The sequence below is a fragment of the Impatiens glandulifera genome, chromosome 5 (genome assembly GCF_907164915.1).
Source record: "Impatiens glandulifera chromosome 5, dImpGla2.1, whole genome shotgun sequence".
Taxonomy (NCBI): Eukaryota; Viridiplantae; Streptophyta; class Magnoliopsida; order Ericales; family Balsaminaceae; genus Impatiens; species Impatiens glandulifera.
In genome coordinates, this window is record NC_061866.1 from 45,187,044 (window position 1) to 45,259,132 (window position 72,089).

The 72,089-nt window shown below is 30.3% G+C and overlaps 7 protein-coding genes across 8 annotated transcripts in view; 1 reads left to right on the forward strand and 6 right to left on the reverse strand.

Annotated features, from left to right (window-relative positions):
- LOC124938844 (60S ribosomal protein L38-like) overlaps window positions 1-128 on the reverse strand; it is a 1,457-nt gene extending 1,329 nt beyond the window's left edge. The window contains exon 1 of the mRNA XM_047479366.1: window positions 28-128. Within this exon, the coding sequence (XP_047335322.1) occupies window positions 28-30 (3 nt within the window). The 5' untranslated portion in view covers window positions 31-128. The remainder of the gene's footprint in view (window positions 1-27) is intronic.
- A 5,130-nt stretch (window positions 129-5,258) lies between these two features.
- On the reverse strand, window positions 5,259-6,851 carry LOC124939931 (protein SHORT-ROOT-like). Its single transcript, XM_047480394.1, has one exon. It carries the CDS (start codon window positions 6,798-6,800, stop codon window positions 5,475-5,477), a length of 1,326 nt encoding a protein of 441 aa, XP_047336350.1. The 5' UTR covers window positions 6,801-6,851; the 3' UTR covers window positions 5,259-5,474.
- Window positions 6,852-15,658: 8,807 nt separating this feature from the next.
- Window positions 15,659-19,142, reverse strand: LOC124939482. The gene is made up of 10 exons (XM_047479955.1): window positions 19,004-19,142; window positions 18,141-18,268; window positions 17,871-18,073; window positions 17,500-17,784; window positions 17,364-17,422; window positions 17,243-17,279; window positions 17,085-17,156; window positions 16,855-17,005; window positions 16,624-16,758; window positions 15,659-16,400 (listed from the first exon to the last, which is right to left on the reverse strand). Exons 1-10 carry the CDS (start codon window positions 19,140-19,142, stop codon window positions 15,984-15,986), a joined length of 1,626 nt encoding a protein of 541 aa, XP_047335911.1. The 3' UTR covers window positions 15,659-15,983.
- A 3,417-nt stretch (window positions 19,143-22,559) lies between these two features.
- Window positions 22,560-27,145, reverse strand: LOC124938560. The gene is made up of 7 exons (XM_047479027.1): window positions 26,367-27,145; window positions 25,205-25,304; window positions 24,804-24,881; window positions 24,251-24,338; window positions 23,895-23,977; window positions 23,193-23,254; window positions 22,560-23,017 (listed from the first exon to the last, which is right to left on the reverse strand). The coding sequence occupies exons 1-7, from the start codon at window positions 26,597-26,599 to the stop codon at window positions 22,927-22,929; spliced, it is 735 nt and encodes a 244-aa protein (XP_047334983.1). The 5' UTR covers window positions 26,600-27,145; the 3' UTR covers window positions 22,560-22,926.
- Window positions 27,146-28,945: 1,800 nt separating this feature from the next.
- On the reverse strand, window positions 28,946-37,605 carry LOC124938483 (small G protein signaling modulator 1-like). Its single transcript, XM_047478925.1, has 12 exons — window positions 37,466-37,605; window positions 36,833-37,042; window positions 36,023-36,121; window positions 34,240-34,343; window positions 32,370-33,130; window positions 32,168-32,290; window positions 31,962-32,050; window positions 31,684-31,884; window positions 31,051-31,569; window positions 30,164-30,247; window positions 29,363-29,596; window positions 28,946-29,164 (listed from the first exon to the last, which is right to left on the reverse strand). The coding sequence occupies exons 2-11, from the start codon at window positions 36,965-36,967 to the stop codon at window positions 29,555-29,557; spliced, it is 2,157 nt and encodes a 718-aa protein (XP_047334881.1). The 5' UTR covers window positions 36,968-37,042; window positions 37,466-37,605; the 3' UTR covers window positions 28,946-29,164; window positions 29,363-29,554.
- An 11,713-nt stretch (window positions 37,606-49,318) lies between these two features.
- Window positions 49,319-52,633, forward strand: LOC124938478 (3-hydroxyacyl-[acyl-carrier-protein] dehydratase FabZ-like). Its single transcript, XM_047478920.1, has 4 exons — window positions 49,319-49,655; window positions 49,728-49,788; window positions 49,872-50,016; window positions 52,139-52,633. The coding sequence occupies exons 1-4, from the start codon at window positions 49,427-49,429 to the stop codon at window positions 52,394-52,396; spliced, it is 693 nt and encodes a 230-aa protein (XP_047334876.1). The 5' UTR covers window positions 49,319-49,426; the 3' UTR covers window positions 52,397-52,633.
- A 6,696-nt stretch (window positions 52,634-59,329) lies between these two features.
- Window positions 59,330-63,768, reverse strand: LOC124940420 (protein NLP9-like). Of its 2 annotated transcripts, none has more exons than XM_047480938.1 (5): window positions 63,438-63,768; window positions 62,394-63,291; window positions 60,694-61,332; window positions 60,478-60,604; window positions 59,330-60,403 (listed from the first exon to the last, which is right to left on the reverse strand). In XM_047480938.1, exons 2-5 carry the CDS (start codon window positions 63,249-63,251, stop codon window positions 59,628-59,630), a joined length of 2,400 nt encoding a protein of 799 aa, XP_047336894.1. In that variant the 5' UTR covers window positions 63,252-63,291; window positions 63,438-63,768; the 3' UTR covers window positions 59,330-59,627. The 2 variants fall into 2 exon arrangements, with proteins under 2 accessions (XP_047336894.1, XP_047336893.1); XM_047480937.1 differs by having other exon boundaries at window positions 60,694-61,338.
- Window positions 63,769-72,089: the final 8,321 nt, after the last annotated feature.

The window sequence follows — 72,089 nt, forward strand, 5'->3', positions numbered from 1 at the left end:
AGCGTATAGAAAGAGAGAAAAGATTACCATTTTCTCGTTATCTCAAGGTGCGGCCGGTTTCTGCTCAAAGCTAGCTCGAAGATAGATGGGAGAGAAAGAGAGCTCATATAGTAAACCCTAGTTTTCTTATATTTTTCAAATAGGTTTAGACCGGGCCCAATGTAACTATGGGCCAACTCTACTATATAAGCCCATTACGAATTTTTCAATCTTTCAATCGTTGACTTTCTAGAAGTCTAAAGGCCCATTAACACCATTTTTAACCAGAATAAAATTGAGTTTAAATATAAAAAATTATTATATTTGTTAATATATATATATATATATTTATTTAAGTTATATTTAGAACATTATCTCATATAAATTAATATTTAAATAATCTATATATATATATATATAAATAAATTTATAAAAATAAAAATTATTCAAACAAAATCTAACTAATATTTTCTCCTAATATTTTAAAAAGTAAAATATACTTAGTACTATTTTACTAATTTATATATATATATATATATATATATATATATATATATATATATATATATATATATATATATATATATATATATATATATATATATATATATATATAAAAGAGCTGAAATTAGGTATACATGATTAATTGAGAAATAAGTTTAAAAAATTGTAAAAATAAACCATAACAATATATGAATATAATTGTTTATTATAGTTAATTAGATAGTCCTTTTATTTGTTAGAATTGATCATGAAAGAAGTTGATCGAGTTAATAGTGAAACACTCTAATGTATTGCAAATAAATTTCAGGACTATAAATAACACCACCACACTATTCTCTAATATTCTATTTAAATAACTACTACGATCTAAGACTTCTGGGTCATTGATTTATGTCTAAATTAATTTGTTTTCAAATGATTAATTATAATATAGGTGATCATGGTTAAGACTCTTGTAATATAGAATAATAAGTACAAATCTAACATAATTTTTAATAGTTAGACTAATTTTCATTAAATAGTAACTATGTGAAAATCATAAATATCGTATTAGTGGAAAAATTAACATAATTGATTGAATACAATTTTGATATCTATGAGATGATTTGGGATTTAAAATTAACCTGTATTTCTTTGTTTGGCTGGATACAATTTGAAAAATAAATTGTGAAAATTAACTTGTATTTGATTGTTTTTTTTTTTTTTGCTAGATACATATTGAAATAGAACATGTGAAAATTAACCTGTATTTGATTGTTTGGTTAGATGCATTTTGAAATAGAACATGTGAAAATTGAAATAAATAATATGAAAATTAAGTTGTATTTAATTGTTTGTTTTATTAGAATATAAGTAAATTGTATTGGAGGTTATATTTAGAGTTACATAATTATTTAGATCTAAAAGTATTAAAATTATGAAAAAGTTCATGAAAAGAAAAAAACGAAATCCTAAGTCTAGCAAGAGCCAAGAGGTGCATTAAAAAAAATCGAAGGGGCCATTGAAATTTTAACCGGGCCCAATGTTACTGGCCCTGAAAGAGAATATGGGCCAACTCTACTATATAGGCCCATTACAAATTTTAATATTTTTTGAAAAAATAAAAAAATGTAAAAAAGATAGACGTAACCCATTAACTCACATTTTTCACTTTAACACATTTAAATCTCATTGAAAAACATTTTTCAATATTTTCATCGGAATTGGTTCATCAATGTAAATTTTAAAGCAGTTGAACAACTTGGTGCCACCGATTTCTAAGTTTTCGCATTGCAAATGCAAAATCATTCACTTCGGGGCAAAACCCAAGCTCGAATAGGTTGCTATATGTGATTATCTAATGACCGATGATCCGGGACCAATACCTCCACGTACATTGGGATCCTCATGCATGACTATCCCCTTGATACACCTTGATCCTAACAACTATTGGAACCACAACTTCTACTTCATATTCAATATAATGAAATGTGACAAATTAACTTTTATGGGCCAAAATAACTAGCATGTCACCATGATCCTCAACATTAGTATAAGGGAGAGTTATATCTATTGGTGGAACCGGATGTTCTTAAGGTCCTACGTGTTGGCCTATTAGGCGGTGTTCTTGTATCATTCCTTTTGTTTTTAATTCTTTTTAAAGAATGCAATAACTAAAGAGCGAAGCCAGTTGTGACATCGACCGACATAACAACTTATTGATATCGGTGAATTGGAGATTCAAATCCATTTTCTTAGTGAAAAGAAATTAGAAAACCTATTTATACTAACTTGTGGTAGAACTAATTATCAAATAGCCTTATTGAGCCATAGGAGTAGAGATCGAAGCACCTCCATCTTTAAGAATTTGAGACATCGCTTTACACTAGTTCCATGTTTCTTACTCATTTGGATCGAAGTAACATCTAAATTTTGGATATTTTCTTTTGCATCATACTTAATATTTGTCTCCTAAAGTCAGAACAAAGGTTATGTTACTCCAATGGATTTGTAGTCCCTCACAAGACAATAATGAATATTGAAGTTTGATGAGAAAAAAAGATTTAGAGTATTTTTAAATGTGTTTTTCAACCTACTTTATAAAGAATAAAGCTGTTACAAAACAAGGGGAGGCTAATCATGAGGAACTCATTTGGAAGCTATAAGAGAAACTAGTTTCGTTTGGAGGTATATATATATACTATCATCTAAAGCTCATTTCCATATTCATAAGTAATTGTTTCATTCTCAAATCAATGTAAATCACAAATTAAGAATAAACACTAAATAGTATTGTTTATCTAACAAACTATCATTACTTAATTTGGTTTAATTTTTTAAGTTAGAGGCAATATGAGAAAATGGTTAAAGATAAAATTGCTTCTCAACACATATACCCACACATGGTAGTTCATGCAATATAGTAAGAGTTTATTTTTATTTGAAAAAGATCAATAAAATATTGAAAAATTGAATTTGTTTAAACACAACGAAAAAATGTACACGAATGTCTACAAAAGGTTGTTGAGCCCTTCAATTGACTAAACGGGCTCTCCAAAAACGAATTTCAGAATGTCATACTAATAGTCTTGATCAATGCTATTAAATCTCGAGTTAACTCTTAAAATCTTACGATTTTACGATTTTAGAAAAGGTTAACGAGTCTGATTTTAAGTAACTTTGTAAACTTTTACGATTTTAAATCTACGATAATAAGCTTTTACAATTTTACGAGTTTATAAATAATTTCGATTTTACGATTTTACTTAAAAATATAAATTTATATTTATAAATAAAAAAGTTATTATTTATTCAAATAAATAAATTAATATAATTAATTTTATAAATATAATTTTCTTATAGTGTTATTTACTTATTATTTTTTAATTAATTTTATATTTAAATATATAAAATTTTAAAATTAACTAAGTATAAAATACTCAATTATAATAAATAATAATAATATATAACTAATACTTTTTCAAATTAAACTCTTACGATTCTAAGTAAACTCTAGATTTTACGAGTTTACGATTGACAACGATTTTATGTAAACTCTCGATTTATATATTTGGTCTTAATAATCATACACATTGGTCGAAGTAACTGGAAGTACGACCAATTTTAATTTGAAAATTCAAAAAGCTCACCAATTTTACAAGTCACTACATTGTAGAAGTATTTTAGCCCTGATTATCAATTTTATGAACATGATTGATTAAATCACATCACATGCTCCTCGTACCATCATGTCTACCAAATTTCAACTATTGAGCACGATTTCAATCATCTTAACCCTAGCTAGCCAAGTCGTCCACCCCGAAAACAATCCCTTGATAGTTTATTTAACATCGATCTAACAATAAATTCTACCAATTAATTACAATCCCTTGTCATCTATAATCAAATTCAGTTGCTCAATTCTTTATATAACATGGTCTTGAATTAGATTAAATAATATATATGAAGATATATATACTATATAGTATATAGTAAGAATTTTAAGTACATATGTCATAGCCCATAGGCAGTGAATAACAAGAGAGAAAAGATAAGGAGAAGATGGCAAAGGGAGAGTGTCAAATTTTTTTATTTAAGCACAAGTCAAGTCTCAGCTTTTTTGTTCATTAAAGCTACACACATAAAAAAAAAAAATAGTTGGCATTAGGTCAAGTCTCAGCCTAAAGTGATCAAAGTTGTTTCCCACTACATATTGCTGGCCATTATAAGGCTGCTTCTCTCCAATTTCCATGCAAAAAGCTTTGAATAATTAATTTTAAAAAGTGGGGAAATTTTAAATTAATCTTTCTGTTCCCTGTTCCCTTTATTTTATTTATTCATACACATCTGAATTAAAAAGAATTATTTTTTAAAGCAAAAGAGGAGAGGAGAGGAGAGGAGGCAATCCAAATATGGAGATTAATGAAAATATCAATGATGAGCCAATGACTGGATGTTATAGGGCTACTCACGATCAAACTGCATATGCCAATAATATGAATTAAGTTTATCGAATTATTTCAAACGTAAATTAATAGTTCACTACTCGAAATCTAATCAACTCTAGACCCGATGTATCGATCAAAGAGGCCGATGATGAGACACAAAAGTGACCTCAAAGGTAAAAGGTTTCCATATCAAACTAAATTCATTTTAAGATGGTAGAGAACATTAATGTTCTTAATTAATTATTTTTTGCAATCCATAATGTATGTATATTATGATCACTTGACATGAAAACTTACATTTGCGATCCTCACTACTCTATCTTCATGTTCAAAAGGAAGTTAGGCAAATGGTGAATATATAAGAATGTGGTAGTGCAATTCTTTCAATTTTCTTTAGACTATACACTTTAGAAAGATGTAACAAAATTTTCTTTTATGATTTCTTATCAAGTACCTAGCTAGCTAGTGTAAACTTTCATAAATCATCTTTCTATATTTTGAAAAGCGAGAAGCTTTATATTAATCAATTTTAAGCGTGAAAGTCAAATTTATCGTAATCGAACCATTACAAAACAATTAATTGTGACATGGTATAAGATCTCAAAAAAGAACACTAAAGGTTTTTGTGATTGGACTTTGTTCATTAAACTTATGGATTGTTATTTTTTTCGAGCTTATTATATATACTTTTCTTGTAGCCGTTTTTACTCGTGTTGCGATCTTGAACAACTTCATTCTAGTCAAGTTAAATGTATGAATGATCATTTGTCTTCTACATGAAGCATTCAGCCAATCACTTAAGTGGGAATGTATCTCGAAGAGTGTAGCTAGTGTTTAGACAAGAACATGAGAACTAAGATCCGATAGAATTTGTAGAAAGAAGCACAATATCAAGCACTTTCAAACAAGAGAGTAAGGAATCATGAAAAGCAAAGCATAAGCAGCTGCACAAACTCCCAAACATAAAGCATAATCTTTACCATTTAGGATAATAATAATAATAATATTGTATGCAAGAGATAGAGAAAAGAAGATAAGGTTATAGAAGCTTCAACATGATCCTTTCTAGGGTTTCCAAGCTGATGCCCATATAACCGGTTCCTCTTTCCAAGTCAAGTAGATCCCGGGTGTGGAATCCGCCTCTTGCGGTAGCATTAGGGTCCAACCGATCCGATATCTCTTTAGAAGTGCCTTCACATCATCGAGTGAATCGTCGCTAAATGTCACCGGAGAAAATGTCTCTTTGAGTCTCTTCGACCATTGACTCCCTCTTTCTCTTCTTTCACAATCTCCTCCTTTGTTATCTTCGCATGCCAAAACCTTAAGGATGCTTCTCGAACACTCCCTTTCCAACATCAACCTTTCGTTACTTGCAATGGGAAAACTCTCCTCTAGCATCTCGAAGTATAACGTATAGAACCTAAGGCACTCTTCAAAGCATTTCACGAAATCTTCTCTCGTGCTAGAGAAGTCGGCTTCTTCTTCCATAACCGTTACAACTCTAGGGTTAAGCGAATGTATCATTCGAAACATGGATTCTCGTTCTTCTACCTCGGTTCTTCTTAAGGCTCCTATGAAGTTCACCGCGATTGCTTCGTCCTCACGTATGCCTAGTCCTTCTTTGGTAAGCTCTCCCAAGTGATTTATCCCACTTATTACATTGAACTCAAAGGGAACTCCCATGAGCCTAGCAAACTTCTCCATCCTTTGGGATATATCCTTCATGACCGATCTAACCATGTTAGCCGTTGCCACGACGGTGAGCCTAAGATGGGGCGTGTCATCGTTTCTTGTGGCTAAAGCTTCTAGAAGGGTAGGCCATTGAGTGCAAAAAGTGTTGCTTATATCAATTATATGAAGCTTACTCTCACCATCTAAAGCTTCCAATATTGCTCCATTTAATGCTACATGAGCAAAAGTTGTCCAAGGACTTACCTCTTGGAACTTAAGTATCAACTTCCTAGCCGAATCAAACGAATGACTCTTCTCAGCAACCGACGTTAGGGTTTTGTAACACTTATTGCCCGATTCGGTGACCTTACAAAAGAGGGCTTGCATGAAGTACGCCGCAAGTTTTTGATCGCAATCTCCATAAGGGGAAGTGAGTTCGTTTAACATCCACAAGAGGCGATGGATCTTGCCGGAGTCCTTTTCGGATATGGCCGTGGCACACTCCATCAAGAGCCTAGATGCCCACTTCCCATCTCCACGGGTTGAATGGTCGGAATCGGAAGAGTGACTAGTTGAGGTGTGGCTAGATTGGGCTAGTTGGGTATTGATGTTTTGTTTATCAATGTTAAGATGATGGCCACTACCATTGATGTAGGATATTTGGAAGTGATCATGTTGAGAATTTGATGACCCTTTTGGAGAAAAGAGAGTTCTCTCCATTTTGTCATGTAGATGGAGTTCTCTTTGAAGGCTTAAAACTCATTTTCATTTTAAGGGGAGATTGAGAGATATCTCTATGGCTTTGTATAAATAAATTTATAATTTTTTTTTTTTCATTCTAGAAGAATGTTTAGAATTATGTTAAGGGTCACTTTCATGCTAATATAGAATTAGACTAATTAACTACAATTAGGTGGTGCGAATAAGAATAAACTAAATAATTTATTGGATTTATGCAATCATGATATATATACATTAAGAAATAAAGTAGTAAATTAATCATTTTTATAATGCAAAAAAGGACAATGAGATTTTGTTATAAACAATATATACCGTTAAGGTGTGATTTCGACCAATTGCAATTGTTTTGATATATAAATAGGTTAATTGTAAGTATTATGAACCTTTTAAAAAAAATAGAATCAAATCTTTTTGTATGTTTATTTGAAATATTTAGATAAAGTAAAGTGATAAAATCATTTAAAAAATTGAAATAAAGTATAATACAATCCAATTAGCAAGCTCAAAATATACAATTATTCAAAATTATTTAAAAAAGAGAAAAAGAAAAAAGTCCAAATAAATAAAATATTTAAAAAAAAATTAATACAATATAATATAAATGATAATAATTTAAATACGTAGAATACCAATAAAAATTTAAGTAAAAAATATTTATCACAAACAAACATAAATTAAAACTAACATTAACCAACTCAAAATTTCTAAACAAATATGAATGAGTTTACCCTAAATAAAATAAAACATAATATGACAACCTAAATAAATTAAGGTCAAAACATAAAAGAATCAAAATCTTGTATAGACCTGCAAAAAAACATAATACCACAACCTAAATAAATTATGTTTAAAACACGGAAAAAAATTAATATCCTACGTATACCGAAAACAAACACGCATACTAATAAACGCCACTTTAATTCATGTGTCGAACTACAAAACCTTGATTCATCCCAACTTGCTCACTCATATTTCATTCAAAATAAGAATATTACACATTAAACAAATGCATTTGAGAGCTTATTTCAACAACATTCAATATTAATGTTACATTTTACTTTGATTGTAATATAAAGTCTTGTACGTATTGTGTGTTTTTGTATAAAGATTTCAACCACCGTTATTAATATACAACTTAAATTTAATATTAATATTACATTTTAATTTGATTAATAATTTTGATAAGAAATCTTGATCTAGTTTGTTAATTAAAAATAATAATTCAAATCTAAAGATGGTTGATATATTCAAAATTTTAAGTTAAAATAAATAGTGTTTTCAAGTGAAAACCTTAAGTAACCACTAAGATTGTGTCAAGAGTGAAACCATACAACCAAATTAAATGCACTAAAGACTAAACTCAAGTGATACATTAAAAAATTGGAGATAAAAGAAAGAAAGTTGCTTAAAAATCAAAGAATTTAGTGTTTATTTTATTTTTAACAAAATTCATTTCACAAAATGAATAATTAATTTTAAAAAAGCTTAACCTAATAAAATCATTAGGACATAGCCTCACACCCCCACAAAAAAAATATAGTCTGAAACAAACCAACTAGAGTGAAGACCAAATAACACTACCCCACCAAACCAAATAAATGAGAACCAAGTACCAAAACATAGACAATAATTCCAGAATTTAGTGTTATCATGACAATGATAAAGTCTTTGAATCAACAAACTTTTTTTTTAGAATGGTGAGTTATGTTTCTACTCCGACTAATCCTAACAGGTTAAGCATATAACCCGTAAACACATCTAACCAATTAACCAGACGAGCGTATTCTTTATTAATGTTCCATGTCAAAGATCTTTTAACTAATAAGTTCCTTAAGATACTCTAAATATCACTTACAAAATTTGTTAGGATTAATGCCCCTATATAATCTATTTATATTGGTTCTATTTCAATTTAACAATCTCTCATACTATTATTTGATACAAATTTATATTAATTAATATTTAATTCATGTCACAATTTTTTTTTTAATTTAAAATAAAAATTAATTTAGATTAATAATTAGAATGAAAGTATCGAAGAATGTTTAACCATCAAAAGTATACTGTTAAATATAATTAATAATGTCATTATCATGATAATGTTAAAATAAGATCAAATCCAAAAAATTTGTTGAATTTGTTCGGAGACCTGATTGTTCTTTTAAAAACCTTTAAGTCAATTAATTGTATTTTTAAATTTTATTTTATCTAACTAAGGTAGTTCTAGTGACAAGAGTGATTTCTAATAGACTAAATATCACGAGTTTGATTATCACTTAAAATGTTTTAAATGAAAATGAAAGTCATAATTGCGAGTGATCATACTAATTTTTTACATCCATTTATTTTAATCACTTTTTAATTATCCATTTTTAATGTTATGTTTAAACAAATTTTATTTTAATTGTATAAAACATCTCCAAATAAAATTTCAATTAATATCTGACTTATTATTAAAACTTGAGATCCGAATATGAATATTTAACTAAAACTGAGATTTTAGCCTTAAATTACTATGGGTAATAATGTTAAGATTTCCTTACACAAATTCTCCATTTTTAAAATGTTAAGTTCATTTTGAATATAAAATTTAGGTCCCAATAAATATTTAAATCATTTTTTTTATCATATTTTTTTTGAGGGAGAATAATATTGTTATAAAGCACAATTATTATCTTCCACTAAAATCAAGTTAAGGTAATTTTTTTCATAGAATTAATTTTAAGATACATTTGAACACGAATAAATTTTGGATTCGAATTTGAATTTAAATATAGCATGATATTTCAGTTCTCATATTTGTATTTCAGTGTAATAATTAAAAGTTATTGGTGTAATTTAATTACACACCTCCACAATTACATTATTTTTCTTCTAATCTCCTCGACAATTACTTACATATGACCATCTAATGCAGGCCGACCATAAGGTAATGCCTGATATGCGCCGCCTAAATCTTCCTTCCACATGGACTAATTAAATTAAACTTGAGGTTAAATAATATTTTTTGATAAAAAAATTTTTTGATAGATGTTATTGATAATTTTGATGATAATAATATGTGAAGTCCACTAATTATTTTCAATAAATCACCGGTTAATTATTACTTCCTTTCATACAATCAAACCTTTTTGAATTTTCTCAAGAATTGAATGCAATGCATATATTAATAGGTGGAATTGTCAAATTGAACTCCTTATTAAGGGCCAATTGAAATTTCGGACTTCGTTTTCAAACCTCACAATTTTCTTCCAATATATATATATATATATATATATATATATATATATATATATATATATATACTCATGTTTTGTCACACTTAATATTATATTTAATAATTTACAAAAAAAAAATCACTTAAGGTTTAATTTTTTTCTCTTAATTTGATCTTGATGAGTGGTAGGTGATTGAACTGCAATAGAGGAAAAGGGGATCAGATTTTAGTTTATTCCTCCATAAAAAAATATGGATCGTGACAAAAATAAATGAATAAATGTATCTATCTATCTATTTCAATGATTGGAGAGTTGCTATAAATCATATAACTCAACTATTTTCCATTTTATTTAAGTTATATATCTTCTAAATATTTTGCAATATTAGAGTTCGTCATCGTTTCTCCACTACAATTGTATTGATCTTTTCCGTTGTTCGAATCCCCGTCTAGATGAGCGATTCTTATGGTTAAGATAATTAACCCAAAGAGCTAGATAAAAATATTTGATTTCTATTGATCAATTTACATTCAACATGTTAACTATACAAGGATTTGAATAGAGTTTAAAGATTAGGACAAAAAATAGATATGGATGATTATTGGGTTATCAAATAAGTTAATTATAAACAGGCCTGCAAATTATGATAATTAATTATGAGAACTTGATATATAACCAACAAGGATAAGTTGCGGCCTTTGAATGATCTCAGCTAATTTAGAAACTAATTATCTTCTTAATGGGTTAGAGAAATTGGGATTATCTCCTTAATTATTTATTATTATACTAGTTGGACACATAACTAGGTTAATTAAACATGTACTAGGAATATATTATTGAGCTTCTTTGTCCTTGTTCTATTTTTGTTTTGTTTTTTTGGTGATAATCTATTATAGGGTTTGCTGTTGATTGTGATGTTTATGGTCATAATCAACTTAAGTTATAATATTAATTGTAATGAGTGTTTATGCTTAAGGAAAAGATTGGGCGATAATTAAAGATCTAGATGAATGATTATGAAATTCATTAAAATCTATCGTAGATGTTGGTTATATATTTTGTTGGGGGGCTCGATCGAGGAATTAACCGGGGCGAGACTTAAGTTAAAAAAATTCTTCTTCTTTTAATTATTAAATCGTTTAAAAATAATATTTGATGTAACAATTAATTAATTAATTAGGTGTACTCAACACATAATTAGGACTATTGAGTAATTTAAGTTAGATAAAATAAATGAAATCATTGCACAGTTTAGAATTAGAAGTGAATAATATGGGTTTAATTAACTAGCTTATGCAAACCCTACTTATCTGATTATTGAAATATATATAATTATGTGGATGAGACAATGAGTGGTGCAGTATAACTCAAAGAGACGTGATCATTGAGAATTCTTCTTGGCTAAGATTAATAATTATATGGGTCAATTTAGTTACATGGAAATTCAATAATAATAAAAAGGGAGATAATATATAGTACATGAAAGTTGAGCTTGTTTATATCTTTATCTAATTAGAAGTATTATAAATTTTGGGAGTTTGCTTTTGGAAAGAATTGAGAGCAAAACTAAAAAAAAAATCAATATTAAACACATCGTCGTAATTATTGGTGACATTTGGTCGATATTGTTAAAACCTTGCAAAATAAGAGGAATACATGTCTATATATTTGATATGTTGTTTTATTTATATGAATTTGATTGCAGCTACTGCAATCATGAGCATATAGTCTAAATTAATTTAAAATCTCCATTACATGACTCTTAATCAAGTAATTAGTGTAACTTTAATAAATTAATATAGGAGAGATCAACATGGGTACACATAATAACCAACAAGGGTACAAAGCTTTAATGGTGAGCATCTCTTCCAACCTACTTCATTGTCAATTTAACGGATCGATTAAATTGCATAATTGTATCGTTATACGAGTTCTTATTGATCATACACTTGCAATGCATGAATACTTATATAACTAGCTACCAAGTTTGTGTTATGAGGATCATGTGTCATTGTCATGTCATATGTTCAAGTTCCAAACACAACAACCCTACCTGGCTTGGATAGTTGGAACCAAACATGAGCAAGTAACTATTAGTATTAGAAGAAAGAAATTTATGAAAGATAAAGACCACATTTTCATTTACAATATTTATACTTTTGTGGTTCAATCCTAATAATAATTTTTATAAGAAATATTAGAGAGAATGAATTTAGAAGAGGGGAGGAGAGTGAATAGTGACACAATCTAATTAATTGAATTTTTCTTTTTTTCTCTCTATTCTTACTCTTTATCATTTTTTTCAAACAATGATGTGATGTCACGTCATTCTCTCTCATATTTCACTCTTCAATTACTTGTATAGAAATTCGAGTTAAATTCGAGTTAACAAACTATATATATTAGATAACCTCTGCATCTTTAAAAATAGATCACCAGAGTTACCGTATATATGTAACTCCTTAGTTAATTTGACAACAATATCATTATAACATTTTGGTTACCCACACACTAAATTTTATTTGAGTGGTGCAAATTTAATTTAATAGCTCTGTTTTTCAAATTCACGATTTATTATTATTATAAATTAATAGTCTAAACAAATTGAATATAAAAATTTAGGCTTCAAAACTTAGGTTGGGAGTGATCCTAAATATGCAAAATTGTATTATTTTTAAAAATTTTATAACTAGTTTTTCAAATAAATAAAATTCATTATGATAATTATTATAGAAAAAGTTTATAAAAAAAAAAATCAATCATCTCAAAATATATTTTTATTATGAAGAGCTTAATAAGTTAAAATGAAAATTGTGTTGAAAGTTAGTCTAATAAACTTTGTTTTAAATATATATAATATTGTATTTTGATAAATAAAAAAGATGATATATATATTTTTGTCTAAATTCTTCTTCAATAATTACTCTGCCCTAATTTGAGTTGTAAGCATCAAAATCTGGAAAATTAGAGAAGATGTTGAGAACGAGGATCTTCTGGTTCACGCTTGGTTTCGGATCGTCAGGAGCTGCAATTACGCACCTCATGCTCAAAGATTTCTGGCTCGATCGCGAATCCGTCTCTTTTGAAGTAACTACTATTCTCTTTCTCCTAAATACTTGCTCACACTTCTAATGCTTCTTCGATTTCTGTTATTTATTTATAACCTTCTTTCTTTCTTTCTTTCTACTATGCTAGTTGAAGCAGAAATTCGATGATCTAAACGCCAGAATTTCCATCCTTGAGCAGTCTACTGGCTCCGCTTCTTCCAACTCACATCAGGTATCTTATTTCTATGAAATGCGATGGATATTTCTGTATGTGTTGTTTGTTAGTCACTACAAATACCTCACATCAACAGTTTGTATCCTGAATGCTTATGTTGAAAGGTTAATAAATTTGTGTGTTAAGGCCATTATCATTAGATAATTTATAAATTCTGATAGAGCCTACGTAGCAGTTAGCGGTCCAGGTGATCCAAAATAGGTAAAACAGCTCTCGTGTAAGGCTTGCTTTACTTTAGAGCCGCTGTACAGCAGCTCGTGCAAGGCTTGCTTTACATTAGAGCCGCTGTACAGCAGCTCTCGTGTAAGACTTGCTTTACATTAGAGCCGCTGTACATCAGCTCTCGTGTAAAACTTGCTTTACATTTTAATTAGAGGTGCTATACAACAACTCTCGTGTAAGGCTTGTTTTACATTAGAGCGGTTGTACAACAGCTCTTGTGTAAAACTTGCTTTACATTATCTAACTTAATTCACAATCATTTTATATTTGTTATTATGTAAATACATCTTCATATTTATTAAATATATTCTTCATTATTTTATTTGCTAAGATTATACTTCATTATTGATATGTAGGTTATTATAGTTTATTTCCGAAGAAACTTGTTAATAGTGACAAAACAAGTTAATCAACTTGTAAAGGTTATAAGAAAATCCAGTTTGATCAACTTGGAAGTTTGAACTCAAACCTGAATATGATAGATTCTACTTTGCAACTATCAAGGTATTTGGTTTGCCTCGATTTGTGAGCAACCCAATCCATATTTAGCTTATGTTCAGTTGACAGTGAAGGAACATTTGCTGAGCATGTGTCTCAATTTTGGCTGTCCTTGAAGTGGACTTTTTCATGTCTGGTTTTAGGACTGACAAGGGGCTTATTTTAAGTATGGAGTGAGCATGTGAGATATGGTTCTATTTGATTATCTTCTTCTCCATTTCTATATCCTTATTAGATCACAAAATAAGTGAAACATAAATATATGGATGTTTAGCTTATATCCTACTTTTTATTGCCTTTAGAATTTTTGAAAGGGTAAAACCTTTTCATTAATCCACAATAACGCTGAAGTCGCATTACCGTGGTGAAACATTCAAACCATCCAAAGGAAGTTTAATACAAATTTCCTAATTTCCTTTTGTCTTGTATTACTTTTCTTTCATTTGTTTGTATTTTTGTACTTTGCTTTGTTGTTTTTGCTTGAACAACATTTTTTTAATGCACTAACCTCTTTCAAAAACAAGAGGTTCTGTTCAAGGAGTTTGTCTCTTGTCTCATGCTTGGTTATGACATTTCTATTACTTTCTTTTGCAGGATGATGCCAATATAAGTTGAGAATGTTGGTTCTCCACCAGACAAAGAGATGTCATTTAGTGAAGAGTTTGCAATGTTTTATTAAAAATACTACAAGATGTTATGACTTTATCTTTAATTTCTTCATTTTCGACTTGTCATGACATTAAACCCACTGGTCCATGGAGAGCAATGTTTTTGCTCATCTAAGATGTATTTTGACAATGTTCTGTTTCACATAATAAAGGATATTATTGAGTCGGGAATATTTTCATTATTTTTCTCCTTAATTTTTTTTACTCCAACTAGATGAGGCTTGGGGGTTTGGTTGTATGTGGTTAGAGTTTAAACTCTTTGTGCTAATTTTTAATAGCAGAGGATGCTGGTTAGTTGCAGGAAACAAGCCTAGTCAGTAAACTGATTGAATCTTGATATTTAGTTAGTATGATACTTTGATGTTTTGTCCATTTATTTAACTAGCTTTTGCTGGCCAAAATATCACATCAAATCCCTGTTTGAGTACTACATGCCCTGGCCCTTATAAGAGATGATTGAGGAACGTGAACTCAAAACAAACTTTGGAGTTAAGACCACTATCTGGCAGTAGCAATCCCTTATAATTACAATACCAGGTATTCTTCTTCCTTATTCTCTATCTACCTGAAACATTTGGCAAACATAAGGAAGATTCTCTTGTTGTATTCATTTCTCCTCTTGCCTAACCAAAGTTTTAGATAATTTGTTTTTTCTATACCAATTTTATTTTTCTGGAGTAGGCTAGCACAACATCCCACCGCCATGATTCCACATTTCAATCAAGGTTTTTTCAGTGGAAATCGAAGATGAGACCTTGGCCACTTAGTAAGAACTTTAGATAATATTATGCATACATCAGTAATTGTGGTGTCCTATCTCGGACAATCGCTAAAAATAGTAGTTGATTATGTGAGGCTACTAGGTTATAATCTCACATGTGTCGTTTACAAGAGTCTGGGACGTTACAATAATATTCACTGATATTTGACTTGATTGCTACAAAAGCCATGGGGAATAAAAAAATAATTCTTTGTTCTTGGATGTCCTCCAAGAGGTCCTGGGTTTTCTACATCAGACATGGCTATTTTACAATGCCATTCAGCTGCAAAAAATCGACCTAATAAATAAATTGTAATTTTCCTAGGAATCTATTTCTTTTCTTTAAGAGGTTCATCCCTCATGTTAGGCTGTCTACAGAATGCCTAATAAAAAGTTCTTAATTTTGTCAATAGAAGTTCCCACTGACATGTCTCTACTCCTATTCTAGTCTTGTCAGCTCCATTTCTTCACATATTTGTGTACTCTTTTCTCTACGAAGCTGAACATGATTGAATTAGGGCTCGAACAAATAATCATCCTTTGTTGATTTAGCAATTCCAGATTCCAGCACATTTGCAGTGACAGAATGTGGCTTAACAGAAGCATTTGCAAAATGTATTTTCTTCTCATGATGTGCTTTGGCTATCCATGCTAGAACCAATGCCACCATCACTATTGAGAGAAACACCAATGCTGCCCATACCATCCGTATATATCTCTTCAATGGATCACAGTGGTCCTGAAGGATTTCAGTAAAAGCATCCTTCACTGATTCACAATTCAGTAAACTTTCCATACCAGGATAAGCATCAAGTAAGGTCTGGATTGAACTTGAATATGCTTCTACTGTCTGAAAATCTTTTCTGGAAATATCTAATCCTCCCAAACATTTTCCATTTGTTAGTTCGGAACAAGTTAACGCCCTTAGCATCTACAAAATAAAAAAAAAGGAAGCAAGTCTGCATTTTAGCTATCATGACTATATATGTATGTTAACTAATGGTATGTGGTGTAGAAAATAAGCTGGATGGCCATAGTTCCCTGTTTACATACCCTTTTCTTTTATCTGATTTCTAAATTAAGTTCTGTTTTCAAATGAGATATCTGATAGAAAAAGTGCTTCTAAATGGGGCCATAGTTCCCTGTTTACATACCCCAGGAATTGCTCCAATCTTTATGGTTTTTGGCGGACAACTATCTGGTTCGTATTGATAGTTTGGTGGAGCTGAGAAAGGATTGCACACTTGGATAAAATCTTCTCCGTGCAAGCGTGATATGTTTAGATTTACCTGCAGATTTTGCCATTCAAAACCAGTTATAGCCTTAGTTTGTGATAATGGGTATTAAAGATGAACATTGTGTACTGAATTTCATTTATCTTTGACCTGATTTACTAGGTTGTAAATCCTGGAGCTGATGCCTGTAAGGACTTGTTTAGCTGAACGCAATTCCCCGCATGGTAAAATTGAACTCAAGCTGTTATTATAAGGATCTTGCTGGAAGTCTTCAAACGCCGTGCATGCATCTCCTGCAAACCTGAATGATAATCGATTCTTTATTCCACTGTCTTTCTATTTGTCAAAGTTGATCCAATCTCTGAACTGAAGAAACTTACTTGTGGATGGAAAAGTAAGCCCCAAAAGACAACCAACTGATTACTGTCAGCATCCAGCAGAGAATGAGCAATCTGTGTATCATATGAAATTTTGAATGATTTAAACTATTGAAGCTTGTCTGTCTGGCTTTTGACATGGTTAAGTTTAAAGTACTTACAAATAAAGCGTTCGCCTTAGTTTCAAGAGTTGAAGAACTGCAGTCATCAAGACCAACAATGAGTAAGTGTTTTTTTCTTTCAATGTATATTTTTTTAAATGTTTATTATGCATATGGAAACCTGGAAGTGCGAGTAGAGCGGCCATGCTTAGTGACACCACTAGTACTGTTAATATGTTTCTGCAAGAAGAAGGAATATAATTAAGGATGAGAAAATGAGCAGAGATGATTAATGCATGGTGAGAAGATTTACTTACGCTAGCTTCAAGCCTTTATTGATCAAATGTCTGTTCTTCTTGGCATGTCTCTGTATTTCCGCAGCTTGAGAATCAAGTTGTTTAGAAGTGGAGTCAATGAAGCTGAATGCCTGTCTACTACTCGAATTGGTTAACTGTAAGTTGACATTCACATTCTTCATTGCTTCGGCTGTGTTGTAAATGGTTTCCGATGCTGTGTTTGCCTTTCCAACTATAATGCCCACCACCTTTTCCGCCCTCGAATGAAACTTAACATTTCCACCCAGCACTAACCCACTCGCTACACTGCAAATGCGAGCAAACCAAGATTTGTCAATTTTGTTATTATTATTTATTGTCGTCCAGTACGTTGATTGTTGTTCAATTATTACATTGTTAGGATGGTGAAGAAGACAATAAGAATACAACACACATAGCAGTGCCGCCGGTTACAGTAGGGTTTTTTCTTCTTCTTCAAGACTCGTTTGGTTCTGCAACAGGATTGAGCTACCAAGAGAAACAACCCATATATCAAACCAGACAAGAGCCAAACAGTCCCAATTGCATACCCATATACGCCTGTAAATATGGTTGACTGCCAAAATGAAATAATTAGGCTTATGTGTTGCAAAGATGTATTCAATAATTAAAGTAATGCTTACACTCCAGTAATGCTTGTTTGTGATGTTAAAACCCCCTTTATATTTCTTAAAATCGTCTAGAGGATCAACCCTCGAAAAAAAATTCGACGATGTTGAGTTGGTGTTACCTATTTGCAGTAATCTTCTTCCTGAATAATATTTATGATTTCACAATCAAGTTTAATAAAAATTACAGCAAGATTAATTACTTTTAAAATAAAGATGATAAAAAGATTTAGGTAAAAAAGGGTCTAGTGTAAAACTTGAATAAGCTGCTATACAACAGCTTTTCGGGAATTATTTTTATTCTCAGTCTCATTTGATTTCGAGAAATCTTAATTCCCGTGGGACACTATTTATATGATATTCTATTTTTTTTTTATATATATAATCAAATTATATAAACAAAATTTTAATATAATATATATATTGTAATATATTAATAAATAAATATATTTATGATTTTATATATTTAGTTATGTTTTGAGTATTTGAAGCATATTCAAAGTGAAATCGGAGCAGTTTGGAAGTGAGAGACATAAATATCATTTCACCCCATTTTCGGTCAAACCATAGAAAATTGCCCCAAATAGGACAAATCCTTCGGTTATAAGTTTCAAATTGTCATCCTAAACTATTATTCCAATCAAACTTGAATTACAATTAAATTAGAGCTATACAACATTACACTTGCTTTAAATTAGAGGTAATAACTCTCTTATAAAGCGTATAATTATAAAGGGTTAGAAATCATAAATAACACAACATGAAACAAGTTCAAATCTATTAATTTAACTTGTATTTAAAAAATTGAAAGTGGGGAAAAATAAAAAATGATAATAAAATTAAAAGCAGAGATTAATAATTATGAAAGAAAGACTGACCCATTGTAAAAGTGGAAGAAAAAGAAGAAGTTGAAGAAGAAGAGTCATCCCATAGACAAAGAGTCAACAAAATGACTGTTAGAGAGAGAATCACTAGTATCATTCTTCCTTTCCAATCCATCTTCTTCATCATCATCATCTCTGCAAAACCCTAACAACAGTTTTCTAATGAATTAATCTCATCAAATTATTAATTATGCATGTCAAGCCTCTATGTATATGATGCTAGCTGATGATGAAAACAGTCAATTGTAAACACACAAATACATACACGCATGCAATTGCATACAACTTTAATTTATATAGATGGTATTAAATGAAAGCTTAATTATGGATTCATCAAAGATTACATACACATTTATGGATATCCAGTACCATGTCTAAAATCGAAAAGCATAGAAGATAAAGAAGAATGGTTTCAGCTAGCTATGAGCAAATTAAGAACTTCTCCCCTTTTTCTTTCACATCATGAATTGCAAATCATATGTATGGGAGATTAAGGAATTCTTAAGAAATGATCAAATTTAAGATAAAAAAACAAAAACAGAGTATGAATGAATGAATGATGAAGATCAGCTCATGATCGATCAATAACTATAGATTGATAGATAGATTCATTCAATCATGAGAACATCAACGAAACCAACCTCTCAAAATCAAATCTTCATGATTCTTTCTCTTCTTCTTTGATGATCGATTCTCTTAAAACAATATTGCCGTATGAACTAGTTATAAGTATCTATCTCTCTCTCTCTATATATATAAATTTATGATGTATGAAATTATGAATACATCATGTGTACGTACATGTAAGAATATTTTTCATTTAAATTAATGATAACTCATTTCAAAGTCAAAGAATTCAACTGAAAATACAAAACACACATATATAAACAATAAAAACTTAATTTCTTTTACCTTCTTCATCGGGAGACAGACAATGAAAACCGTTTTTGACCGGTTTAATTTGACAAAGTAAATTTCAGATCTTTCCTTCCACTTTCTCAATATCAATATATATTAACCAGATAAATATAAATATTAATTATATTTTTTAAAGTAATAATAATAATTAATTAGTACTTACCCATACACCAACATATTTATTTTGATAGATATATATATTAGACGTGCTATTAATGTAGTCAATAAATGCAATTTTAACTCATTACAAATTCATATAATTTAAAACTTGTAACAAATAGATATAAATTATAATATACCTGCTTGTTTAATCATGTGGATTAATTAGTTTTAACTAATTTATTATTCAAATTAATTTTCTAAATTATTAATTATTACATATATATCTTCTTCTTATAACATTTTAATATATAAGTCTTGTAATTTATTGTTGTTATAATTAAGCCGACAAGGCTGAAATTTCTCATTCATAATTGGAGACTCTCAAACAAATGCATTAATTAATTAAAATAAGGTTTTAATTATTTTTGTATGGTCTTTAATTTGCTTTTACTTTTATTACTCCCATCCCATATATGCATCATCATCTTATGCAAAATGAATAAACTAGTATATATATATATATATATATATATATATATATATATATATATATATATATATATATATATATATATATATATATATATATATATATATAGTCAAATTAATACAACCTGCAAAAATCAAAATCTTAACTGTTTAGACTTTATTCATTTATACATACTATTGTAATTGAAAAGCAAATTATTGATTTCAGTTGTAGTCAAATTTTATTTAATAGAACTAATATTATTTAAAATAATTTATTTGAATATATGTCAAAAATTTACAAACACCAAGTTATTTATGAACTCTTTTGAACAAAGATTGTCATTTAAAATTTTATTATAACATAATCTACCAAATTAGCAAAAATCACTTTTTTCCAAATTTTTTAATCACTTTTTACTTAATAAATACAAAAAAAAAAAAATACATGTTCACTTTCTCAAATATCCTAATTCCTACATTTTTCTAGATCACTTTTCAATTTTTATATAGAAATTTAATGAACATCCAAATCAATCTAAATACATCTCCAACCCTTTAAGGATTAAGATGAAAGGGATTCTATTTGATAAAATGAAGAAATTCTATGTCAAAAGTTGAAAAATACAAATAAAATACTAAAGTTTGTATAAAATTAATTATAAAAAATAAATTTCATGAATAATATAGAATGTTACCATTGAATAGAGATCTAAACTTTTTTTTTAATTGCGTCAACCATGATAAGAGAATTGGATTTAACTCCTAGTGGATTTGAATTCTTAATTATGACAACATAGACATTAAAGATTGAGATGGAAGACTTTATTGTTCACCTTTTTTTAGTTATTTTCTATTTTTAATTTATATGATTTTCATTATATGTTTTAATTAAATATTGTTTGTTTGGTGTCATTGTAGTTATTAGATATGGGATGATTATGTTAGATATATTAATATATCATGGGTTAGAACTATTGTTTATTTTGAACCTAATTAATAAAAGGATCTACTAAAGTATCCAACTGACTTATTTATCGGTATGATATGGTTTGTTAGGTTTATTGGTATGATACGGTTTGTTACGTGTAGAAATCGAATACTTATTTATTATATACGATGGATAATATAAAAGGTTATGGTCACAATTCATAAACAATAATTTTATATCCGGTAATCTCCATCTTTGTCAATGAATTCAGGTATACCGTTTATTTATTCATCTTGATTTATTAACATAAAGAATAAAAATTATGTTTATAATATTGATTTAAGATTAATACTGAATATTATATTTAGACTTGTATATCAAGACTAAAAAAAATATTAACCTTTCAAATAAGAATTTTTAATTATCAAATATTCCAGAGATTCATCACACCAACATTAAAACAAAAAAATTTAGTTATCAAATAGAAAACATAATTATTAATTTTTCGAAAAAAACCATTTAGTTTTTTCTTTTATTGAAAAGTTTATTTTAAGAAATAAACCATAAGTAAATATATTAATATTTATAAGCAAGAATAAATATAAAAAAATTAATATTTTTCAAATAATCATAAAGTAACAATCTACAACCTTGTGGACATAGATAGCACTGGGGGTATTACCAATAAAAAAAAAGGCTTTTATAAAAAAACTAAATTTATTAAAAGTTTTCATATGTGCTACATTTACATTATTTTAAACTATTTAGCGATTTCTTTTTAATAGTCAATTATACATTGTTTTTATAAATTCAATTACTTTTTATTAAAACATGATAAAACAAATCAATTTAAACAAGAGATTGCAATTAGGATATCCTTTCTTTTTTCGGAAAAATAAAATTTAAACTTTCTTAATCTATACCAAAATACTCAAATACACAAAGTGAAATTGTTAAAATTGTATTAATAAAGTAAAATTTATATTAAACTAAATAAATTAAAAGTAACTAATGTATGTATAACCATTTATATTCAAATCCTAAAAAGATAGATATAATTAATTATATCCAAAATATAAAAAGATGATGATATCCCCCAAGTGAGATTTAATTTATATTAAATTGAAATAATATTCTAAAATATAACTTAATTAAACATACATCATCCAACACTAAAACTAAAAAGTGTTTCATATCATATGCTTCTACAATTAAGCAAATTTGCACTGCCTAAACAAACCCAATAATCATAATACCAATTAACAGCCTCTTCCTTTCTCCCACAATAAAAAGAAAAGGGAGCAAGTAATCATGTGAATGTTCAAAGTGGAACTTTTATTGACTTTCACAATTTATAGACAGAAAGGAATGGATCGCAGAATGTCTCGCCTCGTTCTACAGGAGAGGATCATTGACCAGCTCTGAGAGCCGAGTTGGATATGTACAGAAACGTGGAATATGAGCTCTTTTTTTGAATCGTGATTGCAATGAATGAGAGTCATGTGTATATGAGCGAGTTAATCAACCCTTCATCCAATGTTACTGGAAGCGGCGGCATCTGGTTCATTGCATCCCCTGATTCCCTCAATCTGTGAACAATCAAGATTGTCATTATAAATCAACAATTACTGAGCCAGAAATATTCAAAGGTTACTTGCTCATATTGGGTCTTGATCAATTGTTTGTAATAATATCTTCAAGACATCAAGGAGAGAAGAACATAACAAGACTCTAACAACAAATTCATTAATGAAAGAGACATACTCTTGTAACATTTTGAGGATATTTTCCCGAGCTTGATAAAAGATGCCTATGTTCTCGTGTATCTGCCAATGTCAGAGGAAAAGGATCATTAGATTAAAAGAAAAATTACACTAACTAATCAGTCATTAGAAACATGTTGGAGTTGAATAACTGTCTGCCATAACTTTCAGAAAAATAAGCACAAGCTTTGTTGGTTGATCATTGGTATTAGGCCTCTTGTGGTTATTTGAAAAAAATCTTGTTTGATGTAGAAGTGGATTATTTGGATAACATATCAAAATGTTTATTTAATATTTTAAAGTGTTATAAAAACTAAAGTTTTCTATTTCAGTCAATGATTTGAGTCATGATTTAGCAAGGCAAGTCTTCAACCTTCCCAAAAATCACAAATGGAGATAATCTAAAACATGAAGATCGATTAAGAGATTTTGTTTATAAGATATTTTTGATAGATCTATTGGTAAAACTATAAGTTTGGGTACTCTTTGGAGATGTAATTGATTCCAAATCCATTTCTCTTAGAACTTGAATTGAATATAATGTAAATCCTTTGTTTGAAAAAATCACTAGAATTGTAATTTGAACCATTGAATAATAAAATTAGGATGGAAGAAAATGTATATGTTTGAATTCCAATTCAGCCTCAAACCAAACATAGCCTAAGAAAATTTCGAATCAATGCTGATAGCATGAATGTTTTACCTTGTAAGCAGCTAGATTTCCGTTAATCTCTCCAAACGCCCTAACATTCTGCTCAAGCAGTTGTCCGATGGAACCACCAACAGCTGCAAACAACATGCATCAAATTTTCAAATTGAAATAATAGTAACATCTCGGAGTTATATTTAAGATATCTTGTATACACAACGATTCCTATTACAATCAAGGCGATATTAAAATGACAAATTACACCAACAAATTCCTATCCGAGAATTCAGAGCTGCCCATGAAATTATTTTTTGGACAAACAAATCTGTTATGGAAAAAGCCTATGCCGCATTAGTTGTGCACATTGAAAAATCTAAAAGACAACAAAATTTATTGAAAATGTAACATACCTTCATAAGGGACGCCACCCTCATTACTGTCCCTAGTCATCACGGGTGGCTGAACATATGTGGGGAAAGGTGACCTGGCTGCTGTTATCTGTAATTGTTTAATTGTAGATTTAGGAGTTTTATCTCATAAATTGTATGTAATAATACAAATATTCAGACTTCCTTTATTGTGGGCATAAGAATAAGCTGCAAAAACACATAGGTGGAGAAGTCACATTTTCGGATTTCCCTATTCTCTACTTTCCTCGTGAGAAGAAGATCAAATAAAATAAGGAAACTCAATCATGTCATGCCTAGAAACGAGAGCATATATTTATTTGGTTGTAAAACCTTCTACTGTTTTACTACGAGAAACATCATATAAAGTCACAGTTAATAACGAAGCAATCTATTGATATTAATTTGTTTCTTTCTTTGGGATGAATAAGGTTTTATTATTTTAAGATGCATAAACATCAAAAAAGGTACATTGGTTAAAGAAATGTCAAAACAACGGATAAGCAATAGTTGGTCTGTAAAAATGTGGAGCCAAAAAATCTAGCAGAAAACAAACCGTAGATTTCACCATTTTATCCTTGGATTTCTTTGTCAAACTTGGTTCTTCTTTCCTTCTCTTGAAATTTTCTACTTTCTGGATGAAAAAATATGAAGAAACATGTTAGGAACTTAAAGAAAGACTGATATATTTTCCCTTGTCGTGCAAAGGACCTAAATAACATTATTTTAGAAAGAATGAATACTTGAAGCGTAGTTGTTAACAATGTAGTTGTTTAAGCTAATTCGACGAATGAAATTTATGATGTATATTTTTGCTTTTGAAAATGAGAACTGAACATGCTCAACTTCTCATTAAAATTATGTAATTTTTTTTCATTATTAATAGTTCTTTCCTTTCTGTACAAAAAAGAAAGAAAGAATAATTAGACATGCCTTTTGAGAAGAAATTAAACTTACAGCCATCCATTTGCAACGGAATGCCACATCTCGTACTGTCTTATCTGGTAATAGGAGAGCAATCTTTGCATACTTTATAATGTTTGATAGAGAAGCATATCTGCAAATTCAATTACATACTGTGTTAAATTGTAAACTTCAATAAAGTTTCTAGAAGTATAACCTAGAAGTAAATCATACAAACAAGATTGAAAATGAAAAAAAAAACTATAGTATAGTGGCCTGAACTTTAACAAGTTCTACATCCAATAGTTTCATCTCCACAAATACAAAACCAACTAATCTATTTATTTCTTCATTGTAACCTGCTTCTTGATTTGAATTCTCTCTTTTCTCTTCTTCATCGAGAAAAAGTCCTCCTTGTTCTTCTAGTTTAGGTTTTAAACATTAAGGTAGTTTGAACTTCACCAACTGTTAGAGACTATTTTTCATACAACATGGTGTTTCTTAAAGCTATCATATGGAGCTTAACAGTAACAAGACTTGGTCTTCTCCTCCCCCTTTAGGTTTATATTCTTCAAGTCCAAGATGATCTTGTTGCAATCATCATCTTGAAAGTGTAAAGCATTTGCTTTCATGTTTTGCAAAAGACTTTGTCAAGTAAAGATTTTTCAGTTTCTACCAAACTGTTACAGCAATCTTCTCAAAACTTTTCCCTAACTACACACTTATTATCTTTATTTCCTAACAGATTAGTCGATTGCATGTTGAAATCATCAATTCTTAAGTCAAATTAAGGATGTCTGTTGATAAAAAATATGTCTGCATTTCTCATATAGTTTGATTGAGACTTACAAACTAGATCCAGTACACAATCAAAAGCAAACATTCTTTTTAGGAAAGCTTTGAGTCAAGCTTATGGTCACTTTTCACCAATCTTGCTTTCTAGACCAATATCACTGCCCCTTCTTCAAAGCACTTATTTGCAAGGTTGACTGATTCTTTCTTCTCCATTAAAAATGATAAACTTCATTATCCAAGAAAACTGATAGTTACCATCTTAAGTTAGTCAACATAAAGAATCTCTAAACCACTAAATTATTCAGGGTTGACTACATAAACCAATCAACAAATAACAAATCAAATTAGGTAAAAAGAAATGAACAAAATTCAAACCAAAACAGAAGGATAAAACACTTGAAAGCCTTAAAATTTTACTTACTCATTCAAACCTTCTTCTAAAATTGACTGTTCATCGGTCGTCCATTCTGTAGACCAGCTCGAGTTGTTCCTCAAGGAAGGCGCCGGTTCGAAACCCAAATTCTCCTGCACCGGCGGCGAGGTCCCTTTAACAGCAGCATAACAAGCTATACTACTACTGCTTCCACTTAAACTAGAAGTAGAACCGTGGATCGAATGAGCTGTATGTTGATAGGCTCCCGATGGATTAGCCATCAACAAAACAAAAACAAAAACAAAAAATTCTTCCGATTGGCGTCTGATTCCCGCCAAAATTGGATGATTACTTGAAGACCCACAAGCCAGAAACTCCAAAGATGTTGTTGTTACTTGTTAGGAAGAGGACCCAGAAAAATTCGAGATGTGGGTCTCAGAGGTGAGAAACAGAACAAGTTGGAGATAGAGAGAGTTTTACAGCGGAGCGAAAGAGCGTGAAGAATTTGTAATGGTAAGAAAAAACAGCGATTTGACTTGCATAAAGATAAAGGAGGAGAGATGAATTTGTATTTGTGTGTCTTTTGTTGGAGAAATTATGTGTAAAGGCTTGTGTATGTGTGCGCGATCGCCAGAAAAAAAAGTTCACCAAAAGAAAATTTTGAGCAAACAAAGGAGAATCCTTGAAGCGAAAATGGGGAGTACTCTTTACTTTGGTATCTTTCACTTTTCCAATAATTTCACAAACTTTCTTGCTTTTGATTATAAAAGCTAGAAAAAAAAAGGAACAAAGTTCATGGACCATAATCATAACCACCAAATCTTAATCACAAACCTTCAAAGATTCCCCCAGAAAATATATTCTTTCCCCTTTTTTCTCATTAAACCAATATTCTATGAAAACTATGATGATACCCGTAGTCATAACTTCCCACTTAAACACAAAACGCCTGCAGTCATGACCTCCCGTTTAAACTCAAAACGCTTTTAAATGAAATAGAACCCGTAACATTTTAGTCTCTCAGTCATGACCTTCCGTTTAAACTCAAAACGCTTTCAAATGAAATAGAACCCGTAACATTTTAGTCTCTTAAGCTACTCTTACCATTAAGGTTAGATTGAACAAAATTAGGTGTTTTTAATAAATCACACTTTCATTACTCATTTTTACTTTTATTTGAAGTAAACTAAGGTTCTTTAAGATGTAACATTTGTTTCTAATTTGCATGTAACAAAAAATATTCATGATATTAAATTTTGAAAAACAAATATATTTTGTTTGGTGAAAAAAATGTATTTTAATATGTATATTAAATTGAACATATTCATGCCAAACTAAAAAAGTGGGTCAATATCATTTGTCATAAATAGGGTTCCAATAATTAGAATTCATTAAATTATTATGTAAAATATGGACAAAGACGTGCTTACTTCTTAGATGGGACTAGGCATGGGAGTATAATTAATATATAAATTTAAGTCAAATTAAATTTGCTACCCAAAAAAACTGCCAATTGAATTATCATACCAATATTTTTTTTGCATTTTTAACCATGCATAATGAGTTATTTCTTTTAATTGATTAAAATTAGAATTTAGATAGCTTAATTACTTAAAATGAGTGGATGAATTTGTCCCATCAACACCAACTAAAAAGATTGAAAAAAAGGGTTCCACTTATGAGCAGGTTGGTTTGATACAGGAAAAGTAAAAAGAAAATAGAAATAGTAAAGTAACAGAAAAAATATTGAAACCAAATAAAATTTTCATGCATAGTGGGAAATGAGTCTCTTTTGTTTGGTAACTTTTTTACTTTTCAAAATTGTATATAGAAAGAAATATAGTCAATAATAATAAAATTATTAAAATGTTTGGTTACAGATTCTTACTTAGGAATATTCATGGCTAGATGACAAAACCATAACTATTATTATATAATAATAATAATATGATTTAATGCCAGATTTAAGGCAAAACCTAACACACTCAAAAGTGTTGGCAAACTGCTTTAAAAATAGCTAAACTCACAGGGTGTTCAGGAAGCAGACAAACTGCCTTTTTGGGACAAGTGCCATTTCATTTTGTTTCAATCATTAAATATAACTGTAATGATGCTGCCCATGTGCAGTGATATCAATTATAATTCATACAGCCTTAAAAAAAAAAGAAAAAAAAACAGTCACAAGCTCCTTTGGAAACAGCTACTTTGAGTTGTATAAGATTTAATAAGAAAATAACTTAAATGATCGGTTTACTGGAGGGGATGACGTGACATCACGTAATAATTTTGTTACAAGTATACTCCCCAAATCCATATTTAAAGGAACCATTTTGTTCAACAAGATTAAAAAAGTAAATAAAAATTCTAAAACAAATCCATATCATTATACTAAAATACCTTATCTTATACCCAACAAATCTTAGACCCATGTGCATATCTCAAAGTGTTATTGAATAATCACATTATATGAAGGAAGGCAAGACAATATGCACATTTCTTAACAAGTTTCTAAGATATGACTAATTTATGAGGGTATCTTAAATTTATGTTATTTTTTATTCATATTGGCTATGCTAGCTAAGGTGCTTTGGAGCTTGGTTATGAACCATATATTAAGAAGAAAAATAGAGAGAATCATAAAATTTCATTAACTCAGCTTGGATATTTTTCTTCAATAAGAAATGACACTTAATATATATGGTAATATATCTTCTTGCATGATGACATGCAAAATGAATAACAAAGAAGGAATCATGTCCCCTCTCACCTGCAATAAGTACATCTCAATATAGTCCACCCATCAGAGAGACGCAGACTATGTCGATTCCTCGTTTTTTGTTCTTCCCCTGGAGAAGAGAAGAAACAAAATACAAACTACATCAATTTTAATTTCATGTATGTGAGAAATACGCGAATGCTTTGCTTATACTACTAAATCTTCCCAAGATTGGGAAAACCAAGCCATACAGCCATCACAGCAAGCAAAGATCTCTCTTTTCATAAAAAAAAAAATTGTTTAATTACTGATTCTAGTTCAAACTTACTATATAATGTAGTACAAGGTGGTAGACAGATATGTGAATTATCAGACAGCATATGTGCACTTGCTATGATAATGTGGACTCTGAAATATCAAACAAATGAGGTAGTTGTGCCCCTGACTTGAAATATATTCCTAAGCAATCCAAAGCTGAGATTTTCTCAACCAATTATTCGGTCCGTCAAACTAATCCATACTAGTCATCGTCCCAAGTCACTGGACTCCTGTTTCTCTTCAACTGTTACAAGATGTAAAAACTAAGATGAACATTAAAAACACAAAAAAGAAAAGGCATAGTAGTAAAGTTAAGGCAACTTTTTCTCTCATTTATTTAAACTGTTTATCATGACTTATCCCTTGATCTGAATAGGTTTAGTAAACTGAAAAGCGACAATTACATAAAGACGGAAAAGCAGAAACATGAGAAGATAATAGAATTGAGCCAACCACTTATTTCATTAAGTAGAACTAAAAATAGGTGTCAGCTCAACTTTGCTTAGTGCTCAACACTTCAAATTATATCTGAAATTTATTTCATACTGTTTTATATCAATTCACTTTGTATATTTATTAATTAAATTACAATATTTAATATTCAGCATTTTATTTCAGTTTTAATAAACAACCCTATATTCATCATAATGCTAATTTATAATGCACAATCAACTATCCGAAAGAGAAAAAGTCATGATATTTGCCCAATTTTTCAAGAAATAACTTTCCAAAACTCCAATAAATAGATGCATTGGATACACTGCATGCACTAGTCAAAGATGGGATTCAGAAGTGAAATGTGGTTCTGAACCTTAAAGTAGTATTTCTTCCTCAGTTTGATAGCTGTGTGTATACATCTTTTAACCCTGAACTTGAACATCCCATCATTGAATATCTGCAGCAAGATCACATATGAAAAACCATTGGGGATCTCCAAAAACATCAACCAGGAGATATATTAGCCAGATAATATGAGAGTAAAGTTAATAATAAGAACTAAAGACAAAATATTTCGGACACTGGGAAAATGTGAATTGGAGACATAAGCCCCTTAATTCGGTCAATATAACACTAAACACTATAAAGCGTCTATTTTCAAATAGTATTAACAACAAATCATAACTTCATGATGAACTATTCCTATATGGATCACTAAAATCAAGCTGTCAATGGTGGGTACAGAATGTGATAACCATTCTAGAAGATTGAGCAATGCTGATTTAAAAAGTTTGAAGGGGGGACCTCAAGTACAAGAACAATAGAAAAGGGCAGACAAAACAAACCCACATCCTGTAGTCAAAGGAAACCGGGAGAATAAAAAAAGGACAAATAAAACAAAACCCCATCCCGTACACAAAGAAAATCGGGAAAATCAAGCAGCGAAAACATCAACAAGATCAAACACAACTCACAAAGACCTCAGCAATTGTATGCATTATACAACCAAGCTCAATAAGTGTCTTCACTACATCAAATTAAAAAAAATATATCACTAGCACCAATGAATATGGATGCTGCAAACAGGCTTTTAATATTAACAAGGATCTGCAAAAAAAATTAACTCCTCCAACAATTGTAAAAGGATAAATGACTTACAAGCATGCCTATTTTTAGAAGTGAACCAAAGCACATAAGATGAGTACTTGCATCAGATAAATAGCTCTAGACCTACAATAGTAATCTGTTCAAACATATTACCTTTATAAGATCATCAATTGCACAGGTCTCTCTTATGATTTTCTGACGGTTTGTGAATAGAATTGCTGCCACACAAAAGACAGACAACTCATCTTCACAATTGCTTGATGAAACTATAGTACATGTGTGAAACCTGTCACTTTTGGACCAAAAACCCTTTGATAATCCACAAAATGGACGAGTTGATGATGCAGATCTAACTCCATCGCTGTCAGAGTTAGGCTGCAAGCCACATTTTACTCTACCATTGTCATTTCCATTAGCATGATTTGATAGTGGGCCACTTTTTACACCACTACCATTGTCATTTCCATTTGATGGAGGCCCACTTCTCGCACTATCATTATCACTCACATTTCCTATATTCAATTGTGGACTGCTCTTTAGGTTACCATCATCTGCACTCAAAGTGCCATCTTCTTGACTCTTTGCACTTGGGATCCTTATTATCAATGGCTCCAAACAGTTTTCTTCTAGATGGTGAGCCAAAGACTCATCAAAGTCAGCAGCCCACATCATCTGCAATGTGATAAAGAAAATAACTAGGTTTTGACTTAAGTAGTTCTAAACATTAGATTCTTATCATATTACAACTTTCAACATAGTAGAAAGATAACATCTTAAGCCACAAACCTCCCACATACAAAGAGCCTCATCGAAAGATAATTCACGTCGAAACAACACTAACAGCATTCTGAAGGCAAAATGAAAACTTTCAGCACCTATGTGTGTAAGGTGAGCAAACATTTCTCTATCGGTCAGTTCAAGAATCTGTCCCAGTACTTCCAACTGCTTCATCACACCTGTTGGTCCTTCCATTTGAAAGTTTTCACGCTGATAGATGTGAAAAGGGTTATAAGCTAGGGATCATAAAGTTAGCGAAAAGTTACCAACACAAAGTAATACAATACCATTCTCCTTATAAGCATCTCAAAGCACCAAAAAGCATCAGCATTATCCTCAAAAAGAACAACAAAAGGAGAAAGCAAGTCGCTCATGCCTGAAATAAAGCTTGGATAAGAATAGGCAATAAGTGATATCTAAAGATTACTAAATTTAACTGCATGAAATTTCAAACAAATAAGGTTAAAAGCATTCAGCCTGTTTATCAGGCAACCTTGGCAATATCCTGTAGCAGGATCAACCCAAGCATACACCGCAAGAATATCTGACATACGAGCTAAATTCTTCTTATCCTCGTAGAATTCAAGATGACTGTCTGTTCTAACAACATCAACAACTGAACCAAAAAAAAATTCATTAGAAAATACATAACAAAAACAGAAACAGAAAACTTGTAGTTGTCACAGCTAGCTTACCTATACGATGCAGAGTCCAAAGCCATTCAGATACTCTTTCGTCATTAACAGCACCTTCTTTGAATGTAGCAGCATCTGTAGATGAAGTTTGGAGTGTTTCAGACAATCTAAGCCTGTTCACAAAACCAGTTTTGTCTTCCATATTGCTGCCCCGGGATAATGGTTGTGGAATATTTGGAAGGATCAATTCAATTTCAGAGTTGATGGGCGCAGATGAATTTGCTTCCATGACTATATCTATATTGTTGTTTATTCGGAAACTATGCATACCGTCGTCGTCATATTGCACTTTGCTTTCTGTATGATGCCTAGTTTCAGATGTGTCATGCCTTTTATCTTTGTGACTCTTTTCAAACAAATTAGTAACAGGCAATGGAGGAAAATCAAAATAACTTTCAATTACATATTGTGGTTCATGCACATCATTCTCAAGCTTCTGAGAACTAGGGTTACAAGGACCTGAAGTAGCCATATAAAAAGAAGAATCATATGCTGCACTATCCGTGCTTTTCCTAACACTAACTAGGTCAGGCGAAGCAATAGAGTTCTCCCTTTGGAATGGATATGATGTATCTGTACAACTGTTACTAGTATCATCATCTGATGTGTGTCTCCTTGCCAGTTCAGTATCCCTTTTCCCCTCATCTTTGGATATTGTCCTCACATCCATGACTTTGGAACCAACAACATAAGCAAGAGAACCAGTCCCTATACTTGAATGCATCATCTGGCATTGCTTGACAAGTTCTCCATATCTCTCTCTGCATGAGAATATGACATAGGTAAATAGTAGAAAAATAGGGGGAGTTCAAGCAAACGATGCATGTAGGTAGAAACTTTTGAGCTCGATCAGACCAAGTTCTTGAAAATTCTAATAGTTTATAGCAGAAGTAAATAAGATTTAAAAATAAAAGATTTCACCATCATCCTAAGAAACATACATCCACAATACTTCTTAGTTGGTATGTGTTACAGCTAGGTCAGAATTAAAGCTGGCTAGGTCAAGAATAAAGAAGGGAAGATGAGAATTTAGAGAGAATTTAGTGATGAGAGGCAAGAGTATCCATTTCAGAGAATAAAATATGCATAATCATTACATGGTAAAGGTCCTTTATATAATAGGACATTGCACAAGAGTCCAAATGAGCTGGCAAGGGCCAGGTTCTCTCATAATAAAATAAGCTACTCAAATAGAAAATAACAAATAGATAAAGGACTGAAAAAATAAAGTGGGGCCAGGTGTCTTTAGGATGCCCAAACTACCCCTCTGTCCCTTTGGTGAGACCTAACTAACAACCCTAACCCCTATTGCTGCTCCCAAAGGAAGGAGTATGGAAAAACAAGAATGCAGCGGTGGGCCTAACTTATCCTGTTCAATCTATGCCACTCTCTTCTTGATATTCCTTCCATAGATGGATCAGCATCAGTGAATCAAATCATTTTGGTGTTATAAAGATTGACATTTGCATAAGAAACTTTTGAACAAAAAGAGTTGCAAGGATACCGAATTCTATATTTTCATGAATGACACTGATAATAATTAATAATGCTTAGAGATAATCTAAGTGTATGCAACAATGCACAAATGTATTATGACTTAGCAATAAAGAGCGAAAATCATGCAGAAAACAAATTGACACCATCATTCAACAACAATTTGGATGATTAAGTTGAGAATCAACATTTCCAAACAGGCTCTTCTAAACTAAAAATTTGAGCTACCTTACATTAAAATGATAGAGGATGCATATGATTATTGGATGGGCTCCAGTTAAATTAGTAGAATTTGCCTAATAATCTGTTCTGATATCTACCAAAAACATGCCTACTTAAACTGTATCATGTAAGAGACAAGAAAGGGTGTTCATACCTCCGGGCAGTTCTTAATTGATTCCTATGTTCCGTAGTGCTGCTTATACTGTAACACCCGAGAAGAAATTCCCACACTTCTGCCCTTATAGATGGATCCACTCCCTGCAACACAATAATAAATGCACTTCATGAGAACCTAGAATTATGTATTGCTTCCTTGGAGGAGAAACTTGAACATGATACTGATGCAGAGAATTTCTAGAAATAGAGTTGAGAAAAAAAAATATATTTCCATCAAAGTAGAAACTGGATTACAATTGAAAGTAATTGGATTAATGACTCTTCCTAACACTCTACTAACACTATTTATACTAATTCTACAACTAAGCCTACTTTATATTATTGGCCCATTATCCAGCCCATATACTAACTACCTTCTTTTCCCAAACGTCTCTTGGTCACGTTATTACTTGGGGTTCCCCGAGAGTTTTCAGTAAGCTCTGTTCTAAGTTCTAATTATAGGCACGTTCTAACACGTATAATTTTACCTTATTTGTTGGTACGAAGTGGAGAGTCAAGTTTTACTATTTAAGAAAATGGATTGGGGGTAGATATCATTCCAATTATAGGCATATTAACTACAGTTGCAGTTCTTTTCTTCCTAACTTCATATTCTGTTGTTCTTCAATATCATTCAGGTACTATTCTGTAATTTGAGCTAGGTTTAGCTTTTGTTCTAATTCCTAGTATATCAATCTGGAGATGAGTCCCTCGAATAAGCCCAATCATTCAATCATGTGTGATCATAACTTCTGAGACAATAGGATCTTCATATCAGATTCCTCCTCTTTTTGAGATGGGGTGCCATGCAGTGCTACAATACTGGTGTACAATCCCTCACAAAGATCGTTTGTAGAGTCAGTTCTTCATGTAGAGGTGGAAGCGGAACCAAGCTAGGCCAATGAAAGGGAGGACGATAGTGAGCCTCTCCTTCCCATCGGATATGAAGGCAATGCAATGGATTGTCATCTTGCCACAGAAGACAAGCAGGATGTGGAGAGTTTAGAGTAGGAGCGACAATTGAATAGTGAAAAAAAGCTTCTTCATTTTTTTAGAAAAGTGACTTGTAGTCCTTTCATTAAAAAGAAGGCAAACTTATTGCGGTGAGAAGCTTTGTAACGTCCTATTTCGGCAATAGTGAGGAGACTCTTCAAAAGGGTCGAAAAGTCACTTAGTGAAACGATCGGACAGAGGGTAAGAAGAGATTGTTAACAGCCAAATCAATGCTTGAGAAAAAAAAAGGAAACTTATGAAGGATCGTTCTAACGCCAGCAAGAAGGATCATTGAATTTGATGGAGCTTTTTGATGGGATTTGAATGGTTTCTTATTTTTTGGTACTGCGTAACTCTAGACAAACCTGTCATGACTTGTATCTAACTTGTTTCGTTTCACATGGAAAATGTGACTTCATGCCTATGGTTGGTGGTAATGAGATTATACTATTTTCAAAAAAAAAGGAAAGCCATTGTATCGAATACTATCTACAAGAGAATCTAGCTATGCTAATATCATCACCATACTAATAATTTAGCTAATACCATATGACAGAACTTAAAGATAGCGACAAACTAAGGGTTGGCAAAAAACATGTCATAGAACTTCTTCAGAATAAAAGTAATCATATACATAAATCACTTCTGGAAACATCATAATGAACAAGGTAGCTAAGCAAGGAAGATCTATTGCAAATAAACAGCACAAGAGTAAGATGATGATGTGTAATCAGGTCAGTCATGTAGTCATCTCATACAGAACATAGATGAAGACAATGTAGACTCACCCCAGCAATGATTGATTTGAGTACTTTAGAGAAACCAAAAGCTTTCCCATCATCATCAAAAGTAGACTGCCACTTGTCTGGCTTTAGCATTCTGCTTATCTGCACCATCAAAACAAAAAGGAGTTCAAAAACATATGATGTTAACTGCGTAGGCAGGTCGCATAAGAACAACCAGTTAAAGCTGTTCCACTTGGAAATTTTGCATTCCCTAGCAGAAATTATCCTGAAAAGTAGCATCACAGAAGATTGAAATAAAGTAATCAGCCTATTGCTGCTTGGAGTTAACCTGTAATAGAAAGTTATGAAATATATATATTAGGAATTAGGTTTAAAAGGTTGAATTGGATGAGAAATCCGGAAGAAGGGGGTGAGAAGCCACAGAATTGGGATGTGAGATTATAACTTGTAACTTCCTTTCATATTCAACACAATGGCCTCAATACAAGATCATACCTATACCTATTTATATAAGTCTATTACTATCGTATTTGCAACCAGGTAAACTATTCAATTTACAATACTTCCCTAAGCTTAACTATTTACATCTTAGCATAGAACTGATTTATTTCTTTCCTCAAGACGAGAGAAAGGCAAGATTCACAACTGTGGATGAAGCTTAGGAAGCAGATGGGATTTAATATCATGGAATATAAGCACAGCAATACCCTAAATCTAACTCCCTACCTAAACACTAAATAGAGCAGAAAGAAACTATGTCACAATTATGAACATTGTAATAATAATATTCAACTATAGCTAAAATTGGAAGTACAAAGACAGAAAAAAGAGGTAGTGTTTCAGTATTCTTACAGCTATGATAACCTTTATTGGTGACTGATGAAGACATGGCTCTCCAATATCGCGAACAACGGAACTAAATCTATGTAGATTCACTGTTCGACCCTTTCCACAAATCCATTGCTTGTTATCCTCGTCAGACATCATTAACCACTCCTCTCTTCTATTCTCAAATTCTCCCACAATGTTTTCAGCTTTGTATTAAAATACCACCTTCAACCACTAAAGTGTAAAATTCAAGCATAATCAACAAGAAGCAAAACGATAAACACGACTCTTGATCGATCAGGATCTATTGTGATCGTGCAGATGTGAATGCCAAGAAGTCCAAAATTGTATATATTTTAGATACTGAAAATTTCTTTAAACCCACATCCGTTCATCAACAATTTGACTCATTTAAGTATCAATCAGATCTAATTTATAAGAATCGAGCAATATTCCACTATCCACCAATACGATCCAGGATCACTGAACAAGACTTATGTAAAAACGCAATGCATTACAAGTAATTAGATGCGGCAGAGAACTTGAGAACCTAATGAATCGATCCAGGATTCAATGCACGCCTGTCGACGCAGAGATCGTACAGAGTTGTGTCTACTGCCGATATAGAAGAAAAAAAGACGTGAATCGTGTGATCACCTGAGGATTCATGGAGGAGCATGCAGAATGATAATAGCATATGTAGTTATATTTTGTTTCTGGAGTTGGAAAATCGATTGATGATGAACTTCATCGCCATTAACACGCACAGAGAGAGACCGTTTCTTCTCTGCGGGACTTTTGTTTACTTTTAATCCATTTATTAATCCTTTTTATCAAGATACAGAAAATATAGTATTGGATTACAGAGAAAATAAAGGGTGCAATCTGCTACACCTGATCTTAGATTAAACCTACTAACTTTTATTTTTTTTATTTTAAATTAAAACTTTATAAATATTCACGTATAAATCTACTATATATATTTATATTGGATAAGTTATAAATAAAATTTAAATATGAAAAAGTTAAGTGTTTTGTTAAGTTTGGAACTAATATAAACGGTTCTCAAATAAAAAGAAAATTATGTTGTTATCAAAATTAAAATAAAAATCAATTAAAAAAAGTAGAAGCCGTACAAATTAATTAAGGAATCATAGTAACACAAAATAAAATTTTCCAAAAGTATATACATGGGAGACATCAAATGCTTGTAAAAAGATTTGAAGTGGGGTTTTACTTGCAAAGAAAGTAATATTTATACATGGAAATAATAAAGAGGGAAGATTGTCAAGATCTAAAATTTTTCATAACTTTCTTTTTGTTAAGATTTTTAGAACTAGTTTAACATATGTATACTGTGTAGGTGATATTTTTGGTATACTAAATATAAGAAAATATTAATTTTTTCGGTATAATATCAATATCAAAATTATTGTTACGATACGAGATTTTAAAATTTTTGATATATAAGAATATACCGAAATAATATTAATTTAATCAAACTGTCATTAATATAAAAAAAAAATCAATCATTTAAAATAAAAATAAATAAATTTGGTTGAGGCTTAACTTTAAAAATATCTATTATTTCTATCTAACTTTAAATATTTATTTTTTTTTATAAAAAAACTTGATAATATTTTAATTATAAAAACTTAAAAATTAAATTAAAATATAATTAAACTTTAATATTATTCAATGTGAACGGTATAATACTGATCTCGTACCGAAAACGCGATATACCGTTAATATTCGTTAAGTTACTTGTATCATACCAAAATAACGGTATGATAACGATATTATTTTTCTTATACCGAACATTCGATAAGATATAATGTATGAATAAAAAAAATAAGACCGTATTACTTACTTACTATTATCAATTATCAACTATTTAATTATTAATATCGGTGATACGTTTTTATTTATTTAAATTTTTATATAAATAAAAATTAAATAATATATTTGTTATTCATCTACAAATACAACACATTTGTAGAATATTAATTTTTCTATATTAGTTGCACCTAATAATACAAATACAACACATTTGTAGAATATTAATTTTTCTATATTAGTTGCACCTAATAATAATATTGCAAAATTTTAAAACTTTATTTGGATATTCAACTTTTACATAAAAATAAAAAATGAAAAACAAAATTCTTATTATACTTTTATCTTTCTTCTTTATTATTTTCATTTTATTTATATATATATATAATGCTTATTTTTTAAAGTATTCGAATTATGTTGTAGTTAATTTGGATACTAAGAGTAAATGATAGTTAATTTGGATATATACATATGTGAGAGTAAATGATATTTGGGTCGGATCGTGGTTGACCGCTCACCCATAAACTTGAAAAAAAACTATGATATACACAAGTTTTGAACTTGCAACCTCACAATATAAGTTTAACATTTTAACCAATTAAGCTAATATCACTTTATATTTTAAAATCAACTTTAAAATTAATGAGCGCATGATATTTCTAATAATATAACTCAACATTTTGAATAATTAAACTAATAATATTTTAAATTCGTTTATATAATTTATTTTATATATATAATTGTTAGTCATATCAATTATATATTTATACATAAGTTTATAAAAAGAAATCAACAATCTTCAATGGTGTAATTGTTAAATGTTCATTCTACATAATAAAGATTAATATGTTGGGTAATGAAAGTGAATTTGTAAGTGGGTGAAAATAAGATTGATAAAGAATATATTGTTGACTAATAAGAATATGTTGCTTGATTACGAAAATGAGTAAGAATATGTTGCTTGATTACGAAAATGAGTCGATAAATATGTGAGGATCAAATTATTATTTTATTTTTAACCGTACAAATGTACGAAAACCTCGCTAGTTTACTAAAAACAACTCATAAACTTAATATTAGTTATCTTAAACTTATCTGAAATCAAAATAACTTAAAAATAGAATTGAAAACACCTAGCTTTGAGTCCAAGGTAGAATTGGTGATGTACCAATTCCAATTCACTAAACAAAAAAACATACTAGTTTAATTTCATTTATGTCATCTATTTTTTTTTTCATCCCTTAAACTCTTACACTATTAAATGAAAATCTTAAAAAATTGATGACCTCATTCAACATATTTTTTTTGTAGAGCAGTAGTCAACTTTACTTTTATTTTTTTAGATTTCCTAATAAAAAAAAGGTTGGTATACGATAATAGAAAGACCATATATAAGGAAAAAGAGTTATAGGTAATTCATACATCTTTTGACGCTGACTTAACAAATTAAATGACTCTTGGAGTAGGTGATCTTATCTCATTATATAATAATAATAAAATTTAAGAGGTGTTAATAATCTTATCTAAGAGGTGTTAATAATTTTATCTCATTATATAATGTTAATAATAAAATTTAACCAATAATTAAGAAATATCCTACACTAAATAAAAGGAATAACAAGAGATCCTTGGTAACTTTAGAAATAGGTTAGTAGGTAGAGATACGTGTATCTGATCCTGATGTCCCGTTCAAGAAATAGATCATTTTGTTGAAAATAGAGCGGAATAATCACATTTTTTATAATAAACTATTCCCCACTTGATTTGATCTTTATGAGCGAGAAACAACAAATATAAAAAAATATAAATAAAACAAGAACACCAAGAATTTAACGTAAAAACTTCACTATAATCAAATGTTAAACACAAAACAAATGAATATAAAAACTAAACAAAGAAGATCTCATTATCTCTTTATAAGTGTATGATAGATAACTTTTAGATGTGATTTGATAAGGCCACTTCCTCCAGCTTTTATAGCAGAACGAGGATAGCTCAAGAGTTTTTTTTTTCCAATAAGACAACCATGCTCCTATTTAACACAAAAGAACTCTTGGGCTTCTGGAATTCTAGGCTTCTGAACTTCTTAAACAGGTTAAATTTTTTATTACATAGTTGGGAGCCCAATCAAATAACCCAACAAACTCTTCAATCACAACTATGGAAGAGTTGCTGTCAAACCCGTGGTTGAACAACAAAACTTGAACTTGCCTTTTGGTAGTGTTTTGGTCAGCATATCAGCGCCATTATAATATGTATGCACTTTCTCTAAAACCAACAACTTTTCATCTAGAACATCACGTATCCAATGATACCTCACATCAATGTGCTTCGATCTAGAATGAAATGTTGGGTTTTTTGCAAGGTAAATCACATTTTGACTATCACAAAAAAAGCACATATTTATCCTGCACAAAACCAAATTTAGATAATAATTTCTTAACCCAAATTAATTCTTTAAAAGCTTCCATTACTGCAATAAGTTTAGCTCAACGGTTAACAACGTAACACATTTTTGAAGTCTGGATTTCCAAGCAACAACTCCCTCTGCAAAAGTAATCAAATAACCAGAAATAGATTTTCTCAAATCAACGGACTCTCATTTCCAAGGAAAAGTCTCAAACTTGAAGTACCTCGAAGATATATCTTAATATTCATTTGACAACTTCCCAATGTTCTTTTCATGGATTGGAAAGAAACTTACTTACGTACAGTGCCAACGACATGAGAAATATCTAGTCTTGTGATAACCATGTCATACATAAGACTTCAAATAGCAACACCATAAGGAATATTTTTCATATATTCTTTTTTATCATTGTTTGAAGGACAAAGTTCAGAACTCAATTTAAAATGTGCTGCAAGAGGTGTGAAAACAATACTGGCATTCTCCATATTGAATCTCTGCAACACTTTTTTAATATATCGTTCTTGAGACAACCATAATTTCTTTGTCTTTATATCACAATTGATTCTAATTCCAAAAATCGAATTCGCTGGTCCAAGATCCTTAATCGCAAAGGACTCCCCTAAGTCTTGTTTCAATCTATTAATTTTCAAAATGCTTTGACCAACAATAAACATGTGATCAACATAAAGTAAGAGAATAATAAAGTCATTAAGAGAGAATTTTTATACAAAAACACAATAGTGGGAAGTAGTCTTCGTATGGCCGTGTAATTCCTTCATGAACAACTCAAACTTCTTGTACTATTGTCGTGGATCTTGTTTCAAGCCATACAAGTTTTTCTTCAATCTGCAAACATAATTATCTTTACCCTTGACCTTAAACCCATCAAGTTGATCTATGTAATTCTCTTCTTCTAAATCACCGTGAAGAAATGTTGTCTTAACGTCTATTTGTTCAAATTTCAAATCAAGACTAGCTGTCAAACTCAAAACAGCTCTAATTGAAGTTATTTTAACAATATGAGAAAATATTTCATCAAAATCAATACCCTTTCTCTAACTAAACCCTTTGACAATCAAACGAGCTCTATGTCATGAAGATGAAGTATGCTCATCTTGCTTCAGTCTATACACCATCTATTTTTCAAAGTTTTCTTTCCTGTTGGTAATTCTACCAACTCAAATGTATGATTGTCATTTAAAGACTTCATCTCATCTTTCATAACATCAACTCATTCTTCACTATCTATAGCCTCTTCATATGACTCTGGCTCCCCATCCGTCACCAACGTATATTCATTATGAGAATATCTAGTTGAATGTTGTCGATTTCTCATAGATCATCTAAGTAGAATTATAGGTAGTTCACCTGGCTCGCTACTATCATTCTCGACGTGAACATCATGTTCACCCTCAACATCATTCACTTGCACCTAATTTTCTATTAAAATAGGTTAATCAGATAAATGAACTTTATCTAAATTTATCGACTCACATTTTCCCTTCAACTCATCGTCTTTAGCTTGATCACTTTCCTTAGTAGTCTCATCTTCAAAGAAGATAACGTCATGACTTCTAACAAACTTCTTTGCAACTAGATCATACATCATGTAGCCAAACTCATCTTGGCCATAACCCAAGAAGATGCACTCATGATTCTTCACATCCAACTTTGATCTTTCATCCTTTGAAATGTGAACAAAGCACCTACATCCAAATACTCATAGGTGATCATAAGAAACATGTTTATTTGTCCATACCTTATTTGGAACCTCATCGTCCAAAGAAATTGTAGGACTCAAATTAATAACATGTACCACCGTGTGTAATGCTTCACCCAAAACGTTGGGAGAATTTGTGTTTCTGAAAGCAAGCATTTAATTCTCTCAACAATTGTCATATTCATCATTTCTATAAGGTCATTCAACTCATGAGTCTTTGGAGGTGTTTTCTAGTGTCTGATCCCATATTATTTGCAGTATGCATTAAATGGACCACAATACTCACCACCATTATCACTACGAATGCACTTGATCTTCTTTTTAGTCTCTCTCTAAGCAAGATCGTGAAATTCCTTGACCTTGTTTAAAACTTAATCTTTAGTTTTCAAAACATAGATCCAAAGCTTCTTTAAATGATCATCAATAAACGTTACAAAGTAAATAACACCACTAATAGTTCGTACATTTAAAAGTCCATAAACGTCTAAATACATCAGCTCTAAGAGATTTGACTTTCTTGAGGGAGGATTATGCTTCAATGATACTCTAGTTTTCTTTCCCACGAGATAATGAAAACAATTCTCCAAATCTGTCTCACTCAAACCCAAAATAATATTTTTCTTAACCAACAAATCCAACCCCTTTTCACTAATATGACCAAGTCTCCGGTGCCATAACTTGGAAGCTTCTTTACTTCGTACAACATTCACATTACTTACGACATTATTACCCATCATCATCAAACTTTCTAGTTGAAATCAAATTCAACCTCATGTCTGGAGCATGTCGAACATCTTTAAGAAGCACTAGATTCTAGACAAACATCGTCAATACCAATAACATTACTTACGACATTATTACCCATCTTCAGTACTTTAAAATTACCAGAAATATGAGACTTAAAGTAATATTTCTTTGGTGTAACATGTATGGTAACTCATGTATCAAACACTCAAGTTGACTCATTGCATATAAGGTTAATTGTATTATCGTCGTGAAGAGTGAAGAGATCATAGGTAGTTGCTGAGACGCGATCTTCACAATCATCTTTTTTTGCTTACATTTGTTCGCTTCATTTATGAGCTTGTAACAATTCTTCTTCATGTGTCTACTTTTACCAAAATGGTAACATTCAGTTGGCTTGTTCCGACTCTTATGTCTCGACTTATTTTTCTCACCTCTACTATCATGTCTTCCCCAGTTTTTAGCAACAAACACATTTGACTACGATGAAGAACCTTGAGATTTTCATCTCAATTCTTCATTTAAGACACCACTTTTGGCCATCTCCAATGTTAATACACCATTAGAAACATAGTTACAAAGAGAAACTTTAAAAGTCTCCCATGAATCAGGTAGAGTAGTCAATAACCAAAATCCTTGAATATCGTCTTTGAAGTTTATTCTCATGCTTGACATCTGATCAAGAATACCCTGAAACTCATTCAAGTGATCATCCATAGAAACAATATCACTATATCTCAAATGAATAATCTTTTAGAGCAAAAATAATTTATTACTTCTTATCTTTAAAGCATACAAATTCTTAAGCTTACTCCACAAAGTAGGTGCATTTGTCTCATGTTGTATGTGTTATAAACATTCTATTCAACAAATTGACGAATAAAACCATATACATGTTAATGCTCAAAAGCCCATTCCTCATCAAATTTAGATATGGATTTCTCACTACCAAAAATAGGTACATGCAAATACTTCACAAATAAAAGATCTTTCATTTTACCATTCCAGATATGATAGTTTGAACCATTCAACAAAATCATTTTGTTTGTGTTAGTCTCCATAAACTAATCAAAAAATAAAAATGCTTAGAACCAATCTCTAATACCACTATGTTGGGAATAAAGTTTAATATTTACATTTGTGATAATAAACTATTTCACACTTGATTGGATTTTTAGAGCGAGAAACAACAAACATAAAAGGAAATATAAATGAAACAAGAACACTAAGAATTTAACGTGAAAACCTCCTCAAATCAAGGAGTAAAAAACACGAGACTTTTGTCCAAAAGAAGCTTCACTATAATTAAATGTTAAACACGAAATAAATGAAGATAAGAGCTAAACAAAGAAAATATATCATTATCTCTCTACAAGTGTATGATTGATGACTTTCAGATGTGATTTGATAAGGTAACTTTCTCTAGCTTTATAGAAAAACGATGAAAACTCAAGAGTCTTTTTCTAATAAGACAACCATACTCCTATTTAACACAAAAAGACTCTTGGACTTTTGAGCTTCTGGACTTCTGGGCTTCTAGCTTCTAGACTTCTTAAACATGCTGGACTTTTTATTCTATCAAATAACCCAACACATTTTACATGTTTATGGATTTTAAAAAAATTCAAATATATTTGAAATAGAGAGGTAAGATTTTATTGAACAAGCCACACTCTTTTGTATATGTCAGGAGTCCATCAATAAAAAAAGATTAGGGAAAATTTAACTCGATTTTATTTTTTTAATTGTGAATTCTAGTATTAAGTGAAATGGTACACCTAAAAGTTATGTATGACCATAATAATAAACCGGGGCTCTTTATTGGTTGGAGCTAATTGTCATTTGGGACCTCTTCTATTGAACTTTATAATTTGGGGTTTTGTATTGTAAAATTTGTACAAAATGAGATTTTTCAATAACGGACATGGACGTCTGTAAAAAAAACTATAGTACATGGTCTTTATAATTAAAAAATGTATTAGGTGACATTTTTTAAGGATCTATTATGCATTGAATACGATTCAGATGAGTAAGAAAGAAAACGATGATGACTTTATGTAGAGAAAAGACGCGTAGTGTTGGCGAGATTAAGTAGAAAATATATAGGATTCATAGGAAATGAAGATAAGAATTCCAGAGAAGCGAAATATGGCATCGCTTCGCTTCCTTTTCCGAAGTAAATGCACCTTCCTTCCGAAAGTATCAACATTGATTCAAACAACTAATAAACTCTACTCGACGGTTGATGCACTGACATTAGAATCAATTTCCCTTTCGTCGTCGCCGTCGTTTCCAATGATCCACAAGCCTATGTGTTGTCGTCGCATCAAGTCTCGACTCGGCTCATCTAGTATTAACAAACTCAGATTCACCATCATCTTTTGCGTAATAATCACTTGTTTCCTCTCTCCTCTAGAGATTCCCTCACGAACGTGTTCCCTATTATTGTGTTCTCGCATTTCGAAAGCCCTAGCTCCGTTGTAACGGATTTCACCGCTTCAATTTTTTCCCTCTCGTCTAGATACTTCGGTAGGCGAAGGAGAGAACACAATACCAACGTCTCATGGATGGTTAGATGAGGTAAAAATATGTTGTCTTGGGAAATGAATCATGTACGGAGGATGATCTGTTTTGACGGTTATTGACCGTTTTATGAGGATTGATCCGGTGAGTGCGTACTCATCATTAACTCCCTATAGTCTTCCAGCTACCGAGGTTAATAGTGTGATACAAGAGAAAATTGTATTAAGTTATGATAAGTGGGAGTTATTAGTATAGTTGTATAAATAGAAAATTAGTTGTTAAAAGGTAGTTATGAAATAAAAAACAATTGAATTCTCTTGTTATAGATTTTCTCTTATTCCCATTGTATTCACCTTATCGACAATTATTGTTCTATCTCACTCCATTAATTCTTTACTTCTCAGCTTGATATAATTCTTCTATCATGTATCAATTATACATTTCTATTCAAGATTTATATCTAATTCTAGTTCAAGGTATAACAATAGTATTAGAGCGTCGTTCTTTTACCTGTGGAGAATCAGATTGTTATGGATCATCCTCAAATTTCGAAAATTGATCAAGTCGAAAATTTAGTTTAGAAAAAAACCAAAATTGTAATAGAAAGAATTGAAGAAGAATTAAGAAGGATTTAGTCGCATGAATCGGAAAATCCAATTCAGTGAAGAAAAATATTTAGTGAAGATGACGAATAGTTCGCGGGATATAGAAGTGAATCGCGCGACGACGATAAATTAGCGAAATCGTGAATCTGCTATTTGAAATGCGACGATTGCGATTACGAGTCACTAAATTATTTTCTTATTTATTCCAAAGTCTGAGCTACGACACAATTATTCTTGTCCCCTTCTAAAGGCATGCTACATCGGTACAAATCTCGATTCTACTAGCAATATAACTAAAAATCGTGACAAATCTAAGTGAAGAAGAGTTCAGATCATTTTGTAAATATCCATAAGCATTATGTCGCGAAGCGAATTAGGGCAAGCTGCCCAAGAACTCAAGTCATCAAAAAAATGGGGAACTCGAAACGGAAAGTGAGCTAAAAGAGATTTGTTTGAAGCTTCAAGAAAGTAATACAAAATTGGATCGAAATGATAAACGACTCAACCAAATAGAAGAAATTGAAAAACTCAAGCTTGGTTACTCAAGTGGCCCAACAAAAAAGTGTTGATGGAGAAATAACGAAGACTCAAGAGGAATACGAGACAAAATGTGACAATTTTGGGTTTGAAGAAGAGATATGCGGTATTACAAAATTGTCAATTATTTCTTTGCAAATCCCAAAATTAGTCTTGGGAAATGAGATGCCACTAATGGTGATTAACGAAAAGGAATCGACATACGTTGATACACACAATCGTGATCAAGTTGATCGAGGCATAACTCAATTCGCTTTGACAATTGATGCATTTGAGAGTCTCGAAGACTAAATTTTGGCAACGATCTTATGTTTCAACAATGACTTGATTCAATGCAAAAAGTGAGATACTTTTGTGGTTTGAAGAACCACCTGATACAGAGTTTTGTAATTGCTTTTATAGGCTATAATTTGAGAAATCTTTTGGGATAATTTGTGAGGTTTGAATAACCCCTTTATGCATAGTTTTGTAATTGTTTTTTTAGGTTAAAGTTGAGAAATCTTTTGGGATAATTTGTGTGCTTTGAAGAACCACATGATAGTTTATGAAAATAATTTGGACACTTTATATGGTTTGAAGAGCCACAAGATGTTGGAAGTTTCAACTGAACATTTGTGTCCTATCGTTCACGGACAAACGCATTGAAGGAGAGGGTAATAATAGAAAGGGAAATTATATTAGGTTAGGATAAGTGACAATTGTTACTATAGTTGTATAAATAAAATATTAGTTGTTAAGGGTAATTAAGAAATAAAAATTAATTGAAAATAACAAAATAAATTCTAAGAGTAATGATAGGAGATGCTAATTTAAAAAATATTTATTGTAATTTGAGTAATAACAAGGTAGTGAAAGTCAAATATTCCTTTCAATCATAGAATACTCTCTCTTCTTATTAATTAGTTGATCTCTATTCTATTAATTAATTTATCATTTTTCTCTACAAACAAATTAATTTATCTATCTTGTTATTAATAAATAATTTTTTTTCTTTCCTTTTTTTTTCATATTTCTTATTTCTCATCTACTTCCAATAAAAATAAATCAAAATTTTTAAATAAAATTAATGATTTATCAAAAAAATAACTTTGTTAATTTGTTATTATTTTACCAGTATATTTAAATGATCTATAAATTAAAAATGTAAAATAATAAAATTTTAAAATTGACCAAAAATTTAAATTAGAGACAGTCATTCTAACAGACACGAAGGAGTGTGAGAACCATTTCCTAAGTATAACCAAACTCCGAACTGAAACAGAATCTCTAAAACGTATTTAACTACGTAAAACATTTTCTTAATTTTAGAAGAAAAAAAAGATGACGACTCTATAATCTAAAAAGTCAATTCTCAACTCACTTCAAAGGCGACATATTCTATGTTTTTATAGTTGTGTAGTAAATGAAAAAACATTGATTATAGATAAGTTGTAAATTTTATTTTGAATAGAAATATTAGTTAATTAATAATGTATTTTAAAAAAATCAATCACGCTTAATTTATTATTTTATTTATTTTTTAAAATTATCCAATTACCAACTTAATTTTCTATTTAGTTAACATATACAAACAAATATTTTTTTATTATTAATTATATTAAAATTAATATATTTATTTTAAGTAATTTGTATTATATTGAAATTAATAATATATATATTATATTTATTTAGAATATATTATAAGTTATATAATTTATATTTTAGATATAATTAAACATTAGAATAAAGTTTAAAGATATTTTATAATATTCTTGCATATATAAAATAAAAGGGAGACAATCCCCAAGTGATTGAAACCTAACTTCATCCGTTCCCAATTGTTCTTTAAATATGTTATAGTTTTTATAATATCAATAATACTTTACAATTTTACAAGATTTATATTATTTTATATATAATTTCTTATAATTTAACATTTATAATTATATAAATATTTAAAAAATAATTAATAATAATAAAATAAAATTTTAATAAACAATTTGTCAGTTATAATTTTATACATATTAAATTATTGTACTTATAAAATTATTTAACCAAACTATTAATAAATAGTTGTACTATACCTATGTAACCTAGGCTATAATACAATTTAATGTTTGAAACAAATAACAATTGAAAATAAAATTCTCACTTGGAAGTTCCGCCCTCTCTTGTCTTCATAACAGTAGCAGCAGCAGCTTCTGTTCATTCTTCTCACAATTTCATATCAAAGTCTCTCTTTCTAAGCTTTTCTAAACGCTTCAATGGCTTCCTCAACTCTCTCCAACTCCCTATTCTCCACCCTCACTCTTCAATCCTCTCATTCACGCCACACTCTTCCCCTTTCTTTGCCCCGATTGTCCATTTCGCCGCTCAACACTCACTGCATGTCCGGATCTCTCGTCTTCTCTAACCAATCGAACAAGACCCGAAGTTGCATCATTGCCAATTGTTCAAAGGAAAACGTGGGGGAAACTGTACCCATCGAATTAAGTAAGCCTTTTGATTTCCATTTCATCTTCGTTTTTATGTTTCTCTCTAAATCTGTCAATTTTGATGTCGCAGGGTACCCTGCATTTCCTACTGTGATGGATATAAATCAGATTCGAGAAATTTTACCCCATCGGTGAGTGGGTTTATGTTTTGAGCAGATTTTGAATGAAAATTGTTTGGGGAAAAAGTATTTAAACATGTCTGCTACTTTTTCAGATTTCCATTTCTTTTGGTGGATAGAGTTATTGAATATAATCCTGGGGTATCTGCTGTTGCTATTAAGAATGTGACTATCAATGATAACTTTTTCCCTGGTCATTTCCCTGAGAGACCCATAATGCCTGGTGTTCTTATGGTTGAGGTAAATAAATGATCATTGAGATGCTTCCTTGTTCATTTTCTTACATGTTTGGTTTTGGATTGTTGGTTATGATATTGATGTGTTTGGGTCCTAGGATTCAAACCCATAAACCACACAAACCGAGTCATGATACAAAGTGTCATAAGTTAATAAAGCAACAAACTAGGCAATCAAAAATCAAAGCACATTGAACGAGCTTAAATCAATATGGATCTGAGCTCTTTTCTTGACTCTCAGTGTATTTGCCAAGCTTCTTAAAAATGTCTCTCATTGACAGAAGTTTACCTTCAAGGCCCATGCCAATGTTACTCAGTATTGGTCTCTCGGAATTTAGTATTGGTTTCCTTATGATGGAAAATTGAATCTTGATTTCTTGTTACACAACTTATCACTTCATCTAAATATTAAGTGCTCAAATGATTCTCTTGTAAAAAAATCTTTAGATCTTGTTATGAGAACTGCAATAAGTTCATTGACAAGCTCCAACTCTAACCATGAGACCAGTTTCAAACAATTTAGGTTAACACAAACATAAGATTGTTGGAGAATGTTTGAGTCTTCATATGCTATAACTAGCTGAAGCCTGAAAGTGATGCTTTTGAGAGACAATAACTGCACTGGTCTGTCAAACATCAGTTCAAAAGCACAAATCTTATCATATGAAGCAGTAGTAGTTTGTATGAACAATTGAACTAAGAATGTGTATAAGAAGACCTATATCTTTATCTGTTTTGTCTTTGGTTGGTTGAGGGGTTGGCAAAGTCAAGGTCTAGGTAACTTGAGGTACTCTGATGGCACAATCATAGATGTCTTCTCCATAATTACAGATACAAGTTGTTGAAAGGTTCCATTTAGTTCCAAATCACCATGAGGGTGGAACCTCGGATTATATCTATGATATCATAGTCACTTTTAGGGGTCTATGTCAAATGGTCAAACTGCCCAATCCCTTAAAACCGAACACAAGAAACAAATAAAAATCCAAACTGAACATTTGCGGTTTGAATGTAGGTTTTCAAAATTGGCAAACTGAATATTACAATTGAACTGATACTACTTAAAATGATAGTATTTTAATGTTAATTTATGTTTATCGATATATTTTCTTTTATTTATACATATTTTATATTTATTAAATGACTTGATCTAATAGGGGATCTCGGTTTGATTCTCACTAAGAATACCTTGATTTAAGTGTGGTCATGTCGATGGCATGATGTGCTAGTCTCCTTCCTCACCTCCAGGAAATAAATCTTTGCCACAATATATATCTTAAATAGCTGACAATAATTAATGATTATATATCTTAAAATGACAATCAACCATAGAAACATAAAAAATATCTTGATCCAAATTATTTGATAGATGATTCTGATTTCTGACAAATTACAAATATATAATTTTGGGGATCATGCTCTAGATGAAAATAAATGTATGCTAAAACAGCCCAATATTGATATATGTTCACAAGTTGACAACTTATTACATTTTGAGCATATTAATATACAATGACTCATTGTTTAATGTATAATATTTTTTAGTTTATGCATCATAGATTTGTTAATGGTCAATGATTATAACCAACCAATCACCAAATCGATCCTGTATCCAAACAAACCGAATTCACCAGTCAACCCATTCACCTGACCACTATGACCAAACAGATTGAACCAAACTGCTCATTAGAGACATTACAGGCCCATTGTCACAACTTCAGTTCATCCTTGTTTTAGCGCATCTAGTCCCCCTTACTCCATCTTCGGCTGAAACACATGAACAAGGAGATTAGTTAGAATATTTTTCATAATTAAATCTCCCTAAATCAAGCTTTTTGAATTCCTAAAGTTTAACCTTTTCAGTTTTTCAATCTTTTTATTAATATGTAGCAAGACTATCAATTGCATTCATTTAGCAAAATAACAATTCATCCTAGGGAAATGTTGAGCATAGGGTTTTTTCTTCACAACATATTTGATTTTCTTTCTTACATCTTATCCACTATGACCCAATGTTGTTTTTGAAAGTAGGTACTCAATATGATATTAAATTTGTGGCTTAAACAATTTTCATATAATGTTGACATCTACTAATTAAATAATAATTTTTTTTTTACGAAATCCAGGCATTGGCCCAGGTTGGTGGCCTCGTCATGTTACAGCCAGAAGTGGGAGGATCCCGTGATAATTTCTTCTTTGCGGGAATTGACAAAGTTAGATTCAGAAAACCGGTAATAGCAGGGGACACCTTAGTTATGAGAATGACACTAATCAAGCTGCAGAAGCGGTTTGGAATAGCGAAGATGGAAGGTAAGGCTTATGTGGGTGGTGAAGTGGTCTGTGAAGGTGAGTTCTTGATGGCCATGGGCAGCAGCAGTGAATGATATGTTGCAACATTTTCCATATGATCATTTTCTTTCTTGTTTTCCCTTAGTAGTTTTCAATAGTGTTTGCAGCATGGACACATCTAAGAGTTTTGGATTTGCTAGGTACTATTTATCTTCAAACTTAAATAACTTTTTAAAAAATTGTTGTTGGAACCTTGATTCCAATGAGAACCTACCAATTTAGTCTGAAAAATATCATTTTGTTTGATAAATATGTGTTGTTGGTTGAGATTACAATTTCATTTAGTACATGAATGATTGTTGGTTGTAGTTGTGTTTCTACCCGAAACAGATTCCACTATTAGCCTAATGAAGTCGGGGTCTCACATTTTTACGTCGTGTTAGCTTACTCTATAATTATATATGGTTTAAAAAAATAAAAATACATTGCATTACCAACTATTTATAAAAAAAAAAACAATTATATATAATGCTTAATTATTAGTTTCAACTACATAATTAATTCATAAGTAGTTAAATATGTTTTATAGCAAATAATAATATTAGTTATATTGACTTTAAATAAAAATTTGAGTTAAAATTAATCAAAGAAGCAAAATTTGAGGACTAGATTAATTTAAATAATATTATGAGGTCAATTTATTTTATAATGAAGTTTGGAGTCAATTTAACTGGAAGGTAAGTTAAGGGACTATTGTAAATAAATAAAAAAGGTTAGAAAAATATAAAACTAAAAAGGGAAATTTAAATAAAATGTTAAAAATTTAACATTTTTAATAGAATTCACAAAATGAGTAGTAGTTATAAAAAAATTTACAATTAAGAACGTCATATTATTGGTGTGATGTTTTATAATTTTTACACCTTGAATCACCTTAAGTAAATAATATTTTTAGTTTTAAAAATATTATTTGTTTTCTTTTTAATTTTTTAAATATAATTATTTAATACATTTTAAGTTATAATAAAACCTAATTTTTTTAATATATTACAAATTAAATTTTATTATATTAAATATTTTACAAAAATAAAAAATAATTATCACTAGCTCATTTAAATAGGGATTACATATAAAAAAATTTGTAAAAAATAACGTTAACAAAATCAAAATAACTAAATTCAAATCTATATATTAAATAGTAGGACAAAGTTGTATTAATTAAAATTTAACAAATAAGTTCCAAATATTTCGCAATATTTTTACAATGACTTTAAAAATTCGTAACGATAAGTGATAAAGTAGAGAGAAAATCAAACAAACCAATCAAACAGTGTCGAAAGAATCATTACCAAACATTTTGAGTGAAAAATAGTCAATGTCAAATTATCCGGATGCATTAATCAATACATAGATGTCCCAAATGCATTACTCAATATCGAGATGACCCAAATTCATTAGTAAATGTCGAGATTACCCATATACATTTGTAGATGACACTCTGCACAGGGTCGGCCCTAGGGTAAGCCCGGCAAGCCCTCTGTACAGGGCCGGCCCTAGGGTAAGCCCGGCAAGCCCTCGGGCTAGGGCGGCCCACTCTCCAGGGCAGCCCATTTGTTAAAAATATCAAACTATTTTATTAAATTTATTGTAATTTTAAATATAAATGATTGTGGTTTGGTGGTTTAAGATAAAAAATTAGAATTTCTATATGATTATGGGTTTGAATCTTGCTAAAAGCATTTTTTTTTAACAATTCTTTAAACTAGAACTAGGGCAACAAAACATATATCACCTTTTTCTACCCGGGCTGGGGCAGCCCAAACCTCGGGGCCAGCTCTGCTGCATTAGCTAATGGCCAAGATGTCCCATTATTGGGAATCATTGTGCAACTTTAAAACTGAATACATATAGGTGGATTGATTAACTGCAACCCTTCTCTAATTAATAGCTTCTAATGATTACAAATTTAATGGTTTGAACTTTGGAAGCTCAACCTTAACGTTGTATTCTTCCTCTTTTTGTTGAGGAGTCTCTAACTCGACATCCACATGTTTATCAACACTTTTATTTTCTACTATAAACCTTAAAATAAAGCTAAGTGTAAAATTCTCATCAAAGACGACACTTCTATTGAGAATAATTCTCTCCCAAATGAAGACCCATGTATCTTTAAATATTATCTTCATAGACCACAAATACTCACTTCTTCACTTTTGGTTCTAATTTTATCCTCATTAATATGACCTTAAGACTTTAGTAATTCAAAGACTTTTTTAGACCACCCTCGTATTTTATAGTTAATCCCGATGTGAGGCCCAGGATCTTGTGACCACCAAAAAGATTATCCTTATTAGAATCTGTAACCCTATTTCAATATATGACAAAGTCAAATGACATAGATTACCTTGTGAATTCTTAGAGATTTAACACAAACCAAACATTTCATAGTAGAACCCTGTAGAAATACAAAGTGTCATTTTTGACACTTTTCTAAATTCGTAAGGTGAATAGACGCTGATTTATGTAGAGACTCTTCAACTTCAAACATAATCCAACGACCTTCTCTTTCTTTAAAACCTTGCCGATGACATCATCTACAAGACACAAAATAATTTTTTAATGTGCCTTCTCCTCCATAATGGTCTTCTGTTTCTACCGACAATTTTAGTGTCCCCATAAACATTGTTGTTTCAATAGAGTTCACATTTTGATCTGCCATAAACTAAAATTGTTTCTACCCGTGAATTTGTCGACCTTAATGTTGACTGCTTCCATCTCTCAATAGAAGACAAACAATTGAAAAATCTGAAGCTTTAATACCAATTTATTAGAACAGATTGCGAAAGATGATGTAAACAATAAAAAAATACACAAACTTAACGTGGTTCATAAAGATAAATTTTATTATGTTCACCTAGAATAAAGAATATTATTAAGATTATCAGAACAAAGATTACATCATTATAGTCTAAGATTAAGACACGAGTTTATATAATACTCGGTCTTCCAAAACCTTAACAAATACATGACTAGAATGAAAGCGATAACTCTCAAAAACAAATACTTCAGTTTTTTTTAAAGTGCCTAGTTGCATCTTTAAATATTATCCAAAGATACAAAATTCTAACAAATATAGAATCCTAAAATAAAGAATTTTAATATATAGAATCCTAACCCATCTAAAAATAAGTTAGATCTATGTAGTGTCATTGTCAATAAATGTTTCTTAGTATAAGTGACTTAAAAATGATATATTTTTAAAATTAGAAGATTTGCACAAAAGAGATGAAAGGAAGTGAGAGGTGTAAAATCACACAGTCAAAATAGTTATTTGAGGCCTATCTCTAATGCGCATACTATTCCTTAGAAAAACTGATTTTTAGTGAGCATGTGGGGTCGTGTAGTTCGATTGGTGGGCGGACAACCTCAAGTGAATTTTGGGGTAAAACAACTCAAAACATTGTGTGAAGGACAAAAGGAGTCAAATGGTCACACATATTCAATCGAATTTCTCACCACCCCTAAGGGCGCCTCATGCGTTTGAGTCTGGGGAGGTTATGCGTTGTATTGTGAATATTATTAGTGATAGTGGGAGGGTTATAGAAAAGGGTCGATTCTCGACTAGACTCTGTTTCCAAAAACCAAAAGAGGGAGATGTATCTAGTTGGCACCCAACTCGACCATGAGTGGTGCAATTAGAATCTTGTGCGACCAAAGTTTGCAACAGTGGTATGCATCGGGAGGTAGACCAAAACCTAATTAAACAATTAATTGGATTAGTTATTGTGATAATTTAATCCTAAATTAATTAAGGATAATGACCAAAAAAAAATAAATAAAACAATTTGAGATAAATGTTGTACTCATAATATCTCAAATTAATTTTAGAAAAATAAAAAAGAATTAAAATAAATAATTTAGGATAAATGTTGTATCCATTTTATCTCAAATAAATTATTTATTAAATCAAAAAATATAAAATAAAATGACAAAATAAATATCATTTTTATTTTAAATATTTTTTATTTTAATTTTTTTTAAAACAAAGCCAAAATGATGAATGAAAAATCAATTTCAAACAAACCCTTAAGGTTAAATAAAAAAAGTATAAGTAATCGGGTGTAGTCGAAATCCAGAAGAAGCGCTACACTGAAAGCCACAACCTTCGGATAGGTGCTGGATCCTCATCCAACGCCCAAGAGCTGCCCGCATTGCCCGTTGCAAAAGAAGAAGACGCATACGCGAAGTAGCGGATCACCAAACGGTTGCTCCAACGCTGTCTCCTCCAACGCGAACGGAACACCCAACGACCGCGCCTAGAAACAATGTCGTTTTGGCCCTCCCTCGACGCTTGAACGCAAAAGCTCAAAATGACGTCGTTTTACCCCACATATTCGTCTTCCTTGCAACGCTAAACGAATAAGCATCTGCAACCATCTTTGATTTTTCAAATATGGAATTTTGTCGTTTCTCAACCTTTAGACTTTATTCAAAAGGTGAAATGATCAACTTATTTCGGTGATAATTTCCCCTATACCTAGGTCCATCATCATGACCTACACCGACAACTAGCCAAAAAACAACCAAAATACCATTATGATTGTTTGACTCAAATGAAGCCCACTTGGTCGATGAACCGACATTGGGATCTCTTGATCAATCTAAAGGCAATATATCAACTTTCAAGCCTCCAATAAAAAAATGTTCAGAAATCCGCCATTAAAATTTCAAGCTTTTTGGATTTTCGGAATTCTGTGTGAGACCTTAAAACTTGGATCCATGCATCCCAAAGCTTCCCTAAAGTCTAAGGAGTGTTCTTCAACTCTTGATAAACTTCAATCATTCTCTATATCAAATTAATAGTTTGAATTGAAATTTTTACATTTCAGTTTTGACAGTTTTGTATACTATCTGGTTATGCTATTTTTTTATTGGGAAACGATCTTAATATCATTTATGAGCATTCTGTTGAGATCAAACACAATTAATTGGTCTAAATAATAAAAACCCAAATTTGAACTTGAAAAATCAAAATCAAATTTTCTATTCTTAAGTTATTGCTCAAGAAAAGCAACCAAGAAAGCTTCATAACATGTTTCTAAAGATGTTGGGAACTATTTGGATCATGTTTGATCAAAATTAAAATTTTCAAAAAAATAAAATTTTCAAGTTCTTAAATTGGTCCAAATGAATAGCTAGTGTTCATGTTTTGGTTTCAATCAATCATATTAAGCATAAATAAGCTTTTGATAAACTCCTTACACTTCATTAAAGCCTAAAAACCAAAAACCCGATTTTTACATCAAAACTATTTTGGTTGAATGAAACATCATCCCGGTCAAATGACACATCGGGATAATGTTCATAATGATCTTAGGAGATTTGTGAAGCTTCCCATGCCATCGAATCAAAGGATCCAAGCCTCAATCAAAACTACAAAATTTGTAGTTTTGATGTTCTTGAGGATCTTCGACACCCGACCGAGGATCTTCACACCTAGGACCGAGAATTCTCGGACCCCGACAGATGATCTTCACACCTAGGACTGAGAGGTCCGATCGAGAATTCTCGCACCCGACCGAAAATTCACAGACCTCGATCGATGATTCAGCACCCCAGTCAAGGGGCCCCTACACTCGACTGAGGATTCTAGCCCGAAGATCGGGAGGCTTTAGCACCTTGATCAAGAATCCTAAGTCGGGACCGATAAGTCTCGGCCTCAAGACCGAGGGTTTTAGCTCTAACCGATAGAAATCGCACCTAGGATCGAGGACACCAGTCCTATCTATTTGGTTGCATTATTTAATTTTCAAAATTATTTTTATAATTTTGGGATTCTAAACCATTTTCTAAAAATCCCAAAAAAATAAAAAATGATTTCAAAATATTTTTAAAATACTTTCATAAAAAAATATTTTGATAAGGGCTTGTTTAGGATTTATGTTTAAACCTTAATGTCTTTAAAACTAATATTCTTTGGATATATTTCTCCATAGTCATCAACTATATGTACCATCATTTAAATGTTGTTGTTATAATTTTTAAATACACAAAAACTTATGCATGACTAGGACCGAAAGAATAAGTTGTTAAAATAAAACGTTATACAACAATTTTTCAAAAGCTAAGATTTTATAAAGTAGAGAATGTTTTTAAACAGGTACGGAGGATGAAGCGCGAAAGACCTTTTCCGAGTATCATTAAATTATGAACCATACGAAACTCTACTTAAAAATACGTTTGTATACGTATACATTTTTTTGATTTTAAACTAAAAATCATTTGACGACTCTGTTTAAAATAAATAATCTTTTAAATTAATTATTTTTAATTAATTTAAAAACAGGTTTCAAAAATCAAATTTTAGTTTTGATTATTTCAAATTTAAAAGATTATTTAATATTTAAATTCGAATTAATTATTTTTATAATTAATTTCAAAAAGTCATGAAATTTTCTTAACATCTTTTAGGCCTTGTTTGTTATGGGTTTTCAAAAACTCATACAAAATCAAACATCACCTCACTCCATTTTTATCTATCACATCACTCAAATCATTAATCAAAATACTAAAATACCCTCTAATTTAAATTATTATTTTATATTATATTTATATATATCAATACCTTTTAAGTTTTTTTTTATCGAAAATAATCATAACCTTCTCAAAATCATCCCCCATCATTCAATTTTTCTCTCTTTTGGTTTTTAAAAAAACCCATAACCGAACAAGGCCTTAAATAAAATTTTATTTAAAAATTCTGACATTCAAACCGATGTTAAAATTTTTTGAACCTCGAGTTTTTAGAGAGTTACAATAGTTGTTGCGAAATTTGAATTGCGACGATAAAATTACATATTTTAGTTATTATCTCGATTATTTTTCTAGTGAACTATCGTCCTTGAAAAATCGATGAAGTAGGTTGTTAAGTTATTCATTCTTTTTAAGGAATTTGTATTTGAAATATAATTTGATGAACACGTTACAAACTCAAGTGTACTCAAACACTAATAATATTCCAATTAAATTCTACTTAATTGGTTTAGTTTAATGAAAATGTATCACAACATAGACAATTATAGAAAGGGCATTGATTCAGAAACCAAACATATGATAATAATATGACAATCTCAACTATAACTAAAACATTATATATTAATTTCCAACTCTATAACTTACAAACCTATAAACCATAATACACTAACTTACAAACCTATAGACCATTACACTACAAACCATTACACTACAAACTCAAACTAGCTGACCTATAACCGAGTTCTTGCAAGCCACGACCCTGTTTTTCCTCGAAAAGTAATTAAAATATCATCACTTGTCTCTTACCATTAAAGAGTTACTACTGCTAGAGCTTCCCATTATGTCATTAGTTTCACGAACTAGAAACTTCACAGTTCGAGTGCCAACTAAATCTAGAATCTCAAGGCACTCCTGTAGATCAGAATTGTCTACAAGCATCACCCATTCTTGTTCATCGTCCAAATACTTCAGCTCGAATGACCCCACATGTAATTTAAACCTCATGGCTATTTCTTGGTATAGTTTAACACTTCCAGCAACAGAAGGATCAAATTTAAACCTTACTGTATCTCCTTTCAAAGTGGCTTTCACAGTGATCTTTGATCCACCAATATTAGAATAGATTCTATTGTTTTGCCTTTCGCCAAAGCCAAAGCTTGGAGTACTCGAGGAACTAACTTGCGCAGTTGAACCTGACCCGTTTGAGGAGTCTGTCATACCCGATGAAGTGGGTTGGTTAAGTTCTTTCAGATCATCAGGAATGATAAAAGTATCAACCTCATTAGCAGCTAAAGGAAGTTCATCGCAATTTTGAGAAGGTACTCCAAACACAAAATTAGGAGTCATAGAAAAGTCCTTCCCTGTATCAGGTTCTCGGGTAGGAATTGGTTGAGCTGAAACAAGTTCCCCAGTAGAGGGGTCCAACTTCATTGAACTGTCGACCCCTTGAACAGAGTCGAGCACGGTTTGGATTCTCTTCAAAGAACGATTCACTTTATTTATCTTACGGGACGGCCACCTTGAGATTCCCTGTTGTCTGCATATCCTTTTGAGTGTTGTTGGGCAAACTGTAAAAAAATATCATGAAAATTATGAATTTGAAACAAAACTCGAAGCAAAAAAACAAATTATGAATATTTACCGCCAAGGCTTTTAGCAGCATCCTTTAAGTTTCCCGAAAAGTATTTTTGAAGAACACTGAAACTGACATTTTTCTCAACACTAGTTCGTTTTTTTGGCATCTTCCTCTTTAATACTTCTTTATTCACCTAAAGGAAAACCGAACAATTCACCAAAACCAAAACCAAAACCAGAAAAGAAAATAATATACATATTATTGAGTAGAGTTGACAATCACCTGTACATAACTAACCGGGCAGGACTCCAATATTGTCATTTCGTTGAATAAATACTTCTTACCCAACATTTCTGTATCAGAAACCGTCCTCAAGCTCTTGCAGACCTTTTGCATGGTTCCAGCAAGGTTGTTTAGCAATATCTGTTGCTCCATGGTTCCACTTATATGGTTAGGAAGAAAGAACTCAATAATATAGTCTTCATCACCAGTGAAAGTACTCCTCAACCGGATTGCAACAGCAGAATTCAAGTTGAACTTCCGCGCATGATGAACTAACGGGTACTGATAGATGTCATAACTCTTCACATCGGCAAAAAAGAAGGGATGATTCGAAAGAAAAGCTTTTCCGGCTACACCTTGGCCTTCTTCCAGATAATTTTCTTCACATGCAAGAACGAAACCTTTCAGGTCTTGATCGTGTACATAGCAAGCCGAAACTTGGATACAGAGAATGCATCTTTTGTTAGGACCAAGAGGTTTACAACCTTTTATTTGTACTTGGGTAGCTTCATAACCGATCCCTTGGTTGTAACTACAGGGAATCCAGGTTAAAGCCAAAGGTAGATTATGGGCATGACATATCACCCTTAAGACGTCAGTTATCTCGGCTAAAGCAGCCCTCTGATTCTTGGATATACACTGCAACTAATAGAGTTAAAGAAGACACCAAAGTAAACATACAAATAATTCTTAATTCATTTCATTACTATCAATTTATTAAGGATATATATGAGTCCTTTTTGCTTCCTCAACTTCCTGTAGTTTTTTATATTTGTGTTAATGAACAAATACAAAATATGGGTAATTAGTAGTTTGATAATTTAGTAAACATTGATAAGACACTAAAGGTGTGTTTGGATCCAGTCTTAGGTAAACTAAAGAATGAACAGTGCTTACAAGAGCTTTAATCCTTGATGATGAAAGTTAGTCTTTCATCAAACAAGTCCTCTCATTTCTAAAAAGAATTCTTTCTAAAATGGATATCAAGACATTATTATATGGGAATGAACAAAAATAAATTGACAATGAAAACTAATTTGACATTTTTTTTTTAAATTGAGTAGGTAAAACGAATATACAACCAATAGAGAAAGCAAAAAAACAAACTTTTTAATAAAATTTGGAAAAGAAAAATGAAAGAAGGCTAAGTAAACACACAAATAATTCTTCATAGAATTCTTTGACTAACAATTTATTAAGGATATAAGTTTGGCTTGGTTTACCTCCTTAGTTGTTTGTTAGCTACTTTAAATTCTTAAAACATGTATACACTGATAATTTAGGATTTAATTGATGTAGTTTTTTTAATGAAAGATTGGATCATATTTGTGTTATTGAAATGAAATTTTTTTTATAACAAATATAAAATACAAATATTGTTTTTTAATTCTCTGTGTGTGAAGACCCGAACTCATAATCTTGAAGACATGAGTACAAATCTCTATAACTATAAAATATGATTAATTTAGTATTTTGGAGTTGATCTTTTATCAAAAAAAAAAAAAAAGATTTCATTTCTTAAGTTAAAATCTTTTTTTTTCCCTAAAATACATGTCTAAGACCTTATTATTGGTGTGACCAAATTGAGTATTTTTTTTTTAAAATTCACTAAATAAACTTATCTACAACAAGTAGAGAAAGCAATAAGAACTATTTAATACAATTTGAGAAAGTAAAATGAAATGAATTAATCAATTTACCTGAGGATTAAATCGAGGACGAGAAGTGCTCTTCAAATCCACAGCTTGAAGTGCAGCGCAAACATTCTCCATCTCCTGATCGAAGTCCGGTTTCTCAATCCTCGTAACGAGTTCTAGAACAGCACAACATGAACTATTTTCATCAGTATCAATCTCGAAAACCGGTATGCAAATAGAACCCCGAATATGATGATTAACAGCATGTTCCACCCTCAAATACTCCTCCTTATTGTAGTAACCTACATTAGATGTCCATTCAGGAACTTTGGAGGAAAAGACACGACCAGGAAGTCCCGAGGTAAAACCAGTTTTAACCTCGGCTGAGAAAGTAAACATCCTCGACACATCACGGTAACCAGAGAGTGTCTCATCGAGCAAGTACGGTTGATCGCAAGTACTTAAGAAATGACGATCCCCTTGCTTGTATGGAACCCATAACTGTGCTAAAACCCCATCTCTAGAGGAATCTTTAAACAAAGTCAATGCCTTGAGGATCTTTTCAGACAGAGGCTTTGTAAGTGATCTCGGGATTAATATATTATTATAGTTTTCATCCTCTGAGACATTTCTACAAACACTATTTTCCCTGAAAAAGGAATCATCATCCTGTTGAAACATGTTGTCATAAGATCCAGTCATGATATTATAAGGAGGATTGGTTTGTTCAACAAAATTTGATGCATCAACAAAAGATGATGATGATGGAAAATTAGCAAAGAGATGATCATTCATCTGAGAATCGTTGCACCACCCATCATCATAACAGTCTTCTAAGTTCAAATAATCCTGATCACTGTTAAAGAAATCATCCGATGATTCACCATCCATTTGAGAGTTGGAAGAAGCCCAATATTCCATTATTAAAACTTCTAGTAGAGAAATTATCCAGATCCAAATTCTGTAAATTATCAAAGCAACATATCAATGAATTGAACAAAACATAGAAAATCAAATGAATTACCAATAAAAACCCAATTCAAGTTGTTGGAATAGTCATAAGAACACTGAAAAAGAAACAAAATAAAAATTAGAACAGAACCATACCTTGAAATACAATGAACAAAGAAGAAGCTTTTACCCTTTAAGAAAACAAGATATGAGTGTGGTTTTGATTGATATGCTTCAAACCGAGCAAGCTATTTATATATACTAAAGTTTAGAAAATCCCAAATTAACACCCATACCGAATCGGCTAAGGGACCAAGTTCCTAACGGATAGAGTCTAAAATCATTCTAAAAATGGAATGAGAGAGATAAGGCGGTGCAATGGGTCAGAGACTGGGGAATTAAATTGCTAAAAATAGAATTCTTCTGTAAACTTCGTGTATCTTCGTTTCGAATGTTAATCCGATGAGAGAAGTGGTGTCTTGTTTTATTGTTTGCTGGATGAATATGAGATCCCCACCGGGGCATCGGTATTTTAGCATGAGTAAGCAAGTCAGCTAGAATCTTACCAAGTAAATTACACTATTACCCTTCTCGGGAATTGGATTGTTTATCTAATTATCTCATCACCGATTAAATTTAATATATATCCACTTTTTCTTTTTCATTTTTCTTTGTTTTTCTGTTTCATGTTTCTGGTTTCTAGTTTCTAGTTTCTAGTTTCTAGTTTCTGACCTAATGTAATTATATAATTTTATAGTTACTGGACTTCAGTTAATTTATTCTTAAACAAGATTTTTGTATATTTAAGATACTTCCTAATTTGTAAATAAAATTTTATAATAGTTCAATTATGTTTGAAACAATAATAATAAAATTATAATTATTTATGGACAATTTTTTAATATATTTTTAGAATTTTATTTTATTTTTTATAATATTAATATATGTCAATCATAAAATTATATATTGAAAATAAATTAAAATATTTAAAATAACAAAAACCTTAAATGTTATAAGTTTTTAACTTATATTTTTAAATGTATGCACGGCGTGACAAAAATTATAAATGTGAATATCGTGACATACAAGTTACTTTTCAAACATTATGTTATCGGGATTTAAATCTTTGATAACATATCCAGAGTCATTAATCTTTAAAATAAATCGTAAAATTTGAATGAACAATTTTTTGATTTCATCACATCTAACTTGTAAAAGTCTGTTACAAAAAAATGTTAGTATTAAATATGTGTTTTTACACATAAAAGACTTTTAGACATTACTCTCGATCGTTCATTTATTCTGTCGAAGATTCTGTAAATGTTCAAACAAGATTGCTTTATCTGTATAGTATCCGACCATTTTTACGATATTAGGTTGCTCAATGAATCTTAAAATGTGCTCTCTCATGTTAAAAAACATAACAAATTATAAGTTGTTCTCAATGTTTTCTCAGTATAGTTTAGGTTTACAAACCTGGAATTTTCTCTGGTTATCTATTGCTTCTTCCTTATATACTTTTAGAGCATGAATATTGTAGTTGTAGTAAACAGTGAAAACCTGTATGGTTTTTTCATTCCGAATAAAATTTTATAATAGTTCAATTATGTTTGAAACAATAATAATAAAATTATAATTATTTATGGACAATTTTTTAATATATTTTTATAATTTTATTTTATTTTTTATAATATTAATATATGTCAATCATAAAATTATATATTGAAAATCAATTAAAATATTTAAAATAACAAAAACCTTAAATGTTAGAAGTTTTAACTTATATTTTTAAATGTATGTACCACGTGACAAAATTTATAAATGTGAATATTGTGACACTAGGCACGACGTAGGCACAAAAAGTCCCTATGATGAATCATGTCGGGTCGTTATTAAAATATTTTATTTCAAGTCCGTTATATTATATATATATATAGTCATGGCTTATATGAAATATATCAAATAAAAAAGGATGTTTATAAAAAATAAATAAATTATAATTTAAAAATAAAAAAGATTAGAATTTAAAGTTTATAAATTAAGTTATATATGTTTAATTAGGATAAACATAGTTTAAATGTCATTATTTGTGTAATATTGTCTAATAGATATATAATGATATTAAGTAAAATTAGAATATTAAATAAATATAGACATTTATATAAAAACTTGGATTAAAAATAAGTTTGCTTGAGTATATCAATATAGATTTGGATCTTATTATAACAATGCTTTTAATTTTTGAGATATATATCAAATAAATAAATAAATATAATTTATATATATATATATATATATTATATTACTTGTGTGATTAATCATGATATATATAAATTAAATAACATGAGCTCATTTCAATTTTAAGTTCAAAGTTGAATGATAGAAACAATTATGCTAAAAAAATTTAATTAAATTTCAAACCAATAGAAATCAGTCTAAATGTGTTTTTCAAACCAACAAATGTTGACCTGGGTTAATTTGAAAAACTTAAATGAGTCAATAATAGTTAATTTAATTTCCCTATTTTTTAAATAATTTAAGTATAATTAACACTAGTTAAATTGCAATAACTTTTATTTAGAATAAAATTATAAAACTAAATTATATTATTATTACCAAAATATATTTGTTTGTGATTTAGTTTTGTAAGGATGATGATATGAGTAAAGTATACAAAAAAAAATGTGTTGCTCATACAAATATATATACATATTATTATATAAATGAATTTAAAATGAAGTTAATGATTTTTGTTTTAAATTTAAAAGGCAATAAGTTTATATAGAAATAAATACCTGATTGGAGTAGTTAACATATGTTTTTATTGTTTTCTTCTTGTTGGTAATCTTTGTTGTTTGTTTTTGTGAATAGTACTAATCGATTTTTTTAGTGTCTTTTGATTTTGATTGTAATCTTTTAATCATAATTAAGATTTGTCTAATTTTGATTCTTGACATTCCTATTTTTTAGATTTTGATTGTATTAATTCTTCTTAAAAAAAAAAAGAACAAGCTTAAACTACAACTTTACATGCATTCTCATTACATTCAATTATATAATGTACTTATAACAAATCAAATTGAATTAAAAATTCAACTTACTTTAATATATATATAAAAAATAATTGAACTAAATATTTGTGATCATTGTTTACCTAGCTATATATATGTCAGTGATTATTTCATAAAATCATGTCAATATCAATTTAACTAATTAATTAATATTTATTAGTGTTATAATTAATGATAATAACTAAGATTATGGGTGTGTAGATTAATTGAAAAAAAATATATAATTTAAGAAGACGAGAGTGGAGTCGTTTGAACATCGCCCTTTCTTAAAAAAAATTGTGCACACTAATTCTTTGGCAGTTTGTGGCATACGATCTTTTTTTTTTCTCGTTTTATGGTATTTCTCGTATTTTATGTGAAGCTTTATTTCGTTGTGTTGTGCTTAAACGAATTCATTTTTCAATATTTTATGAAACTTTAAAAAAAAATTAAGATCATGGTTGTGTATAGATTAATTGAAAAAAATAATTTAAGAAATTGAGAGATTTTAAGTTCTATTCTAATTGAAATACATTTAATGAAGTGGGCAAATTGAAATTGTGTAAATTTTAATGAAAACTTAATAATAACTTAAATATTGATCTAGATTGAAAGTTGAGTTATGATACAGTCATTTTAAAAGTTCAAATTATATAATAATTTAAATGTAATAAATAGTTATTACAGATGTCCTGATTTTACAAAAAATCATATGAGGTAGTGATTATTTCATTTTGGTTTCCACAATTAAGGGAAGAGAAATGTATGAAGGACTCTTCATGACCTAATGGTTTATAAAAGCTGAGCATCATGGCCTTGAATGTGTCAATTGTTAATATGTTTGATATTGATAGAACCCTAACATAATCTAAAAGTATGTAAACATGTTTGTTTGTATTTGCTGGTGATTCTCTGCATGTGGACATAATCTTAAGTATGTAATTAATGTTATGCATTTGTTCGTTATTGATAAATTCCTTAAATAGTTTTTCCAAAAATTCTTTAAATAGTCTCAAGTATGTAAACAATGTCTCATCTATGTGTTTGTTGCTCATTAATCTTTAACATAACCTATATAAAATATATAAACATGTAGTTTTGTGCTTGTTACCAATGAAAAGTATAAACATATATTTTTGGGTTCTTAATAAATTCTCCCATTATAACCAAATGTAATTGTATAAACATGTTTTACTTATAGTTGGATAATCAATGGCTTAAAGTATGTAAACATGTTTTCATGTGCACAAATCTCCGACCTAATTAATGTAGAGTACAAAAATGTGACACGATTATGTGTTTGTTGATTATAAATCTCTAATTAGCCTAACATAACTTAAAATAAATAAACGTGTGTATTCATATGTTTGTTATTGATAACGTAACTTAACTCGAAAATAAACACATTAATTTATATACTTTAGATACACATATAATTAAATCATTTTTCAAACAAGCATTGCATAACCCTGATATATTAGAGAATCTTCTAGCCGAATTATAATATATATTTAAATGGATTTAAAATAGTTCTGAATTAGCCCTCCAAATAAAATATTAATTTTTACTGTTTTATTTTTTTTAATATATTATATTATTATAGATAATGATGACTCAAATTTTACGCAATATATATATTATATTATATTATATTATATTATATTATATTAGGTTAACTTTTTCTTGTAATTTTTTTATTAAATTGATTATTTTCAAAAAAATAAAAATTTGTTTATTTCCGAAATCTCTCTTCTCACCATGTTTCTCTCACTCACAGAGAGGAGCAAAAGCGTAAATATATTTTTTAAATTAAAGTTTTTCTCTCTTTCTTGTGAGTGAGAACAAAAAGTGCAGATAAATTTTGGGAGCATAGAATTCTGTGATGACTTAAATGATTTTTTTTTTTTTTATCAGAGATTGGGTTTAGATTTGCAGTACAATAAAAGAAATTCTAATGGTTTGATATTTGGGTCCGCTAAGCCTAATTATATAACCTATAAATATATGATTTTAATTAAATTGTTTTATACACAAAAAAATATTAATCATTATTTTTTTCTCTGTAATGTAGTATTCTCTTGATAACATAGTGAACAATTTCCTCATGTGTATGTAGTTTTTCCGTATTAGTTTTCCACGTAATCTTGTGTTATTATCGTATTTTTTTTATTATTACTCACATCTTCTTTTTCTTAACTAGTCTCAAATCTATATCTAGTTTCAACAAGTGGTATCAAAATTTTGAGCTTTTTTTATTTTAAGACTATATTTGTTTTCTGAGATGCTAGTATGAAGTACGATATTCTTTTATTGAATTGTAACACTATATTTTATTTATGGCATGTTAAGATGCGACTCTGTCGCTCAGATTGATTTGGACGAAACTTTATTATGGTCTGATAAAATGCTCAATTCGTGGACAGTAGAAGAGAAAAAGATGAATACTCACAAGTCTATGTCTCATATACATCTTCATTTGTCGAATAATATTCTACAGGATGTTCTGAAATATACGAGTATGACTGAACCTAAAATAGTTATGTATGACGAAAATTCTTACTATTAAGTTGCATCTAAAGCATCAATAATTCATCGTATGCTAAAAGATACGTCTTTAAAAAAATATTTATCGGCATTTAAGAAAATTGTTACTAATTTGGAGGCTTGGAAGTCAACTATGATGATGAAGATATAACTTTGATTCTTCTGTGTTCGTTGCACCATCATATATCACGTTTTGTGGTACTATTTTATTTAGTCGTGATATTATCACTATGATGCATTATTCTCTAAGTGGAAGATGAAACATCTTGTTAGTCATTCTCATGGTTCGGTAGAGGGCTTTATTTTTGGAGGGAGAACCGAAGAAAGGGTTCCAAAAGATTATCATACAAATGTATTAAATTCAAGAAAACTTGGAAGACTTGCAATTATTGAAAAAAAGGAGATAACATAAAATCTGAGTGTTGGAAGATGCAAAATAAAATTAAGGAAGAGGATGATATTATGACTGAAAAACAAATAGAAAATTTTGGCAAAACCAGTATTACTAAATCTGAAGACAGTGAACTCCTCATAACTTTTGTTTGCGATACAAGATCGCAAAATGATTTAATACTCGATTTTGGATGTACGTATCATATGTGTCTCAATCGGGACTGATTTTCAACATATGATATAGTTTCCAAATGTGTTGTGTTAGTGGGAAACAAATAATCATGTAAGATTGTGGATATAAGAACAATAAAAATTAAAAAAATTGATGGAGTTGTTCGAAGACTTAATGATGTGAAACATGTTCCTGATTTAAAGAGAAATCTTATTTCTCTTAGTACCCTCGATTCAAAATAATACAAGTACACTATTGAATATGGAGTTATGAAGGTTAGTAGAGGTGTTTTTATCGTGATGAAAGGTGAAAGAAAATCTGACATGTTATATTCTGAAAGACTCCATAGTTATAACCAATGTTGTTGTTACCATCTCCTCGTTATCTGATGATTATGTCACAAAATTGTGGCATATGGGAGTTGGTCATATGAGTGAGATTGACATGACCGAGTTAAGAAGACAATGACTTCTTGATGGAACATAGTATTAGTAAATTAAAGTGGTTAGCATTGCATACTTGACAAGCATAAAATAGTTAGATTCTCTAAAAAATTCCACAACACTAAAAAACACTTAATATTTAATCTTTATGGACCATCTAAAGTACTTTTTATGAAAGATGTCTATTATATGTTGATAATTATTTATTATTTCTCTAAAAATGTTTGGTTTTCCTTTTATAAATAGAAAAGTGACATGTTCTCTAAATTTAAGGAGTGGAAGATTATGATTGAGACTCAAATTATGAAACCAATAAAACATTTGCGTATTGACAATAGTTTGGAGTTCTGTTTTGAAGATTTTAATACTCTATGTGGGACTGAAGGAATCATGAGGCACCATACAATGTCTAAAAATTCACAACAAAATGGTGTGACAGAGAGGGTAAATAAGACTTTGATGGATAATGTGTGTTATATGCTCCTTAATGTTGATTTACCAAAGTTGTTTTGAACTGAAGTCGCAGCTTCAACATGTTTCCTCGCCAACCGGTCTCTATCGTCTGTCGTTGATAAACAAACTCTACAATAAGTATGGTATGATATTTATTTTAGTTATTCTGATTTGAGAATATTTGGTTGTTCTACATATGCTCATGTTGATGAAGAAAAATTGGAGGTTCGATCTGTAAAGTGTATTTTGATGAGACACTTATGTTAATGATACATCCCTTACATCTTACTGTGATAAGATTGAGCAAAAATTTAAAACTTTTCGAGATAAGATTCAACAAAATTTTAGCAAGCAAATGGAGTTTGAGATCAGATCAGAATCTGAACATGTGATAATGTCGTTAACAAAACTAGAGTTGTTAGATACTTTACTGTTTGCACTACAATATCATATTACTACAGATAAGCCCATATATGATATTGGATCTCCTTGAAGAGTCGATGTAGAATGTTATAGTCAAATTTTGGAGATTGATTTTACTAACATGTTTCTCCGGTTGTGAAACATATTTTGATTCGAGAATTACTTGGCATCGTGATGATGCATATTTTGGATCTTGATCAGCTAGATGTGAAGACCGCGTTTCTATACAAAGATTTAAATGAAGACGTCTATATTCATCAACTTAAAAGATTTACAATTTTAATCATCTTTTCTAGACTAGCAGTAACAAGAGGTGAATATCTTCAGCCTCCCTGAGATCCTGGTTCGAACTCGTCATGCGACAAGTTTTGTGCCTGATTAAATGGTTAAGTGTGTTTGCGGGTTATGTGCTTAATCCGTATGGATTAGTCACACTCTATAGAAGAAGCAGAACACAACGTTCTCAAAAAAGATTTACAGTTTTAAGAGAATATGACTTTATATTTGTTATTTGAATAAATTCATTTATGGTTTAAAGCAATCGTCAAGGTAGTGATATAAAATTTTCGACTCTTTTATGATCACTCATTACTTCAAAAAAAGTGATTTTGATAGTTGCGTCTACTTTAAAGTTGATTACAATAGTTCATTTGTTTATCTCATCTTATATGTTGATAGCAATTAATGGTACAAATGATCAGACAAAGAAAGTATATATGCAACTTGTTAAAAAGTTTGATACGAAAGATTGAGTTGTAAAGAAAATATTTGGAATGGAGATTTCTAAAGATAGAACAACTAGAAAATTATACCTGAGTTAGAAAGGGTATATTGAGAAAGTCATTTGTTGTTTCGACATATTTGATGTAGTTGTGAGTTTTCATTAACAATTCATAAACTATCTTTTTTTCTATGTCACCTTAGTCTAATATTGATTTCGAATATATGTTACAAGCTTGATATTTCATTGCAATTGTTTTACTTATATATGCAATAGTTTGTACTTGATCGGATTTGACATATTCAGTAAACAATTAATACTTAACAAATTTATGTAATAAATACTTAACGAATCTAGGTAAAGAATATTGGAGAGTAGTTCAGTGAATCTTATATTATTTAAGGGGTTTAACAGATGTTCAACTACAATTTAGATGACTAGAGATGAAGTTATCGGTTATATCGACTATATTTATGATAACGATCTTGACAGAAGAGTTGTGTGAGTAGTTGGAAAGTTACCCTATAGAATAGGGTTAGACAACCGATGTAGAATACATTGTCATTCCAGAAGAATTATCAAAACAAAATATATTAATGAGAAGACAAA

What these genes read in the sequence shown, in the direction of transcription:
- LOC124939931 (XM_047480394.1), bottom strand. Translation starts at nt 6,800, where the DNA reads ATGGAGAGAACTCTCTTTTCTCCAAAAGGGTCATCAAATTCTCAACAT.
- LOC124939482 (XM_047479955.1), bottom strand. Translation starts at nt 19,142, where the DNA reads ATGATGATGATGAAGAAGATGGATTGGAAAGGAAGAATGATACTAGTG. An exon ending in TTCTTCCACTTTTACAATGG is followed by an intron (nt 18,269 to 19,003) that starts GTCAGTCTTTCT and finishes AATATTATTCAG; the next exon opens with GAAGAAGATTACTGCAAATA. An exon ending in TTTACAACCTAGTAAATCAG is followed by an intron (nt 16,759 to 16,854) that starts GTCAAAGATAAA and finishes CAAAATCTGCAG; the next exon opens with GTAAATCTAAACATATCACG.
- LOC124938560 (XM_047479027.1), bottom strand. Translation starts at nt 26,599, where the DNA reads ATGGCTAATCCATCGGGAGCCTATCAACATACAGCTCATTCGATCCAC. An exon ending in TCCGTTGCAAATGGATGGCT is followed by an intron (nt 24,882 to 25,204) that starts GTAAGTTTAATT and finishes TTTTTCATCCAG; the next exon opens with AAAGTAGAAAATTTCAAGAG. An exon ending in ATAAAATGGTGAAATCTACG is followed by an intron (nt 24,339 to 24,803) that starts GTTTGTTTTCTG and finishes AAACAATTACAG; the next exon opens with ATAACAGCAGCCAGGTCACC.
- LOC124938483 (XM_047478925.1), bottom strand. Translation starts at nt 36,967, where the DNA reads ATGATGTCTGACGAGGATAACAAGCAATGGATTTGTGGAAAGGGTCGA. An exon ending in AGGCTCTTTGTATGTGGGAG is followed by an intron (nt 31,570 to 31,683) that starts GTTTGTGGCTTA and finishes ATCACATTGCAG; the next exon opens with ATGATGTGGGCTGCTGACTT. An exon ending in CAATTGATGATCTTATAAAG is followed by an intron (nt 30,248 to 31,050) that starts GTAATATGTTTG and finishes ATCTTGCTGCAG; the next exon opens with ATATTCAATGATGGGATGTT.
- LOC124938478 (XM_047478920.1), top strand. Translation starts at nt 49,427, where the DNA reads ATGGCTTCCTCAACTCTCTCCAACTCCCTATTCTCCACCCTCACTCTT. An exon ending in AACTGTACCCATCGAATTAA is followed by an intron (nt 49,656 to 49,727) that starts GTAAGCCTTTTG and finishes TTGATGTCGCAG; the next exon opens with GGTACCCTGCATTTCCTACT. An exon ending in CGAGAAATTTTACCCCATCG is followed by an intron (nt 49,789 to 49,871) that starts GTGAGTGGGTTT and finishes CTACTTTTTCAG; the next exon opens with ATTTCCATTTCTTTTGGTGG.
- LOC124940420 (XM_047480937.1), bottom strand. Translation starts at nt 63,251, where the DNA reads ATGGAATATTGGGCTTCTTCCAACTCTCAAATGGATGGTGAATCATCG. An exon ending in GTCCTCGATTTAATCCTCAG is followed by an intron (nt 61,339 to 62,393) that starts GTAAATTGATTA and finishes TAACTCTATTAG; the next exon opens with TTGCAGTGTATATCCAAGAA. An exon ending in GCCCGGTTAGTTATGTACAG is followed by an intron (nt 60,605 to 60,693) that starts GTGATTGTCAAC and finishes GTTTTCCTTTAG; the next exon opens with GTGAATAAAGAAGTATTAAA.